The sequence below is a fragment of the Rhyacophila brunnea genome, unplaced genomic scaffold, assembly GCF_057557595.1.
Source record: "Rhyacophila brunnea isolate RB1 unplaced genomic scaffold, BYU_Rbru_1.0 scaffold_5, whole genome shotgun sequence".
In the NCBI taxonomy this organism is placed as follows: domain Eukaryota; kingdom Metazoa; phylum Arthropoda; class Insecta; order Trichoptera; family Rhyacophilidae; genus Rhyacophila; species Rhyacophila brunnea.
Genome location: NW_028233170.1, coordinates 30081972 through 30154060, shown reverse-complemented (window position 1 = coordinate 30154060; position 72089 = coordinate 30081972).

The window sequence follows — 72089 nt, the reverse complement described above, 5'->3', positions numbered from 1 at the left end:
AAAGATAATAAGGCTTCAAAATTATATAAATAGATCATCTATAACGTTTAAGGAATGTCCAGGATCATGCTTTGAAAATTGAATAAATGCTCCATTTTGACCTACGCTGAGCATATAATATGTAAATATTTTAATATAAAATATCATCTATCTATAAGAATACTATCTATACAATATGATATTTTAAAACCTCAGTTTACAGCAAATATGTAATAATTAAAAACAAATTAAATTGTATATAAAAATCCATAGGCACTTGTGACTTTTAACACATATTATGTATAATTACTGTTTTTTTTTTTAATTAGGTTTTTTCTGTGTAAAAATCTTCTCAGTTATTGAATTTACTCAATATTACGTAATATGTGGTAGTTTTTTTAAATTATAATATAATAAATTCTACACTTACATTAATGTTCGTTACCTGAGATAAGATGGTGAGTCATAATCTCTTCGTTTTGATTGTAAACCTCATATTCGTCTGCCTGAGACGGTACCCATCAAGTACCAAGTTGCGGAAGTGAGCAATGGAAGCCACGACGACTTCCTTGGTCTTACTGTAAGGTATCCCAAAAGAAACTGCGTCTGTCATATTAATATGTATAACATAGACAAATCTGAGTCAGGGGCACAGTGCACATTAAGTATTAAGTTACGGAGGAAAGGAGTTGGATATACGACTACTTCATGTCGTAATAGATTTTTGAGCTTCCACCGTATGTACTTCTTCCTTCTTTCCTCGACGGTTTGGACTCGCTGCAGAGGTTTAGAAATTATCTTATAAATTATATATAAATTATAGTATCTTATCTTATCAAGAGTTTATAAAGAAGAAGTACACACGGTGGAAACCCAAAAATCTATTACAATAAAAAACAACCGCGAAAGCTTCAAACATTATATAGACTACTTCGTGGCCTGGCACCTTGATTTGTCGTGTATAATCACAAAATAAAGTGTCTCTCTAATTTTGTACACGGATTCGTTCCTCAAACCCGGTCTATTAGTAGGTTTAAAACAATCGTAGTATGGGATATAATTTAGGAGTTATTTTATGAATTGATTTTAGAGAATTTTAATATATTGGCGGTACAAGAATCCTAAACAGAAGTAGATATTTGATAAGTTTAGCATATTTAATGAAATTCCATGTCTTACTGTTTTGTTTTTGCGTTCTTCATTATTAATACGGACGACTAACAAAATTGATAAATATACACAAAAACATTAGTTACTTCAAATAAACTTTACTGTGTCTACGAGTAAGTCTAAATCTTATCTAACAAATATTTCTGTAAAGCACAACTATTTTAGCTATAAAAGACTAGCATGTTCGAAATAAACCTTTAAAATGACAAGATACTCTCACTATAAAATAGGCTTACGCGGAATACTTTAAAAGAACCCCCTGGTGGCCACAAACCGATTTACGACTGGCTTACAAGAAGAAACGTCGAAGGAATCGTATGCATTGTAATCGAGCCGCTATGGTGAACGCAGAAGGCATGAGATCTACTAAGCCGATAAAAAATATAGTTTGCCATTGGGATACGGTTCCTTTCGTACAAAAATACGGAAAGGATTTATGACCTAATAGCATATATTTTCAACCCCTTTATTATGAAAGTTGGAATTCTAACCGGAAATGCATTTTCATGTATGTGTAACCTGTATTACATGATACAAATGCCATAAAGGAAACCTACTTGTATTGATTGGTGTAATTAAATATTACCATTAATATCAAATCAAGTAACAATTTAAATGAAAGATTCGTTTTTACTTTAACGGCCCACGTGCTCGTCGTAGGTCAAAATTGAGTTTTTATCATAATTTCAAACCATGATCCTGGACACTCCTTAAACGTTGTAGATAATCTATTTATATAATTTTGAAGCCTTATTATCCTTTATAGTTATTTTAAACATTTTATGACTGCATAATGTATTTTTGTTACATAAAATAGTATTCTTTTAAACCTCTCGCACTAATGTTTTAGAATATAGTCATATTTCGGTACATAACTGTGCAGTGGTGTTAAGATTTTTTACATTTATTAATTTTTAAACGCATTTATAAAACCATTAGTATAATTTATTACGAGATAATTTTTGTAAAATATTCACGATAAAAAATTATATTGATAATCTCTGTGATCCCAATTTGACAAGAATTAGGCATTTTATTATTCAAAAAATTGGCAAGATTAACACATTTGAAGATGATTCTAAAGATACTTATTATAATCTATGTCTTTGACCATTTAAGTGTGATAAACATCTTATGAATAATGATTGCTTAATAATAATTATTGACCTAAGAATAAGGTAGTGTTTTTTTGAAATACGCCATTTCTTTTGTCATTCCCCAGTGGTTAAGCTACAACATACGGCCATAACCATAAATTGACAAACTATAATTGAAGTAGGGAGTAAAATGATATATATCTTTAGAATCATCTTCAAATGTGTTAATCTTGCCGATTTTTTGAATAATAAAATGCCTAATTCTTGTCAAATTTGGGATCACAGAGATTATCAATATAATTTTTTATCGTGAATATTTTACAAAAATTATCTCAAAATAAATTATACTAATGATTTTATAAATGCGTTTAAAAATTAATAAATGTAAAAAATCTTAACACCACTGCACAGTTATGTACCGAAATATGATTATATTCTAAAAAATTAGAGCGAGAGGTTTAAAAGAATACTATTTTATGTAACAAAAATACTTTATGCAGTCATCAAATGTTTAAAATAACTATAAAGGATATAAAGGCTTCAAAATTATATAAATAGATTATCTACAACGTTTAAGGAGTGTCCAGGATCATGGTTTGAAAATACAATAAAAACTCAATTTTGACCTTCGACGAGCATGTCCCCCCTGTAATATGTAAAGATTTTAATATAATAAATTTTATATACAGTTTTAATTGGACTTAATGGCCGAATAATTGTATTTCCAATGTATCTAATTGAGATATAATGCATTTAATAATTAGTCATTATATATAGTATGACTTTTGATACAAAAAAAACTAATGCAACAATTTTCATAATAGTAGTAAAATGAGTTACACATAAAATGAAATGACGGACCTATGTGTGAAAAAATATTTAAATACAATACTACATAATATAAGCATGTAATTATTTGACCACAAATTCATAAAATTGCCTATACAAGTGAAGGTGAGGGATTTTGATTTGTTTTCGTGGACTTTTTTGAAAATCCTAGCATCTCCGTACTACCTCTTAGCTTTCAGCTGCAACCAGGGTAGGGTTACTAAAATATTAAGAATTATTGTTGTATTTAGATACCTGATAAAATATTTATGTATTCTGTCACTGAATATTGCTTCTGGTCTCGAAGTACCTATGTCAATAATATTAAAATACACCTATGACACCTTACCCTCTGTCCTTGTTCCATGAATGCCTATGAAAAATGGAAAGAATTTTAAGAGAAATAACACGAAACTCAACTATCCTGACAAAGTTTCTCCACCAAAGAAACGTCTTCGCATGAAGAATCTTTTCTGAATTGCGTGAGAATAGCAGCTAACTCATAGTAAACTGGAAAACGCCTATTGATGTGACTAGTTAGCATTGGGCGTTATTAAATCCTTTTTAATTACGAATCCATTACATGAGATTCATTTGTTTATTCTTCCACGCAAATAATATAGCATGTGTCTAAATCAAATCCGGTGTAGTCATTCCATATGTAAGGCTTGAATGTGGTGAGATTCGGATCGCGGAACAGATCGTGGAGTCATGTTACATGTATCCTTTCCGCAAAGTAGTTTCAGCCACATACCAGACCGGACTGGAGGCTGTTTCGTAGATTGATGCCTTGCCGGTTGTTAATTGATTCGTTATCTTTTTTTTCTTTTTAAACCAAATGATTTATTTTTCCGCTATCTAGATCTAAGCCTTTAGGTATATATTATAAAGACTTGGAGGTAGTGAGAATTATGTTTAGTAAGTTGCTCTCACGCCTTTATGGAAAGTAGAGTATATTCTTAAATATAAACATTTAAGAATACCCCATGTTTGTGTTCACCATACCTATTTTAAATGTTCATCTATACCAAACATAGTTATATAGCCAACGTATGATAATAGTAGTTTATATTGTCTGGATATACCTATAACTCAGGTGGTATTACTACTTGTTAAATTATCAACACCAATGGTAGTCTACTTCATGTTTCAGACATGATTTCAAATGCAGCTAGACTAGATAATATTAACAAAATTAACATTCAACGCGGAGTAAAGTATATCTCCAACGTTGGAAAGGGAATACAGCTAACATTAATTTCATACAAAACGTTTACCTGACTGGCATAATAATTCTGCGAATGATGTTACAGCGATAGTAAAAACTTTTCGTAGTAAAATGGAAATAAAGTAAACATGGTGGCAACATTGCTCGTTAAAGTGTATATTATGCTTTTGGTGATTATGTTTTGTTTTTCGTACGTGATATAACATTATTATGTATCACGTATGACGAAATTATAACCGACTTTTCGTGGAACTTGTGTTGTGATTTTCCGTGGATGAGTTATTTTTGAATTAAGTGCTCGTAATAGTTGGACACACATGTGTCTCTATCTAAAATTCTCAGCCTTCCTCGTTTTACAGACCAAGCTATGTTTTTGGTAAATTTCTGGATCCAGCATCCGTTTTCATTTTTAACAAATCTGTCCTCTTTTTGGGTTAAGAACATCATTAACCAACATAATATTATTATTATGTATTATTGCTAGCGATATTTTTGTGACTTAATGATTGGAATTAAATGGTATTATTACATATTAGAATCATCAATAATGCCGTATCTTTCACGAATGTGTACCTACTGTTGTATTTAATGAAAATTCCGTGATTAAAACTATGAATAAACCGTAAAATTTTGTTTAAAGCGTTACATCAATACGTTGATCTTAATTTGTGGTGTAAGGAATTAATTTTACTTAACCGATTTTTTAACCATTAAAACGATATTCACTACTTTAGTCAAAATAGGTGCGGATAACTGTTAAAAACGTAGATAACGCAAAGGTTGGAGTACTGAGATGGCTTCACGATGAGTACATATATATAAAACGTTTACCTTAAAAAACAAACTTTGTTGGGCCAATCATGATCACTTTCATCGTGGACCATGGCCGGGTCAGCTTGGTATAGTGTGACTGTCATTAAAGCGATACTTCTGAATACCTGGCAAGCTGTGATATGCCCTTGTCATTAATCAACCTCATTTATCAAAAGTGTATCGTCAAGTTCCGCGCACCGGGTAACCCAACAAACAATACCGTGCGAGTGATAGTGCTACTAGATTACGGAGCCAGCTTTGACAGCAATAAGGTTAGTGCCTGGTATCCTAACATAACCCCCCTCCCCCCACCAGCATTCACATCCACCATCACAATCATTATATCACAAAATTATAATCTACTATGAACAGTGCAACCAATACTATTATATTCTTCATGGATGTTTCTATTTTTTTTTAAATCAAACAATCAGGCACGTTGGTATAGGTAATGAAATATTACAAAAATATTATGTAAAATAAAGTTATAAAAAGATATAAAATATATAAATAAAAATGCAGAGAAAATCTGTAGTTATAATAACAAATGTGTAAATATGTAGTTATAATTAAAATAATAAATAAAAACAATAGCTTTTCGTGTAAAGTCTCGTAGATTATTCCTTATTATTATACCGTGTAATTATTTATAAACAAGTCGTGCAAAATAAGAGAATAATCCTTCGCGGAGATGTTTTTTTGTGTAAAAGTCTTATTCGTTTTGTATGAGCACAGAATATAAAACGTGATAAACAGCTCATTCTAATAACATATTTTTGCTCGTTATCTACATTCTCACATATGAAAAAGATGCGAAGAAAACAAAAGAGTATTATGTTATCGTAAATAAGCTCTTAGGCTTTCTCGAATGTCACAAAGGAGCTTTTTATTATCGCAATTAATAAATATTACAACGTGTCTGTTTAGTGGCAAGGTAATGTACGTTAAAACTACATGATGATATCTATACGAATTATAAAATTTAACTGTTTGTCTATATGTACGTTTTTTGGTTATAAATCAAAAACTACTGAAACAATAATGATGAAACTTGCACAGTTATAGACTATATGAATAGTATCAATTTAACGTTATAGTTCAGGTTCATCTCAATTATTGATAATATCTCAAAAAACTCACACAGCCTGTTTCTCACACGTGACTACATACTGTATTAATCAAATCCATCCGTAAATAATGGTGAACTGAGATTAAGACCAAGTGGACTACGACTACAGGACTATTTCTTCCGAGTGTTGGAACAAAAAATAATAATAATGGCTGATGCGTTCATCCGGTGAACCTCAAAATGGCTCAGTATTACCACTTGAATAATAATTAATTTTATTGCCATGAAGCGTGTGGCTAGTTTTCCAATAAATATTTTTTGGTAGCCCACTTTATAACAACGATATAAGTTGAGAATGGTATATCTAGAAATTGAAAAATAATACATATTAGAAATCAGTATATTTTTTCTAAGCATATTTTACGCTGACGAAACTATGGGCGGCCACTGGATTCATATTTTAATATTCAAAAAGCATACAAACTAATCAATTTGAAGAAGTGAGTTAAGTATATTCGGATGATAATTTAATCACATGTGCAAGATATAACAAGAAGAATATGTGCAGAAAAATATAGGTTTAAACCGATAGGACCTACTGTCCGAATGGGAAACTGAATTGGCACCCGAGTGTTTCATAGAATGGATAAGACCAGCAGATCATTAACCCATCGGTGTTAGTCTCTAGTACCGTACATAGAAAGCCTTCAACAGACTGTGAAATATAATAGGACGTACTCTAGAGTCTACATAATATAATACTGAAAATGGCCCAACCTGCATGTGCGTCGACTTGCAAAGCATTGAACACCAGCTGTTCTTATGCAAAGCATGCCCACTGAATTGCTACTTCAATGAGATTATACAAACTGAGGAAAATTAGATTTCTCATCCCAACTTCTGGATTGACATCTTGTAGCAACTGAAGATTACGACATAATGAAGAAAAATATTGGTCTTGATACACCAACTAAATAAAACAAATAATACTAAATATTGAATAATAAATAACAACTAAGCATTTAAAGTAAAGATTATGACCATAGAATAAGTTAAATAAACATTAAAATACATTTTTTTGTCAATTATCAATCCATAGTAAACACGTGATCATTATAATATATGTGGTTTTTTTTAATTATTAATTCAATATTATACATAATCCAAATATCTATAAGATCATTAATTACACTGACGACATAGTATATAAAAAAATCATCATCATCATCAGCGTTGGTCAATCGACGGATTAATGAAAGCAAGCTGACTTTATTTTATTCATCTAGATTTTAATCTTCCATTAGAATGTTTTGTACGTATTGGTTCCTACTGAATGAATGGACTTCTTCAACGATTTTCTTTTTTACCACGTTTTTATTAGCTCGTATTCTTATTTGTCCAAGATTTGTATTGGACGATTGAAGATTTTTAACTAACTTCCCGACTACCTAGACATTTAAAACTTTTAGAATATATCAGAACACGATGACAATGCATTCTCTTAATACTTTCAGCCATCTTTAAGCAGAATTGAATTCATTGTCAGTTAATTTTGTTTTGTATTGAAAGTTATTTTGGAAAAAATTCGTAAAAAGTAAAACACTTTTATTGGTTACTAAGGGGGTCCTAGCAACTAAATTATCAATATATACGTGCGTTACTATGGAAATCAATATGAAATGTCAAAATGACATTTCAGTATTCTATATTTATTCAGTATTTCTATCAAGTACAAACAAAAAATATTTATTAACACATAGAATTGTCAAGTTTATATTATGATTCAACAGAAAATTTAAAAACGTGGTATATAAAAAGTTCTTTTTATCTTGTAATTATCCTAATTACTTTTTTTTTATATTTATTAATTTTATCAATTTTACCTTTGTTTGTGAGGTTATTAAAATATTTTACATACACTTCACTTCCAGCGTGCACGTTTTCACAACATTTATAGTTTATATGTATGGTATTCTTTTTGTTGACTATATTATGTAGAGTTAGTATAATAATTAATACTATAAAATATATTTTTTTTCATATTGCGCAGAATAATTATGACTGTCAATAAAAAGTCTCATTCCTTTACTGAAATGAACATATTTTTTTCACGAAGCAGATTTTTTTTTAATTAAACATATTATGCGTTTATTTCGTCTAGTAATCCCGATCTCTGTATAAGATATCAAATTATTTGGCAACTACCCAATCTTACAACGTACATGGTTTAATCTAGATGGTATTACTGTTTTAATTAAATATTATAATGAAACACCTTGTTCCTTCCAACGTGAGATTATGCTACTAGCTAATGAAAACATGATTATGTATAATATCATTTCAAATTTTATTTCTATACACCTCCGTAGCTCATAATAATATATTATAATTTTATGCAACTAAAATTCAATTGTTTTAAAACAAATAACCTAAAATTTATATTAGATGATAAGAAGACATAATATATGGCCCCTAAAGTTTTTGACGTTATTGTTATTGTTTTTAAACAATTTAGGTCCATATTTCTGAAAATAAGCTTGAGTGTTGAAAATTGATAATAAGGTATAATTAACACTACTTATAAATTACAATAAAACAGTAATAGGTCCACATTTTTTGTAGACCCACGCAAAACTGGATTGATCGGATTAAAAAGAAACTATGCATATCTATTTACCAAAATAAGTTTTGTTTATAAATCTTAAAAACGCGTTTAATACTACAATATTTTATATATCTATTTGCATTTTAAAATATAATACGTACTGTTATCATTTGTAAAAAAGCGCTACAAATGTTTGACTTCGTCTTACGTACTTCCGGGGTCTTTTCGGATGTCACTGCATTAATCCTTACAGCGTGAATGCCACAGCTGCTATGTCCTGATTAGGGGGGCATTAGATATAATTAGTGTGTTATTTAAATGTGGTAATTAAAAAGTAATTAAATGCTCCGCAGTGAATCGGGTAATTACAAATCCTTAATTCCTTAGTTAGAAGTCGGCTTGAGAGTGGGTCGATTATTTGGATCCCGCATCGGTTGAAATACGACCTTATATTGGAGCGAGTTCAAAAGAAATTTTTGAAACTCTTTTATTTGAGGTTATATAGATACTATCCGTGACTTTATCTAATTGGCTTTATCTTAGGTATACTTACATACTGTAGTTTAAATGCTAGAAGATATCAATATCTGGGCACGTATTTTTGTCGACTTTTACGTGGTGTAAATAAGAACTCTGTCATTCTTGGTGGTATTGACTTGTGAGTCTCTCGATAACTCTAGAATTCGGGAGCATCAGTTGTTTGTTCTTCCAAGGTGCAGAACTAACCTGGGATGCCAATTGGGAGAGAAGTAACTGTGTTCAACCAAATCGCTTGAGTTGTTGATATATTTCACCTACGTGAGGATGAGTATAGGTGGGCATTGTTTTATAATTTTTTTTAAATATAGTCGATTTAACTCATTTGGTGTACTTCCATACATTATAATTTGTGTACATATTTACTTTTTATACCTACTGTTTTTTGTGATACTACATATATTTTTTTCTTCTTTATACTGTTTTAATATTATTAATTTGTTTTTAAATGTCATACTGTGAATGTCTTAAATTTATATTTTGTAATGTTCACCATCTATTAAAATAAATAAATTTGAATTTTAATGTGAAAAAAATAGTGTTGACAATTTTTCTTAATATGGCCCAAATTTTTGTTTCCTTTGTCAGGAATATTTTGAGGAGTATTTTTGTACCCAAGCAAGAATTATGAAGACCTTATGAAAAGTAGTACAACACACTCATGATATATGAGAAACTGCAGTGTCTCAGGTGATTTGAAGATATCTACAGTATGCTAAAAATTCTGTTTACTAAACATACAATCTTGGAAAATAATTGATCGATCATCCAGGTGGAAAGCTTTGTTTGTATTATAGAGCAATGAGAAGAAGTTATAAACTATAGAAAACACAAAAGCTTTTAACGTTAATACTATTTTGACAACAAAATGAATGAAATAATATCATAATTTTATGCACACTACTGCATGTAATAAAACTTTTCTCACGTTAGTGTATTATTTTGACAACTAATAGTATTATTATTATTTATTTTAAATAGTGGATTTTAAATCAGTAATCATTTTAGATTTATTCGATCTAATATGCTTCATATCATAGGTTATTTAATACTTTTTAAAACTAAGCCTTATTTTTTAGGAGTTACAATTGGATTCAAAAGAATACACAGATTCACTTTTAAGCAAATTAGCTTATTTTTTTTCGCAGAAACTTGCCTTTTCATAATTAATTTTATAAAATATTTTTTAATGTAATGAAATCACTCATCATAAATTATATATAAAATATGAGAGAGGTTTATGTGTTCAAAGTCATTTTTTGGTCTTGGTAGTATAATATAATATCGCATCGAACGCTTAAACTGATGCTGTGTGCTTTTTTAAATATTCTGGATACCTTTCCAACCTATGAAAAATTAATGACATTGAATAAACAGTTTTTTTGACTGTGTACAACAATGAGATAGTATAAAATCGTATTTACTTACAATAATACTTACACGTTTAGCAATATGATTAAATCAACAATTTTAATGCAAAACGCATTCAATCAATAAAGCCTAAAAAGGATTGAATTTTACTTCTCTATCTTTATTAAAATGTTCTAGTGAAGATGGATCCTATATCATAATGGTGCTGACTGCCGACCTACAAGATGAAAAAAAGAAAAAAAGATTCTGCAATGCATAATAATATGTATATTATATGAAAACGTCAATGATAGAAAAGTATGGAGAATCTGGTATGACAAATTATATAATTTAGACAAGATTTTCAACTTTATACATACTTATAGATATAATTAATAATGACTAATAAATCTCAAAGAATATGATTCTTGTATACCACGTAGTTTAAGTCTGAAGAGAGCGCCATTAAAAAAAACAAGAAAATACTTAGGTAAATACATTTTTTTCTGTCAAAAATATTATTTGAAATTAATTTACATATTAAAAAATACTGACAAAATATCAAGAATTCAATACGTAAACGTCTTATCTTGCTGATTAAACGGTATTTAATCCAATACTCACTCATGTATTTCTAACTATAAAAGGTTTTTTCTTTCAGAATATTAAATAAATCCTTGTGTAGTCGGCCTATGGAAATGCTTTAATGGGTGGAGTCCTGATTCGTACATGTACATACTTACACAGTTTTAAATTGTAAGCAAAACAGAACAACATAATGGCTGTGGGGGAAATTGAAAAGGTAGAGCGGGGTGAGTCGGATTCTATAAACAAGTAGGTAACGTGAAACGTGAGAAATCAAATACTCAGTCAATAAACCGAACGAAGCGAGAAAATGGGGAAAATTGAAAGCGCACTACGGTGTTATCCAGCAAGACGGAGAAGTTCGTCGTCAATGTAACGGTGAAAAAACACGAACGAGCGACTTGCGAAATAGAAGTGCGCGTGGATTTACATTGCTTGCGAGATTCTTCTGAAAGTACGTAAAAGTTTACAGTAATAGTTGAAAAGAATAATAGCTATCACGAAATGAAACATTTATGCAAAACGATGTTACTGTCTCAGTATGGTAATAAATTTTCGCAGTCAAGTCAATAGCGGTCTTCCTTAAATCTATGTAGGCTCTCGCTATATCAGAAACGTTCAATATCTTAAACATTATTCTTCGACATTTAAATGTGAAAAAACAAAACTTTATTCTTATAAAATGTGATAATGCTTAGTTTATTTAGTTTATTCAGTTTATTTAGTTTGTTTAGTTTATTCAGTGTATTCAGTTTATTTTGTTTATATGGTTTATTTTATTTATCCTCATAAAGAACAGAAATTGTGGGATTTGGGCGACTGATAGACACTTTATAGAAATATAATATCTTTTAACTGAGCTTCATTATTGCGCTCATAGATATTGCCACATTCTACAGTCCACACTACTTAAATATGCAGAGTAGAGCCATGGACACTCGTAAAAACAATACTCAGAACATAAACTTTTCAAAATATGAAATTGGTTTTTCGAGAGTATGGACCTAATAGGTTGAATATGTGGCTAACATCCATTTCTCGTAAAAAACAAAAATCTGTTAATACAAATCTCCACTCTGTGGAGGCCCTATAATATGATCGTATTATGATCAGACATGGTCAATTGAAAAAATAAGTGTAAGTTATGAAGTAGGGGTGGTTATAAGTAAGTAAGTTATAAGTAAATCCAGTGGTGATAGGTATAAAACATTTATCATGGTATGTACTCAAAAACTTTTGTAATTTTGCCCTAAATCAGAAATTTTAGAGATGTATGAGTAATAGTGTCAAGAGAAACAATTGCTGATGTATTCTTAATTGAGTGCTTTCTAAGTGAAATGCCTGCGTGTTTCCTACAAACACAAGAAAGCTCACGATTTCATGCTTTTATTCCACATTGTAATTATAAGAAATACTGTGTGAACTTATTTTAATTTATATTATTTTTAATGATATTAGATCAAAAACTAGAGAAAGTTTGTGTCAGATACAATAATATTCTTCCATAAATAAATTAATATTTTGTACCTACGTTTCCGCATTCAAACATGAAAATGTCTTTGACACATGTTTTGATGTTTTGTATTATGTACGTATGATATGCCAGCTGATTCAATATTTTTATAATTTTTCATTTAACTATTCTAAATAATGATGGTTCAGTATATTATACGTAAAATAGCTATTGGTGACGGAATTTTATTAGACTTACAGATCCAGTTAGACCTACATTTTGTATTATAATATCAATTCTTTGAATATGGTAGAATTTTGCCATTTTGTTAATGTATTTATTAGATAATAACTAAAACAATATACTGAATTTATATAAAAAAATATCATAGTTTATCTTAAAAACATTTCTATTTGATATTTACTGATTCATGGAATCTATTTGATACAATGTCTAAATGAACCTGCGATGCTTAAATTAATTTAACAGTTTTTTTAATATCATTGCATATTACGGTATTAAAGTTTGAAGAAAATTTAATAAAATATCCTAACCACAACTTTATCAATACAATAGAAAAATCGTAAAGATGCGAAAAAGTACAATACTGTCCACATATTATACGATCTTCAATCCATAGTCATTTTATATCAAAAATTTTACGACAATATATTTACCTCAGGTACCTATCTTGTTTTCTTTTCATTAGCTTTTATTATGTACGAGAAATTTTATAGTTTCTTTATAACTATATTGTTAGAACGGCATACATTTTAGTACAAAGTGTTGCGTAAAACACATTTAATCGTGTGAACCGATCAAAGCAGACGTGACTTTTTACGGTTTTCTCTTGAGACAAACAAGTATGTATTGGACAATTTTCTTCGGTTGAGTATAGAAGAATATTGTACAAAATCGTAAACAAAAATATTGACATAAAACAAATTCTTTCCAAGTCAATAAATCTGTATTAACAGCTTTAATATAATGTTATTTTTAATAAACCTACGCGTGTAATAAATAAATTCACTTAAGTACTTTAAGTGCTACGCAGATAAAATGGCAATTGCCTAGACATATCGCTCGACGAGTGAACAACCACTGGGGTCTTCGTACATTGATTGGTACCCAAAGAGCATTAAATAATTATATTATATTATAAAACACTACAATAGACCATGACGCCCAACAACAGTAGTGTAGAGAAACAGTAGTCTATTTGTTAATACAAGAACAGCTTTATTGTGACCTCACCGAGATGAAACTTGTGTACCCTGAATGAAAGTCCAGCGTTATACCACAGGAATACCCTAAACGAAATCTTAATGTTTGGTGGATGTACTCGTACGTAGCAGCAAAGAACTAGGAACCAAGAAAAGTCGAGGTAGTTAAGAGAGGTCTTCATACACTAGTGGATCGATCTTAACTGATGGTGATGATGACTTCTTCTAATTGGCATCCCGTTGAAAAAATACGATGATTGAAAAAGTGACAAAAGACTAAAAAGAGCTATATTGCTCTTGTAGGTAAAATTGCTTTAGGTACATATAGATTTTAATGTTAGTAAACATTTATCAAAACGTAATACTTACAAGCCTGTGGTAAATACTGAGTATGCGGTGTGTGATAACGGAGATAACCGAACAGACCCTGTCTGCTGTCATGTTCATGGGGAAGGTGCGACGTTGGACCTGTAGTACTAATAAGCCTCCACAATCCGGCCTAGTCTTTATTCAAAGCTACCGGATTCCAGCGTCCTGGAAGATCAGTTATTATTTACCACAGGGTGTGACAATGTGATACTAAAATGACGATATAAGACTTCTATGTTACAAGATTATCGGTGCCGCACGATGTCCGCATTATGATTCACATTAGAAACCTATGTAGACAAAGAATAGATTATTTTACCTCAATGAAATTTTGACATTTTGTTATAAATTCTTAAAATTAGAAAATAATAATGTCACACGCATTCCGTAGTATTTTTTATTTTGTTTTATTTATTTCACATTTAATATAAATATATATATTGAATATACATAATTTGAAAACAACTCAGATACATACCTGATGTACTTATATATATATATTACATTCTCAAATTCTCGAATTATTCGTTGATTGATTCGTTCATTCGTATTGCATTATTCATGTCCTGCCACAGGAGTGAGAGAAAGAGAAGATATTAATCCCCGCACTTTAAGCTGACGCATAGTTACCCTAACTGTTCACGTAGTAGGCTCTTTGCATAGTAAAACAGTATTTTGATGAGTTCAATTATTAGTGCCCTAAAGCCGACCAAAACTTATCATAATCAATATCACACCATACGTAAAAAATATGACGTTTATTTAAATTAATGATTGACAAAGGGGTAGTTTTCATACTAGATTACAAGCTATGTAGAGTTAGATATGCCTGCTATACTATACTATGCGCCTCCTTCAATCAATTTTATTGTATAATATCAGCCAACTATAAAATTTAATTATATTACTTTCAACCAAGACTCAAACGAATAATTCATTTTATTTAACCTATAATAATGATCATTATTACTTAGACTTTTAATCATATAACTAAATTAAATTATATACATTCATAAAATATATTCCACCTGGCATAGATAGAAAATAAAACCACATAATGTACAAACGAACGATCTTATTTCACATATTTTTTTTATAATATTGTATGGAAATTTCTTCCATCGTTAAAATTCATTGTGGGCAATGCATCACAATCATTTTGTTTTCCCCAATTAAACTCACATATCGTCTGTGTGAATCTTAATAGTGAAACTTTTTAACAGCCCATAAAAAGCGTATTTTCTTGCAAACTAAGCACCTTAAAATGCGTTTGTGAATATTACGTGACTTTGCCCGTTAACAATGATGTAACCTATCTTTGGTTGAAAAAAAGAACACTTTCACGCAGAAGAATATTTAAAGACGCGAGGCAAAATCTTTCTTTTAATTTTTATTTTGTATAACAAATATCAACTATTTAATTAATTATCACCAATTATTTAAGGGGGATATAATTTCATTAAAATGACTACGATAAAATATTGTAATATGAATAGTAAGACATTTTATTGGGAAATTATTGAAATTATGGTTATTATATCGTAACATATTACGCTATATCATATATTATTTACAATATTGAATATTATAGAAGAACAAAAGTATATAATAACTAAGAAGATTTAGCATAATTATTATATATTATTTTTACTAACGCTCTAGCAAGAAAAAAATCAAATTATATACGGAGTGAATACAACAGGGGTTTTACTTAGCAGTTCAAGATTTATTTAAAAAAACCTTTTTTTAAATTCATTATTTTTATATTATAACAATTTATTGGACGCTATATCTACTAAAACAAAACTAAATACCTAATCAGAGTAATACTTTTCTCATATTTTTATTAGAAATAAACTTTCGTGATTGTTTAAAAAAGTAATATTCATTCTTACCTTCTTCTATAATTATTATTTAACATTTATGATTGCAAAATAGTAATAAGTGGCATTTTTTATTCGACTAACAATCAATGGTGTTTGGTATTGCATATCCCATGGCGCCAATAGCTATATTTGAAAAGTATACTTTTTTTATATTATTATATACTAATATCTTTATTAGATACATAATAATAATATGTAGGATCTATATTATGAAAGATGTTCTTGTATAATGAGTTTGAATTTCCCAAGTTTTATATCATTTTACTACAGAATGGTCACACGTTTTAAATGTTGTAAATAATTGATATAAATTATTTGATTCATTTAAAAAAATGTGTTTTCACTATTTTTTCTTGTAACAACGGCCAAAGTCACGTAGAAAGCGAGACCTAATTAAGCACAATCAGTCCAATTATCTTAAGACTGTCGAAATCGAAGTATATTACCTATTTTTCTCAAGTGTAATAATATATATAATATGCAGTCTTTAGAGAACACGCTACTGTTGGGTAAATCATATGATAGCAAAAGGTACCAACAGCCTGCTTAATCAATGAGATAATAAAGTTTAGTGGAAGTACATGTCAACGAAAGACTTAATATGTGAAAAAACGGATACTATAAGAAGAAACTTTCTTCCACCAACAAGTCGAGGGTGACTGAAATGATAACGATGATAAATTCAATACAGGTCTAAAAATAATATCAATTATGTCATAAATAAGAAAGTTAATAATATAGTGAAAAAATATTTGTATTCAAGTGCTCAGCTACATAAAATCTTTACAAATACCCCAGTGCTAGTCACTAACCGTGGGAACATTCATTTTCCATCAGTAGGCCAAACCCGTATTGAACGAGACACTGAACTCGCTACCGCCTGATTATGGGGGATTTCTTTTAAAACTCACGCCCCTAAGTTTGACTATTCAACTTTCATATTATGGAAATCAGTTCGTTACTTATAAAAACTTTTTTATGTCAATAATTTCAACTGACGACGAAAGTTTCTCATCACATTCCTGAGCTTTTTTACGTGATGGAATCGGTTCAATTACTTTCTTGATTTGCAACCTTCGTGAAATGAACAATCTTATGGAATCTAGTATTAATCAAATATTATTAAATTTGTTTTTACTTAATGGCAAGAATGTCGCATAAAAAACTTTGAGATGTAAATTAAATAATTTTAGGTATAATATAATATATTTTGTCGTATATTATTGCGTGAATATTATATTTCACGTATAGTTATATTTATGATAAATTAAGAATAAAGCTTTAACCACGAATATATTATTATACTTTCGAATTTATTAATATTGCATGAAATTTACATAAAATAGTCCGGCAGAATAGCTAAACTATTTTCACTTTATAAAAAAGTATGAAACTTGACATGATGAAAAGGCATATTTAAGATGGGTATAATATATTATAAAGGATTTTATGAAAAATTATAATTTTAAAATTACCAAAACTATCTCTTCATTGTGTCAAAGTCCATGCTTTTTTCGAGCCGTTAATAACGATTTCTCTGTTATACCAGTCAAATCACATGAACAGATTTTCCATAATAACAATGAATACTATGAATGAGATCGTGTCACCTTGCTGGATACTTTTACTAATAAAGAACTTTCCAGATGTCGTATGAACTTTTACGTCAGCTGTTTCATCACTGTATGTTATTCAAGCTATCATTTGAAGATTCCTTGATTGCACAAGGTATCTAAAACTGAGAATTCATATGATATGACGACCATATTTTTGTAGTATTATAATATACAAGATTTAAAAAGTGCTTTATGTATTGTATTGCAATAAAATTAATAATATTAAAGTTTCTATAACTATGTATAAAACCTGCATACGACTGTAAAGTAAATTCTTAAGTTGCGATTTTATAATCATAATATTTTGATACTTAGACCAGTACCTCTAAAAGTTTCACTCGATTTCAGATGAAAATAAGCGTGGCTTACGACCGCATTATTATTGGTGATGTAAAATTTAAGTACACTTTCAATTTCGTATCAGTGATTTAGAATCACAATAAAGAGTTGGAAGTTTCATGCATAACCTGTTGTAATAGGAAATTAAACAAGAGAATTTTTCTTAATCACAAAAGCTTAACGCTCCTTACTTCTTTTTCGTCGAGTGTAGAAATAAAAAAACGTACACTTCTTCATCTTATTATGTACCAGTGTCCATTCCGGTATCAGCTATCTTTATATACGTTGGAAGATCTGATTAATGGGGGGGGGGAGAAACGGGTCTTTTATACATCTGAATAATATATCTTTAATAAGAAAGAAGTTAGAAAATACGCGCGTAAACATGATCTTACTCCTTACTTTATTTATCCTTTGTCAATTTATGGCTACGGCCGTATGTTATAGCTTAGCCACTGGAAAATGCCAATAGAAATGTCGTATTTCAAAAAAATACTTCCTTATTCTTATGTCAATAATTATTATAAAGCAAACATTATTCGTAGGATGTTTATTATATTTCAATGGTCAAAGACATAGCTTATAATAAGTATCTTTAGAATTATTTTCAAATGTGTTAATCGTGCCCATTTTTTGAATAATAAAATGTCTAATTCTTGTCAAATTTGGGATCACAAAGACTATAAAATATAATTTTTAATCGTAAATATGTCACTATATAATGTTAACATTAATTTTACTAATAGTTTTATAAATGCGTTTTAAAATTAATAAATTTAAAAAATCTTAACACCACTGCACATGGACGTACTGAAATATGACTATATTCTAAAACATTAGAGCAAGAGGTTTAAAAGAATACTATTTTATGTAATAAAAATACTTTATGCCGTCATAAAATCTTTAAAATAAATATAAAAGATGATAAGGCTTCAAAATTATATAAATAGATTATCTACAACGTTTAAGGAATGTCCAGGGTTATCCTCTGAAAATACCATAAAAGCTCAATTTTGACCTACGCTGAGCATGTGGGCCGTTGAAATCGCAAATTTATGAAATCTGTTTTTTATTTATGATCTTTATTATATATTATATAATATATATTTACCCGAGTGTCTTAAGCAAATAACCCCGGTACTCTTATACGTACCTAGATATACCAATTATTTTCATTTCAAACTATATATTTATTTTCACTTGTATTATATCACGAGATTAGACTGCTCTGGTCGTCTCCAACATCGATTTCCGCTTTGCATATACTCGTTTTTCCTGCCATGGATCACCAGTTAGACAAAACGAGAGTCCTTCAATGCTACGTTCAGTAACTGCAGGCATGCTCTTTCTACGTATTGAAGTCACTTAACATTTCTCATCAACATTAGGTGCTTTGATGATGATTTGACTATCATTCATAATATCTATCCCGCCCCGGAGTCTTTGAATTTTTATAAAATGAAACTACTAAAAAATAATATTTTTTCATCATTTTTTTTTACAATCATACAAAGTTTTCTTTTTATATTTCCTTATCTTCGTTCAATGTAATTGACGTTTTTTTGTAAATCACAGTTTGTGATGTTTAATTTGTTTTATCTATTGAAGAGTAGATATTTATTTCAAATATAAAACATTACCATCGATATTCTAATTAAGGCTTTAAAAACCTCCAAATAAATCGTATATTTGAACTAAGCTCTGATTACGTCTCTCATAAACTAAAAGATTTATTTCTGCGTCACTTGAAATGTTTTTTGTTCATTTAATTTGTATTTTTTTCATTTCACTTGGTTCACTTGTTTTACTGAATTTTAGCACAATATTTTAAAATTGTAAGTTATCTTTGGATTCGAATACTATTTTTTTTTTAATTTTTAGATACGTACATTAATTAAAACACTTTTCAATGTACATTTTATTGTACTGACTTGCACATTTGATTATTCCGTTTCTAAGCCTAGTATAACTATTCTCGGTACTGTTCGGTTATACGGAATACAGCGGAAAACGCATTTTGAAAATAGCCGATAAACTGGATTATTTGTTAGTTTGGGTTAGGTTAGGTTAGGTTTGGTTGGGTTTAACTAACAAATGAATAATCCAGTTTATCTGGCTATTTTTAAAATGCGTTTTCCGCTGTATTCCGTATAACCGAACAGTACCCTATTCTCTTTAACCTAAGCTGTACTGGTGATAAATTTCATATTTGAATATAATTTATTATAATAAATATCTTACTATTCATAATTAGAAGACGGTGGATACTTGGTCTAGGATCAAGTGTAATAATGTTGCTGCAATACTCTCAAGCTTTACTAAACCTATAATATATGTTGAACCATTGAAAACTTAACCATCTAAGTGCACGATGCATCTCCGTTTGTGACAGCGGCGAGTGGGGACATCAGTTATCAGTACATAAATTCATGATGATTCAATTTGACAGTTTTCCAGGACATTGTTGGTATTACGAATAAATAGTAATAATTGTATTGTTGGATGCACATACATTTTTTGCGCCTGATAATATATAGAATGTTGACGTTATCTTATAAAAGTAACTATTTACAATTTATATCTACATGGATTATATTTTACCAAAATACTAAATAATATTGCAACATTGCTTTTCTCTATGAAAAATGTTATCATTTTCAAATAAAGATTATTCGTAGAATATTAAAATACATTTTAATTGTAATTTAGAAAAATCATTATAACTTGCAGTGTTATTTAGTAAATAGTAGTCTAATCAAAACTTTTATTGTGTGGAAGAATATTCGCAAGTAATAAAAGCATGGAACTAATTTTAATTATTAATGTCTAATGATGGAATCAAAAGGAACACGTGAAAAGGTGATTCATTTGTATCAAAACAGATAAAAATTATAAAAGTGAAAGCATGACTCATTTGTTTTTAAAACAATTGAAAATACAGTAAACTGCATTACCGCTCGAGCTGTCATTTATTATTTTCGCCAACTGATGGCGAAGCTGTAGAATATTTATTATTTAACTAGCTGAGCCAGCTGGCTCTCGCCAGTCTGTCTCGCTAGGTCTTGCAGACGGCTTGGCGGTATTGGATATTAATATAATTGTGAAGTATGCATAGGCGGCGCCATAATTTTCCCTTCGTCATAGATTTTCATTCACCTCAGACAGTTTGATATTTCGCTGATTTGTCAGTTTTACGATTTGCAAGTCGTCACTGCCAATATAAATTTGGGGTCATATGCGTAGTCTTTTCTGGAGTCTGGCCTTTACAATATCGTCTGACACCACTTCAGACTGATAGGCCTAGCAGAACAGCTGGCAATCGCCGATTGCTACTACTGACATTTTAATAGAATATACCTAATATGTTTATATATTGCACTTTCTCATTCATTCTTATTTATTTTCGTTAAACTAAGAACATACATTACACGTCATGTTGTTGGTTAGATTTTATAATTCATTAAACCCTGCCTAAACCAAACAATAGTAGTTAAAATATTATTCTATCTATTAAATATCCAAAATGATGTATGATTTAATGGCATAATTTTAAATATTTTATAGACAGATGCGTATTATGGCTTGGTTTCCCAGGGTTTAATTGAATTTAAAAAACTAACCAACAACATGACGTGTAATGTATGTTCATAGTTTAACGAAAATAAATATGAATGAATGAGAACACTATCTGTAAATTGTAGTCTTAGTTCAATGTAAATAAATACGTATAACTAACAACGTTTAGTCTGTACTATCTATGGTGGATCCACCCTACCTCCACCCATCGCCACTGCAGGATAGTCTTATTTTTCATACATTTAGATTATTGCGATATAATACGTTTTATTTATTCAATGGGATCACCTTAGATTGCACCCACTATTTCTTATAATAAGTCTTTTAAGATACTCGTAATTACCACTCTGAAGGGGTGTGTCCATATGCTTTGCTTAGGAGCAAAAATGGTACTTATTTTAAAATTCGTAAGTTCTTAATATACTAATGAATAAATTTCAACATGCTAAAATTATTATTTAACAAATTATCTTTGTGGGGAAATAAAAAAAATATTATTTTTATCATGTACAAAAATGGAAAAAGAAACAGGTAGGTACTTACTTATTCTACCTAGTAGTTATTACTACCTAATTGTGTCGTATAAATGTCATAATCGACTATATTTGACTATAAGTATATATTTCACTTAGAAGAAATAAAAGATGAAATAGCAAACAACATGCATAATATCATTATCAAAAGAAACATTATTGCAATTTAATTTTTATTAATATTAATAGTTACTAATGATATAAAAGAAGAAGAAAGGTTACTGTAATTTTATATGTAATTATTATTATAAAATATATACCTAAACATTATTAATGTTTAATTACTTGTATTAAACGTCACATGAATTTCATTTACCAACGAAATGTAAAAATAATACAATTATTACTGAATTACGATAACTACCTATCTATTTTATATGGAAGTCTGTGATACTTCGACGTTGATCTGACAATAGTATCTATCTGACATTTATAGTCAATTTTTCAGGGGGTTCAAAAAACTGTTTTTGTCGGTATCAGTATTATTTTTATTTTTCAAGTGAAATGATTTAATATTAGTACTAAAACAGTCATTTAAAGATGTATGAAAATTGTAATGTCATAATAAAATAAATCACGCAGATAGATAATATTTCTTTTTAGTTTCTAGACACTTCGATGCAGATAAACACTATTTTCCACGTCAAATTTGAGCATTTTAGGATTTTTTTCGTAGAACAATAATAATTTCTAATCGATCCGTCACCATTTTGTACAAAATACACCAATAACCTAGAATTTGCCAAAACTGCAGATAGATACTATTGTCAGATCACAGTCGACTTACTATAATATTGAGAAGAGCGTAATATGTACCTATATAATGTAGTTTCTTATTTATTAAGTCTGAAATTATTCAATTTATTGATGGAATTATTAAAATTATCTTCATCTTACAATAAATGTCTTGATTGAAATTGATTATTTATGGGTGCTAATAGAAATGTCACATTTTTTCGATTACTTATTCTTGCAAATTCTAAATTTGACATCTGGTACGTCAAATGAACTTGTTTTGCGAAAGAAAACAAATGACAATCAAAGTCAATTAGTTTGACAGATAAAAAGCAGTGACATGGTTTTAGATTATATTTTTGTAGTAATTAGTGAGGAAAGATGTATTTATTTCTTGTAGCACGCCAATGTGCTACTTACAGATTTGAATAGTTTGGTGGAACATTAATTCTGATTTGTGAAATATAAAAAGTATTAAGTGACAATATAATCAATTTGCCGTAGATGGCTAGCAAGATGCGAAGATGTATGGTGACGGATGTAAAACGCGATTTAAAAATGATTTTATCTGTGATTGTGTCGAGTTTTATCAGATTGTGCCTGATTCAAATGGAAGTAGATTCGGGACTCCAAAAATTGAAGTGAATTCCTTTAATAATCAACAAAGTGGTATTTAAATAAAAAAGTTGACGTATTTTCCAAAATTTCTTAGGATAATAATTTATAGGAGATAATAATATATAGGAGATAATTATAAATTAACACGTGTGTAGTTTATTCACAGACCGCTTATAAAGTGTTCTTAGAGTATGTGAATTTTATTTATTATTGATATGACAGCATGTGAATTAATATTATTCACAGATCTCTTCGTCGATGAATCTGCGAATTCTACGAAATATAATAATATAAGATTTGCATTTCTAACAAATGAATGTCAATTATTCATTCGTATTTGGTTGGTGTTTGGGTACATAATCGGTACTATTGATTTATCTAAAAGTATATTTACTTGATTTATGTTTACAAAACGTAACTTATAGATACCAGTTCTCATTAAATTTAAATTTTGCCACCAGAAGCGCTAGATTATTATCGTTATTCGTTATTTTCATATTAATCAGAAAGTCGACTTACTTACGCATAACCTCACTTATTTAAATAAGCAATAATATAAGTTAGATACTAATCATGCAATTGTCTGGACCAAATAAATAGTGGGTGTATTATTATTAGGTAATTCGTGTATAATCCTGATAAGAAACCATATTCGCTAGATTTCAGTTTGATGAACAGTATCATCGACTAGATTATACGTTTGACAAGATTCCACTACCCGCATCTTTGCTTCCATAAAAGGAATCAACTGACGCCAGATGAGTCTGAATGACCACTATTAGATTCATATCAGAGAATAATATTATCAACTTCACGTCACAGTATACAGACAAAACCACTGGATTTTTAAATTTCAAATGAAACATTACTTAACGGCCCACATGCCCAACGTAGGTCAAAATGGAGCTTTTATGGTTTTTTCAGAGCATAACCCTGGAAATTTCTTAAACGTTGTAGATAATCTATTTATATAATTTTGAAGCCTCATCATTTATATTTATTTTAAACATTAATTGATGACTGCATAAAGTATTTTTATTACATACAATAAGTATTCTTTTAAACCTCTCGATCTAATGTTTTAGAATATAGTCATATTTCAGTTCATCCATGTGCACTGGTGTCAAAAAATTTAGGTTTATTAATTTTTAAACGAATTTATAAAACCATTAGTAAAATTTATGTTGACATTATTATAGTGAAATATTTACGATAAAAAATTATATTTATAATTTCTGTGATCCCAAATCAGACATTTTAATATTCAAAAAAGTGCACGATTAACACATTTGAAGATACTATATGAATAATGATTTTTTTATAATAATTATTGACCTAAGAATAAGATAGTATTTTTTGGAAATACGCCATTTCTATTGGCATTTCCCAGTGGTTAAGCTACAACATACGGCTGTAGCCATAAATTTACAAACGATAAATGGAGTAGGGAGTAAGATCATGTTAACGCGCGTGTTTGAACATGCACCGAACCGGAAAAAATATTATTTTTTCGGTTAGGTACACCTTAATATTATACGATTTGAAATTTTAACTATTGGCATTTTATATATCCAATAATGTACGAGTATCTCTGATAAAAAAGGCAACCTAAGATGAAATTGTATTTATGTTAACATTTTGAAATCCATTGTTCTACACATCTACATAATACCTTTACAATTTATATAAACACACAAAATCTGCTTTTTAATAGATTAAACAATACATTTACATTTATTAAATAATAAATATAATGAACAATATACATAGGTATGGTAGATTTTAATTCACTTATATTAGTTCTGCGGATATAGGCATTCTATTATTATATATAATTCTTTCGTGTATGACTTAGATTCTCGTCGCCTAAAGCAATACGACTCAAATAGCTTCACAGAATTGCAAGTTTATCTTCAAGTCGAGCCTGCCTATATTTTATTTTATTTCAATCCAATAACATTACAAAAATCCGGTTTTACCTTACGTGTTCTATAAAAAGTAGGCATTTCAAATAAATAAATACAATTATTATTCGCGTATTACATTTTCATTATCTTGATTTATATGTCAAAGTTGTCATTATTTTTATTCTCCTGTTAATGATTGCAATTTGTTATTTAACATTTAATATATTGTGCACGATATTTTTAATAAATGAGCATATATATTGTTTTTGACTGTCTCAATATAACATATTACGAGTAAAGAAAACTCTTGATCTCTATTAGAATTATTTCATTACAAGGCAACATATTACTAACTCGTAAAATGAATATTAATAAATCACATTTTAGTCAAATTATTCTACAATATTATATTATGATAGAAATTATAGCACGCATTTATTGCAGTTACTGCTTTTTATTATTACTTTGTTTGTATTTTAACATCCTACTAATAAAAAATATCACCGTTTTGTTATTAATTCACATTGCAAAAATGAAAAAAACATACCTATTAAGTATGTCATTTATGTCGCAAGTGTGTGAGAGTCCGTTACTGCCTTCTTTTGGAAGTGCGATATAGTTGTGGTTAGGATTTCTTTTAGTCTTTACAAATTTAAAATATGAATAATCCAAAAATGACTGAAATATTATTACTTTATTTGTATTTTAACATCCTACTAATAAAAAAATATCACCGTTTTGTAATTAATTCACATTACAAAAATTTGAAAAAAACATACCTTATTAAGTATGTCATGTATGTCGAAAGTGTGTGAGAGTCCGTTGCTGCCTTCTTTTGGAAGTGCAATATAGTTGTGGTTAGGATTTCTTTTAGTTTTTACAAATTTAAAATATGAATAATCCACAAATAACTGAAATATACGTTATTATGATTTAAAAAAAACCCATTTGTATAAATAGCTGCTAATATAATATATTATTCTACATTTACGAAGCCATTTCTTATTGGTAAAAAATTGATTAATTAATCCAGCTTATTATTTAGCGCCCATAATCTGGCTTATAAAGCAGTGGGTCTCCGGTTTGAATCGCGGGTCTAGTAAATTAACATATTATTTTTTTATATGTTTGAACGCAGATCATTGATCTAATAGGTTGAACAAGACAGGTGACTAAACATCCATTTATCGTAAAATAAAAAAAATGTTAAGAAACCTCTTTATGAGTCAAGATTCAAATTGAATTGTAAAGTCAATTAAAATATATAGTTAATAATTTAATTATAATAGCTTAATTCATTATAATATAATAATATATTTTAAGTAATTTAATCACCTAAGTAATAATTATTATGTTAAGGTTAATTAGTAAATAAAATATTTATTTTATTCAACGAATAATTCACAAGATTTGAGAATTTAACATAATATAAAATATTAAACATAAATAATTTGAACATGCATATAATTATATACCCACCAGTAAAAATCTTTTTTAGAAGAGGTCAAAATTCATGTATTATTTTTTGAGAAACATAAATTTGTAAACATTGAATGTAATATAAAGAGGTCAGTGGCGCACCCAGGATTTAATATTGGGGGGGGGGCAAGGAGGAGAATGTAAATTAGTCCCATAGGCTCTTTTTCTTCTTCACAGCCTAATTTCTCGTTGTCTATTGCACTTGGTGTACCTACACCATGGTCCCCATATCCTAAAACGGGCCCTCAGGCTAGGATATTTGGCGGGCCTCCTACCTATCGCTAAGATTAAATGCAGTGTGAAACACTACATTAACGTTTTTCAAATTGTGTTTTAGTTCAAATTAAGGGTACTTAAACAGTGAATTACTGGCGATTTTCATTACATCCACTTTAATAATGAAGCTGTCGAGTATCGACACATAATAATCAAAAAATATATTTCACAATTATATAAGTAATTAAAAATGTTCATGGCCACGAAGTATAATAGCACCGCAAGCGACTTTTTTTTTTACTACTAAAGCTAATTTATGATGTGTGATTATCTCACTTATTTGGTCAACCCGACATGCCTGGCCCCCCACAGCCCGGGCCCCCAGGCTAGCGCCCTGTCAGCCCTCCCCAGCCATGACCTAGACCACTCCGGAATTCGTGTGGACACCGAGAATTTTTTGACAGTTCTATTAGGGATTTGGTTTCTAAAAAAACCCGACAATAGTGTTTCGAAATTTTTGTATTAGAAATTAAAATCTAAGAAATTTTTCTAGAGGGTGCTGGAGAATTTCAAATCATTTTTTTGCCGTATTTTTATTTGTCTAATCTATTGGCTTTCAATTTCAATGTTTTTGGGGGGGGGCAAGGCCCCTTGGCCCCCCTCCTGGGTGCGCCACTGAACGAGGTAATGGTAACCTACGACGATAAAAATTTAATTACCGCACCAATGATTGTGCTAGTCACTTTAAATATTCATTCCTCTTTTATATTATCTGGGTTTAAATGGCATTATGCTAAAAAAACAATAACCACGATACTCCTTATAAATACTAGTACTTCAAAGTGAAAAAATCCACAATGAAATTTAAGATACCACAATAAATGATTTTATTTGGCAATAGATTAAAACTATGATTACGATGGAATTAAAAATTAATTTGTATAATTTATCAGCTGATAAGAGTAATCAAATAAAATGTATAAAAGCAAGATTTTCTTTGTAATTCTCGATCTCTTTGTATTGGAATGTATACCTTCCCTCGATCTAATCAGGGTTGAATTAATTGCCACCCGTATTTGAGTCGTTTGATACTTCACGGCGTTTTATCAGCAGCCAATTTATTTCCGATGTTTTCGTCCGCCGACTGCCGCTAGTTGCCACGTATATGTATCAAATAGGCAGTAAAGTTGTAGAGCGCAACTACAATTTTTCATCCCTTAGACAAGCGACAAAGACACGCTCGGGTGATTGGAAATGGAGGGCGACAAAAACATTGAAGGCTTTAGTTCTCCCGTGAAACCTGCTCAGCAAGCGCATCACGTTTAACTTACTGGAGCTTTCTACAGCGAACGGTTGTGAAAAAACTTGTGATCCTTCGGTGACCTTACGTGTAGGTGACATAGATATTACATAATAATATTATACTTAATTCGTTATTAAAAGAGTTATGATATGAACTGTAATGTTTAATCTAAAATTAATTCAAACACTTACAATTAGTGTGATTAAAATTAAAAAATAGTAAATAAATTAATTGGTGGTATAAAATACTGTCATTAATTTACTCGTTTATACCTCTTAAGAGATTCAGAATAAAATTAATAATAATGATGCTTTTGTAACTCTGATTATTAGTGAATGGTTACGCATATACATTATTAAAATCTAGTAATTTTTGTAACTTACATATATTGAGTTGGTATCATGTTTTTCTTTGTTTATAAAATGAAACTTTTATAAAGTTTTTTATTACATCGATTTTGTCTAATAAGTAAATAATTCGATAGTCTAATTACTCGAAATTTAGAACTTTACGTTACTTGTGATTTCCATATTATGAATTCTAAAGATCTTCATATTTTAAAAAGGATAAAATTGTAATTAACTTTTTTTTATTCAACGAATAATTCACAAGATTTGAGAATGCAACATACATAATTTACATACATAACACATACATAACACTTAAACGGAACAATCCCAACATCAGTTAGTAATCAAGGTAATTTAATACTTTGATTTAAAATACAAAAGCCGATTGCCAATTAGTAACGCAATTTAGAAAGCGCATCAAAGATTATTGTAAAAACCATGAGTTAAAAAAATCGCAATTAGATAAAAATACATAATTATAGCACTTGGACGTTATTCATGAGATACGTAAGTTTGAATGCTGCTGGAGTGTCGTAATATTTTTAAAAAGTTTTTTTTATTGGTTACTTATTTCTCAGAAGGATTTTTCAAATTATGAATGTTCTATAAAATTATAAATGCTATAAAGGTATTCAGTTACCACATTCTATTCTTACATTTAGACTTCTAATTGGTGTAGGTACTGTTGTCGAATATCAATATTTTAATAAAATAATCGAAACATATAATAAAAACAATTTTGGCATTTATAATAGCACTAGAGAATATTTTTATTTTGTTGCAATATCATTAGCTAATTTCTAGCAAGGCATGCTAAAGTGGCTTTAAAATATTTGATCGGTCATTTTTCACTGATATTTATTTTAAAGTTTCCGTTGAAATAATTATCTTTGATACTTTACAACATAGTATTCTGGGCCGTAAGTGGTTTTATGTCAGGTACACATACCTTATATTTATGCAACGTTCGGCTTTAACACGTTTTGGAGGTAAATTACGTGAGATGTGAACTTGTTACTGCTATTCTTAAGAAGCCATTTACAGTAAACTTTACGTCACCTCTTTCCATTCGTGTTAACATAAACCTTCGTGGTTTTACTAACCTTATAAAATCTTGACGTATGCGCACTGACATACTTTTATTCATCATTACCACAAATCATTTAAAATTAATATAGACTTTCATTAATACAGCATTGCATTAAGACGGTACTTCAGTGAAACGGCAAATAATTTTCAACTATAGGTGTGACGAAATTTTGGACTCGCTGGCAATCGGAGAGCGAACGTCGAGCTGTGAACACGTCAATTTGTTTAGCGATGGCGACGGGGGTATTAATTCTTAAATCGGGTAAAGATTACTAAAAAACGTTACCCATTTACTTGAAAAAGAAAACATGTCAATGAATATTATTATTGTTACCAATAAAACAATAAACAGAAGATTAAATGGACGCATATAAGATTTATATGACAAATTACAATTCGTTCGGCATGTGTTATTTGCACAATCCGCGCATCGCCTAGCCACGATCTTTTTAGACTATGCCTCAACTGAGTTATGGCCTTATAAAAGCTTTTATAAAATCTTTAAGAAATACATTGCCGTTCACGATATGGAACCATGGCTCCCACAAGGGGGGCTGGGGGCCTGGGGGCTCGGCGTGGTAGGTCAACCAGATAAGTGAGATAAAAACACAACACAAATTGACCCTAATATTAAATTGCAGCGCTAATTGACTTCAAATGGTATTTCTGATTATGGTTTTAAAACATGTAATTATGTGACGCATTACGATATTCACCTTTTTGTATGTATCTGTCTGTTTAGTATCGTGCATTACACTTTTTAAAACTGGATTTGCTTCTACCTTTAAATAAACAAATATTACATTTGGTTTCACTTTACAAGTATGTCAAACAATATTATACTCGCTTGCACTTGATTGCCTCTACGTTTAAATTAGCGAAAATTATAATCACATACATACTTTTTAATAAAATTATTAAATCTAATGCAAATATTAAAACTCATCCGAAAAAGTCTATACTTATTATTAAATAGTCTGCTATCCAAATACTAAACATATATGTATTCATATAATTTTGCATAATTTTCACGTTATTTTTAGTTTTCTCTTAATAGTTGACTCCCTTGGGCTAGACAACCGTACTTTAAATAGACAATTACATAATGCAACCAACAAATTACTTTATGTATGAATAATATATTTTCACTTTGTTTATCATAAGTATTGAAAACATGTCCACGATCTAAAATAACCCACAACGCCCAAATTGCAGTTTAATTTAGAAATGACACGGACGTGACTATCTTTCCGGATGTGACGTCACGAAAACTGCTACGGGATCACGTAGGGGAAACAGGGGTGGAAAATGAGAAGGCGTCACACAAACGCAGTCAACTGACAATCGTGCACTCACACCACACTACATAGATATACATAGTTAGTATGTAAACGAAACCTGGCACGGAGCTTTCACATTCGGCACAATTTTAATTACAAAAAGGCTTTGCTCTCGTGCAATGCATTTAATTAGCGTAGAAATCTGAACCAGTTTTAGCTTCACAGGTTGTTTATTTTTTGAATCGGTTTTTAAGTTTATTACCATTATAGAATTTCATACAATTTGTAGCTTATGCTCATAAAATCTATCTCATTGAGACTATACTTATTGACAAGCAATTAATATTATTTTCAATAATTGAATTAAATATACGTTATTTGAAAACACCTCATATATATATATATATATATATAATATATATACTTATTATAAACCTACTATAAAAAATCTTTTTTTTTAAATACGACGTCCAACAGAATTTGAACCTGTAACCACTGGATTTATATATAATATAATCGCATTATATATGATATATAAAGCAATTTACCAATTAAGCTACGGGTGCTACGGCTACTAATTTAAGTTGCAGTATAAAAACACGAAATGCTTATCAACACACGATGCACATCCAAGGACTACAAATAAAATATTATTTTATTTTTGCAAACATAGGTATTAGTAAATCATTTAAAAAAGCGTGAAATAGTGAAACAAAATGTCTTTAAAATCATTAAAATTAATGTAAAATAATGTTTTAAGTTAGTCTTATAATACAGACAATGGAGGCTGATAAATAAGGGTCTATTTAACTGACAAACAGGAGCTGGATTTGTTATTTTATGAATATGCATACGATGGAAAATACCTACTTACAAAACCAGCCTCAGATAATATGAAGTAAGTTGATTTCTTAATAAAATACCTTCCCACTAAAAATTAATATATTATATTAACACCACACAAATGACTATTCTTCAGTAAAATGTAAAAATATTATGAATGTTTTAGTGGGTAATGTACGAAAGTTACTCGTTTTAATAATGGTCCTATACTTGTTGAAAGATAATTGATTTAATAAACATTTTTATTTGAATATCTATAATGTTTTATTTATGATAACAGCACAAAATTATTTATCCATTAACATATTTTTTTGTCCTTACGAAAAATCGATGTTAGCCACTTGCTGAACTTATAAGATCCTTATTCTGGGTCCAACCATACATTCGAGCCCGGGATTCACGAAATTATATGCCTGACGCGTAACCACTTGGCAAATTAAATGTAACCTATGTATGTCTTTTTAGCGATCCCCTCAATGTGTTGTCATCAAGTATTGCTATCAAGCAGAAAGTATTTACATGTAGCGTATTTTATAAAATGTTGGTGACCTCGTTCGTCTACGTAGATCCTCGAAGTTTGGAACGATGGTGTAGCTTTCAAAATTATTGTATATTTCTGCTAGAAAAACAACTGCAAAAGTCTCTGGAGACATTTTTGAGTGACGATCTTTTAGTTTGTATAATAAATAATATTCAGTAGTCTAAAGTACAGCTAAAAATAGATCGAGTTACTTTTTATAGTACAATCTCTCTATAGTAAAAACCTACAGATCGAGATAAAATCGTCTCTTTCGTCCGTTGATAAGGGACGGACAATATTTCAAGCACGGTCAGTTAGTGGTAGTACGTAGGTGTTGGGTTGTATATATTTTTATTTTTCGGTTACGGTGAAATGGATGTTAACAGGATATCCTTTGGCAATATCTACAGTTTTATTAAAAATCAATACTAGGCTGTGTAGCTGACCGTTAAAAAAGCAGAAAACCGTGGTGGTGGACGAATTATTATTCTTCTAAACTTCCGGTGGAAAAAAAATCTCAGTAAATTCAATCTCCTAAAAAAGTTTGTTTCTTTTTGCTTTTAACATTTTATATTAAATTTTATCTACTCACCGTTATTGATATTGGTGAACAAAGATGTAAAAACATCTCGCTGAATATTGTAGTTTTGTATCTGAATTTTTGTATCGAATTATTTTATTTATTGTCTATTTTATCAGCATCGTTTTAAGAGTTGGGTATTTCCCGAGAAAATCTCAATCTCGTGGTTCTGGATTTCCCGAAATGATGATATTTTGAATTCTCGAGATTCGGGATTTCCAGAAAAGAATTCTCGAGAATTTTTGAGATATCGGGAAATTTAACAAAACCTGTAAAAATCCTAAAATCAGTGTAAAAACAGACAAATTCTAAAACAATATGATTTTTTTGTTTATGTAAGAAGACAAACAAAATAGAAGTAGAAGTAGGTATAGAATTTCAAAAAACACAGACTGTCAATAGCTGCGTATCACAATCGCGTACGCTTTTGAGACACAAAATTTCCTGATGTTGCAAAAATTGCGCTCATTTTGAGTCGACGTTGGCTTAATTGTGTTAAATGCTCCGATCAGTCTTTGAACGTTTTGTGTTTTCTGTTCACTTTTTTCACATAGAAAATATTTTTTTCAATTAATATTAAATTTGATAATAAAGAAATCCCGAATCCGGAGAAAAGATTCTCGAGATCCGGGATTTCCCGAAATGTTAAAAATTTCAATTCTCGAGATTCGGGATGGAAAATTTCTAAAATTTCTCGAGAATTACCGTCGTGAAATTCCCGAAACCCAACTCTAGTCGTATTGTTAAACTACTGAAAACAATATTGTGCATACTATTGTGATATTCATACTATCAGATATTTTTTAAATATATACGACACTTTATCAATGATAATAATATATACCTATTATATAATGTAAGTATGAATGTATGATACACAGCTCTTATATATTAATGCGTAAGATACTGGTCTTTTATCGGGGGCACTGAGGTCGATTACCAGTGAGGTCACAATACATTTATGTAATTTTCTCAAAGTTGTGTGGTTTATTGCTTCACTATACTCATATCATTGTACCTCATGACTTTTTATAGTGTTAAAGATAACATATTCATAAATATATATTCATGAATTAAGTTAAATTAAAAAATATTTCTTAACATTAAACAAACAAACATACTTATAAGAAAAAGCTTCTGTCAAATAACTATAAAACTAAAAAATACACACATCATCAAAACAATCTTTACTACGTCATTTACTACCCTAGACAGTTCGGTGGAGCTGCACTTGTACGAATCACGTAGATTCTTAAGCCACGGCATGCAAGACTTTCCTCTACTGCGTAGACCGCTTGCATATTACCTTGGTTGCTTGTTAAAATTACACTTAACGAAGAAAAAACCAAATTTGATTCACATCATGTCTTTACCCAGTGTGAACATGTAGGAAGGGAAGACGTCTGAAATTTATCATCTCAAGAAATTGGCGGCCATGTTTCCTAAATTTTTCCGCATCGTAAATTTTCAATTATTTGAATTTAATGTGTAAGTAATAATATTATTATACACGGCGGCTTTTTTGGTCACCATATTAGATATCTCGTTCTTTGGAATTCGAACAACGTTTTTACTTACATACATATTTTAAAATAATAAAATTTTTATGGCGGTCAATTTCAATTTGTCTCCAATGTTTAAAATGTGTTTTTTCTATCCAAACTCAAGTTACTCTATCGTAGTTGTACTTATTTATACTATTTGTAAGTTTATATACGGATTATCAAGTTGAAAACATCGTATAAATGGCACAACAACAATAAAATCAATGTTAAAATAAATTGTGATACCTACCTGATTAAAATATAATATTATATTGTTGACGAGTTTTTTTTCTTGTGTGTGTACAATGCTTGAGTTTCTTTATTATAAAACTACTTTTGGTACAAGTCTGTTTACTGGAAGCCAGGCGGGAACAGCTGCAATTTTTATATCCGATTTCGGTAAAATTCATATATTCAAGAATGATAACCTATCCTAACTTAACCTAACACATAATCCAGTATATCGACTATTTTCAACATTTGTTTAACGCTGGCTTCCACTAACTAGACAAAAACCCTATTTTTTGAAAATTTTCTTACATTATTATTTCGTTGACTATATAAGATATTTGAGTTACCATTACTTAAAATCATTTTCTAGACAGAAATATAAATAAATCGATATGATATTTGAAATATTTATTTTGAATTCATTATTAACGCTAGTCTAGGTATAATGAATAAATGCTTCGCATTACAATACACTTTGGGCAGCATTTAATTAATTAAAGGTCGAACATGGAATGTATTAAGTGATTCTGAATATTTCTTAATCGAGGCTTAATGATCCGCGATCAATAGTACGGGAACTAAAATAGAATACATTGCATAAATAAATTGGCTCTCATAATAAATTATAAACTACACTAATGAATTACCTACGTTATAATATGATCAATAAATACTGTACCTGTAATGTACTTTTCTAGTTTCTATTACTATATTAATACTAATTTTATCCGAAACTGAACCTCATCTGTCAATTTTTTTAATTTACGATGAAAAAGATTTAATAATGTATTTTTAATGAATAAAATGTATTATAATCATTTTGGGGCCCACTTAAGTTAGTTGAAGTCTACGTGAGTTAGTAGTAGGGAATTTGGTCCCGAGCCAAAATTCTGATCCCGGGATTTCGGGATTATAATTTGACAATCCCGAGATTGGCATTTTTTTCCATTGTTAATATATTTTTTTTTAATTAACATTGATAACATCGGTCAAAAATAAATTTTGTATAATTTATACTATTTAAGACATTTATTGTTAATATTGTATCTTGGAAATATATAAGTTTAATGGAGTAAATAATATTGTAATATAAATAATAATGTGAATTTAATATGAGATTGGGTAATGAATGGGTTAGCGAGATTTAAAATAATAAATCAAATCATGGTATACTTATGGCCTTCCCGCTTCATTAATTTAATTAGTCAGCCAAATATGAAACTGCCGTAAAACGTATGAGATCATGGAGGAATTACTTTGTTAATAGTGCTAAGCATTGTTTTTTCCAATCTTTCTAATTTTTATTGATTTATGTGAAAAAATAAAATGAATCGGCAACTTACACATGGCATAAATCAAACTTCATTCAAACTCAGTTTATTTCTAATGTAGTTATTTGTTATTAAAAGTATTTTTTCTGTTATATTTTCGTTTTTATTTTATTTTCCATAAAAATTGATCAAAGGTTCATAGGTATAGAAAATTGCTCGGGATCCCTTGTTAGTAGCTTAATTAGTACCTGACAAGCCAAAATACGTTTGTTTAAATTCCAATCTGTTACTTTTTTATGGTGATTCTATTTGGCATGTTTTCGAGGTTTTTAAAATATCTATATGTATTATACTTAATATATCTATCAAAATCAGTTAAATACATTCATTGACGTTATTATACAAATATTGGTACATATATGTAACTGCATGTGAAATGCGAGATCGTTCTCAACTATTGTACATAATTACAAAAGTCAGGCAACTATACTGAACTAATATGAATATGTAAATTTATACATTTATCAGTTGCCACGTTTTTACATTCAATATTATATCGTATACCATAGTGTGACGAACGAGAAGATACATTCAAAGTTGTACTGTTCCACAATGAACTTCACAAAATTTGGTGAATGTCGTGTATTGTAGTATCCAAGGCTCCTTATTTATTTCTACTGTTATTTTAGTAAATTTCGAGATACAATATAACCTTCCTTGCAAATAATTGAATATCGTTCGTTTAAATTATAACAAAACTATATAAAAAAAAAAGGTTTAGGCTATCAACATCAATGTATACCTTACAGAGTATACCTATTTTGTATGCCTACTAATTATACCACATTAATAATATGTTGTATCGAATTTTGTAAATTGATATTGTATGATATGTTCTAAACTTGTAAATGAGATCTAAGTGATATAATAATAACGATGTATGCAAGATATTGAGTAGGTAATTTGAAAAACTAGATCAAATGCCACTGACTTCTTAACGATGACGAATAATTATTAATGAAGATCAATCGACGTATCGAAAGGCATTCGTGCTTATGATAAATTACTTAAATATTATTCAAGTATGCTGGTATACGAAATAAGAATTGTTTATCGTCTATGGGTGTAATTAGAAATAACGTCCCTTTTAAACTGTATTTGATTAAATAAGCAGAATAACAAACGAGATTAATAGCGTTTGCGAATACAGAAATTTTGCTTGTTTTTTTTTCATTTAAACAGCTAGATAAGATAACTTGATAAATTAGAATGTGCCTATAAGATATTTACAAATTGGTTTAATTAAAGATTCAATTGTTAATTTAATGTAATTTTAAAAACCCTTTTCAAGACAAACGAAAAAACTATTCATTTAAGTACTGTAAACTAATGACATTAGGTCTAGTTATTGGAGAAAGAGGGCTTGATGTATTCAAACACTGCATTTAGAATGACGTAAAGATACTTTGTTTAAGATAACAATTAGTAAGTTACATTATTTTGTGTACCTACAATATTAAATATGATTATTATATCGCTAAATAATGGTGGAAGTCATTGCCGCCTTATTACAAATTATTGGATTACATTTTGTTTAAATATGCGTTTACTCTATGGGTGGATTAAAATTGGGTGCCAGACGAAATCCCGAATGGCCGGGATCCCGAAGGCCGAAATCCTGAAAAATAAAAAATACAAACATTAATAATTGCGCAATATTAACACTTATCTTGAATTGCGCAAATTTTACAAGTACATACCTACTGTTTGTATTTTTTTTATTTTTTGGGATTTCGGCCTTCGGGATTCCGGCCATTCGGGATTCCGGCCATTCGGGATTTCAACCATTCGGGATTTCAGCGTTCGGGATTTCGGTATTCGGGATTTCGGCCTTCAAGATTTCGGCTTTCGGGATTTAGGTTTTCGGGATTTCGGCCATTCGGGATTTCAGCATTCGGGATTTCAGCCTTCGGGATTCTGGCCTGCGAGATTTCGACCCAAACCCATTAAAATGGCGTACTCGCGTACCCGGCCTTTCGCCAATTATTGCCATTTTTCAAAAGTCTTCACTGCAGCAATCTAGTTACCGGTCAGCCAACGCTTCTATTCGTATATTTTGAAATTATATCCTGAACAATCGGGAATTTCAAATACTTAAATTAAATTAAATTTATCTGTTTAGGTCAACCAAATATTTAGTTAGGCCACAATATCATAATGGTAACAGTACCTATATTCGATATTTATTTCACGGTAACATGATGAAGTCATGATCAAGTCATGATCAACAAAATTAAAAATATCTACTAATTATTGTCTTATATTTATTGACATTCGACACTTTATAATATATTGACACTTTAAAATCCCCTAAAATTTCATCAATATCTTTTGAGTTTAACATTTTAGATTTAAATGACATTTGGGCAAGAAAAACCAATTGATTTTGATCAATCTCGATAATATTTGATAAATCGATCAATCTGATATAACAATTCTCGAGTGTGATATTTTATTTTTATTATTAATTATGATTTTCACAGTGATGAAGAAAAATAGTCGAATAGTTTTAAAAATGCCATGTAATCAAAAGTAGACAAAAAAAAATATAATATGCTAGAAAAATGTTCTTATTTCATGATTAATTATCTGTCTATTAGTGTCTTGATTTAGAACTGACAGAACAAGGTAACGAAAAGCTTGCTCGATGTAATAAAGAATAAGATTTTTAAATTTGATTGTACCCGGGAAATTGAAAGAATTTGTATTTTACGTAATATGTCAACTTAAGATATACTTAACTTATGTGTTTATTAGCTTTCGTCTTTGTCTACGAGAGATACAGACAGATATTCAAAATGAAAAAAAATACACCTCACTTCACCACTCCCCCGATGCTATCTGAACACTTTACCAACTCTTGATGAACTATATTGCAAGTGCACTATATGGTAACGTTTTGATATAGGCGCGCACCTATTAACCTCAACAGTTCACCACTACAATTTGTCAATTTTACCTACTTGGGATAAATTGTTGCAGTTGTGTTTTATTATGTAAATATTAATAAGGTCTACTACATGACTGTAATAAAAAGCTACGCCTCTGTTTAAAGTACGGGATTCATGTCATATTCTCTTTCTCTTACTCCTAAAGTAGTTAGTTGATGCAATATGAATTAAATAATATGACGATGTCACGCAGCCTTCCACATGATTAATTTAAAAAATTCTTTCAGGTAAGTTGATCTATTTAATATGTTCAAAATGCTTAGGTGACTAGGTACAACGAAATAATGAGTATAATAATTATGTGAAGTTGTGCATGATTATCAAAATCAAGCAGTTAAATTGAAGTTTTTACCCGGAATGGCCAACATGCAGAGATTATATATATATTAAATATTCATTTTTATTTCGTTTGTAAACGTCTTAAGTTTAAAAGTATTTAATTAATAAATACATATGACAAAAATGAATGTTTTATTTTTTCCTGGTTCTTCTATTTTGTCACGATGCTGTTTTTTAATGTTCTGTTTATTTATGTTCAGTTTTATCATGTGTTGTATTATCCAGTTACCGTATAAATATATGTGTGTATAAAAACATAATTTTACCGATCGAATAAAAAGTCAACATAATTATTTGGTACACAAGGCTAAAAACCATAGCCATAACTAATGTTATATGATAGCCACAAATATTAATTTGGTGAAAAATACATGTTAAGATAAATATAATTTTAAATATGATCTAAAATACGTTTATAACTCGCCACAAGTACTGACATTTCTTTATACAAAATATATACATACAATATGTCAAATGTTAATTCAAGAAAAACACTTTCAATCACATTAAGGAGGCATACAGTAAACTTTGTTTTTCTTGTTTAATAAATACATTTGTTTACAATAAATAATTAATTGAACATAAAATAATATTTTATTTTTCGCTATTTACTAAATTCGCTAAATAAATTGGTGGAAAATAAATCAACCATAATATTAAAAGGAGAACTTTAAAATGTATATTGTTTGTTTTAGTGCTGCGACAGTGTAGACTTATCCATATTCATTTCCGTGGCGACCTATATGGAGATGAAAATTGGCAAGGAGAAAAGTGGAAACGGATATTTGGAACGGTTCTAAATAATACAGTAGTTTAACCATTTTATGAAAATGTTTTACTTTGGAGAATTGAATTTTTGAAAAACACTATTTACTCTAAACTTTGCCCAGGGTTACAAAAGAAAATGTGTTCAATGTAATAAGTACGTTTAAATTTTACGAAATGGTTAATTAGTTCCAAAAATTTTCACATATTTTTTCAGCAATTACTCGGTTAAAATGGATATTTCATTATTTTGAAAGCTTTTCCAATATATTTCCAAATGGTGAGGTTATCCTCTAGAATCTACATAAAACTTGTTTCTATAAAAACGTTTATACTGTACGCACGTTTAAATGTGTCTGTACAAACCTATATAAGTATTTTCCATTCGGTGAATCTCCTTTTTTAAAATGTAACATTTTTTCATCTTTTATAATAATATAATATTTTTATAAATAATCCAACTGACAGTAACCATTATAACAGCTGACTTATATTATAATATTATGTAATGTATCCACATATTTTACGAAGAATATTTTAAAGCATACCTAATAGGAAATATTTATAATAGTTCTATTAGCAGATGACTTCAATAACAATTATTATAGAGACGGTAGCCAATAGTTATTGTTGATGAATTTTGAAAACATTTTCAGTAATCGTAGATATTGAGAAATATACTTCGGTCATAAGTCAGTAGCCAGAGCAAGGAAAGCAAGCGAAAGATATTTTTTCTACTTTCAACTCGGCTAAATAATTCTGAGGTTTGATCAAGACGTAATCTATTTCAATTAAAATGCTTTGAATTCCAACAATAGTATAATATATTCGTCATACATTGAAAGTAATATTAATAACGCTTTCGTAAAATCGATTAAATTAGCTAATTGTACACATATTTTATAATGAAAATTAACGATAGCTTAGAGGAGAGTGGATTAAAGTGAGTGTCTTTTTTGTTTTTTACCTTTTAGAAATTTGTGTATCATCAGATATTACTGATTCTTTCATATAACGCAAGAAACTTATTTAGCAATATTTCATATAAATTACAATGTTATTTAAAAGAGATTCGTAAAAAAAGTTAAAAAATAGTGAAAAAAGAGAAATAATTTCATGTTAACTGGGCCATATTATGTATAGGTTAACTGAGCATAAAATTTTTATTTTACCCTCTGTTAGAATTTGAATCTTTATAATATATGACTTTTTATTAGATCAAATATTAAATGCTTCATATATTGTAAGGTAGATAATTGCAGGTGTTTTCTGTATAAAATTTAATGTATTTAGACCTGAATGTCGTGGTATGGATGTTTAATTGAGGCAGTTTCATAATCATAAAATTATTTTTTAATTTATCATGGAAAATAATAATCAATACTGATACTCGTATTACTCTGCGCGACAGGGCCCAGTTAACTCAGCCCCGGCACTGCTTAGTTTAAAGCCCATGTGTCACTTTGTATATAATAAACAAATAAGTATTTTAAAAAATCACAGTTAACTTTATTTATTTATGAAATATAAGTTCAGATGACTTTTGCAAGATAAGTACGAAAACATATTTAACTTGATTAAAACTTGTACTGTTTACTTAATCATAAAAAAATTACTTCACTTTTGATATTTGATGAAGTAATGACTAGTGTTATTTTTTTATTTATGGTTTAATACAATAATGCTGCCAGTAATTCAGTAGTAAAACTAAAAATATTTTGTTCTTTAAAATCTTCATTCAAACTAGCATTTTATTTTAAATAGCCAATAAACCTATCATACCCAGCTAAGCTCACTGTACTCGAATGTTATAAAATATAATAGATATAGCGTAAAATTTAAAAATAATAAATAATGGTAAAATCCAAACATTATATGTCTTGGAATACTTTTAGAAGTTTTGATTTTTAAATTACATTTTAAAGATATCATTTAATTTATTATAAATACTTAGTATATAATATTATATAAATACAAATATAATGATTGGTATTAATTTCACAAAGGAAAAGCTATTTATAAATCCACTTGTGTGTGGTTTTATATTAGATATAGACGCACGCAACCGTTCGCAGCACATGTTTCTGCTGATTTATGGCGTTGCCTTATTAGGAGCATAAATACAAAAATGACATCGATAAATGATATAATGACCGATGACATGACAGCGCCATAAAGTTGTGGCGGCGAGAGGAAAAAAACATTTCACAAATCATACTTATGTCGATGTTTTTATACGCACTCTTAATCCAATTGTGCCATTCTCGTGTATTTTATCGCGAATCCGTATGACGAAAATAGTAACGGAATAAATTGTCGATAACAAAACAGAATCGTAGGTGATGCGTTACGTACGCGTACATATACATTTTTTTTGTGAATAGTATTATAAATTATTTAGATACCTACTAAAACAACATTGAAACTTATAGTTTTAAGTAGAAACTATAAATATCTAGAGAAAGCAATGGTAAAAACTCCTTACTACTTAATTATTTAAAACCTAACTTAATAAAAATAAATGCAAAGTCATGTATTTTACATACTCGTAATATGTAACAGATTTTTGTTTTTACATGAAATGTACATTAAAAAATAATGTGTGAATTTGCCAGACCCGGTATTCGAACCCGAGAATGACTTCATCATATTGTTTTTCTTAGGATCGGATATGGTAAAAAAAATATATATATATACTATATAACATATATAATTTAATATGCCTAGTAGTTATCACTATATATAAAATCTATCACCAGATGCACCACGTTATATATAGTAATATATACCCGCACGTAAATCTATCATTGTTTGTATTGAATTCCGTGACATATAACGGAGAATTATTAACAGATCAGCAAATAGTACTGGACTTATATTGTACTTAATAGTAAGGTTTTCTTTATCAATTAAAAAAATGATAATAGAAAAAAATGTTTTCCTGCGCTGCTAGATCAAACTTATTTAATTTGACATGAATACTTCAAAATATAATTTTAATTTTATCTGTTTGAAGGATTTAATTAAATTTTAAAAACAAATTATTAGTCAATTTTTCAAACAAGTAGAATATTATCAGATTCTTCTGGCAGTGTAGGTAATTCATTTAGATTTTGGTATCGTTGCTTTCAAATGACACTATCACCGTTCTAAAGTAATTTCGTCGTGGCCGCAATGCCAGAAGAATTTGTGCTTTCTCTACCTATGCAATATTTTTTGGATCCTCATTTTTTACTTTCTTCCAAAAGCTACTCTTCGCCACTGAAAGGTACAATACGAATCAAGCAATATATTAATACAATTAAACAATTTATATTTTAAAGCCTTTCACGCCAGTAGAACTACAGTGGTAGAACAAACTTGCTTTAATAATGACACTTTATAACTAAAACACCATAAATTATCAAAAATCCTCTAGCAACTTATGTGGTCGGAGATACATAATATATTTTTTGATGTTATCTTCTTACACTCGATAATATATGCGACTTTAACGAAATGCGTACCATACACTATAATATATCACATAACGTATGGTGAAGTGATACTATAATACCGTTTCAAAAATTCAATGGTAAATTTTGCTCACAAACAGAAAGTCAGATAGAATGCGATAATATAATATGTGAGTAAAACGGGTATACTCATGAAGTATTCGCTCGGTTACTTTTGCTACCATTGTAAATGTTAAGCGTACAATAGACGTCTACCCTGCCAGAATATACGATGCTTTATGTAACATTGCATTTTCACAAAGTATGTTACTTGCTTTAATAAATTAGATACTATGAGTGTTTTTATACCAAAGCTAAATATTTTTGTCAGAATCAAAAAAAAATAATGTTTTTTATGTAGAATACGTTTATTGTGTTATGAAAAGGCGGGGTCAACTTCATATAAACACGTTTTATATTTAAACTGGCTTTACTAGAATGATTATATTATGGACAATAACTCAATTACTTATTAACGGTCTAATTTGATACAGCGATTGAATGCAGTCGATGCGTCCTTCTTTAAGGTTGAGTTAAAACTAAATTTGAAAGCTATTTTGATTCTATACAAAACAAACTTTAATTGCAACTAAACTAGATGTGTCATGCATTGCATGCATTGGTCAAAATATACGTATATTATCTATGGTCAAAATAGATAGTCGCGCTCCGGTGGTATTTTTTCACATAATTAAACTAACCAAATGTGTCAAATGTCATTGATTAATATATAAAAATATGCCAATCAATAGCTATAATGACGTTCATATCCATTTACTTTAATTTTATTAAAAGGTATTTTCGCGATATGATTCGTGCTTGGGTATCAATCGTGTAATGGCCGATTGTATGTTTGTGATAGTTTGTTGATACTTGTTAGCTTACCTCAAAATAGACATTCAGATGAATTAATAATTACAAAACCTAACCTAACCTAACCTGATAATAATAATACTATTATATTATGTCCAATTAAAACTAATAAAACCATCCGTATTAAATTTATTTTTTCTACTGTCATGTTGACAGTTTAAGAATTTACACGCACTCGGCAGATAATTTACCTTATTCAACCTTACCAACGGGCTTGACTATTACATAAATTATCCAAAAATTTTCCCATTTCATGTAATAGTCAATTTCGCACATTCGGCGTAACATATCGACATAATCTCGTTCGATACATTGAGGAGATTGAATAAAAAAAATATATTTGTCACTTCAGTTACCACCTATTTATCATAAACCACTAATCAGTATAACTTCATTCTGTTAAAAATACACTCTTTTACACTTTGGTGGGCATGCGTTACATTAAAATGAATACTCCATGCTTTTAATTTGCAGGCTTAGGTATCAGACAACGCATTCACCAAGTTGTCACAAGTTCGAATCCTGAGTATGGTAATTCCAAACGTTGTTTTTATTTCAATGTGAATTTTGAATGAAAGCATGGAAATAATATGTTAAACAAATGTCTAACAATTTTATTTGAGTATTTCTCGGAAACAAATAAAATCTGCTCCCACCGTATAAACCTGAAATAATGTGTATACAGGACGGGTGGTGGAGGAAAAACATGTGATAATCTATATATTCAAAGGCTGTTTTACTAAGGGACGTGGCCAAGATCCATCCCAGATTGTAGAGCCAAATACAATAAAAAGTGTATAATGTGTTTTTATGTTTCAATTTATAAAATCCAGTCATTATATAATGATTAATAAAAATAGTATAGAATAAGCAAATTAATTCTAAACTGTCAATAATAATATAATTAACAATAATACACATTTACTTTTACGCATGGAATTAATTTTATTGGGATCTATTATTTGTGTTGCATTTTAGTAGAAATCTTGAAATTAAAATGGAACATTGATTATTTATTCAAGAAATAAAAAGTGTATCATTTTTTTTAAATACTCTAACTCTCTTTCTTTCAGGTATCTTTCTACATATAAACTCAACAAAAGCTAGCAATAAAAAATGATAATGTAAAATCTACGATATTCTACTGAATTGTGGAAATTATGCGACAGTTTTATTCCAAGAAAGGCTTACTGTTGAATAATATTCTCACATAAAACTACATTTAAAACACGCTAGGGGCATACGTTTGAAAACTTTATTTTTCTTTTGAACATTGATTTAGGTATCCGATTTAAGATTTTAAAGTTATTCTCGTAATTTCATATAGGTACCTATTCATTTTAATTGTTTAAATAAATATTCGAATTTGAAATGAAAAATTCAAATATTATCGTATTCAAATAATTTTCCAGTGTGTATAGAATTCTCCTCGAAAGGATCTCAACCTTGTAGCAGTGAGAAAGCTTGCGCGTTGAAAGAGTTTTTAGAGAGCATACAATGCAGAAAGCCCAAGATTATGGGCACGGTGGAATAACAATTAGTGACCAAAAATTAAATGGGTACCACAAAATTTACAGATCATACTACACAAATCGCTGATTATAAAAAGGATCTCGCGAAGCTGCTATACCGAGAAGAGGAAGATAGTCGTAAATACGGCATCCATATTAGAAATAAGATCAAGGAAATCGATATTAATCAATTCTGTTATTCAACCTTCTACCCGCACCAAATACACTATAAGATTTAGACATATTTGACTAGTTTGTGCATGTAATAATATATCGACTCTTTTAACATACAGTGCACATTACAAATTATAAATTTAAAATATTCACGGCATGATATTAAAAAAAGAAATAGTATTAAAACAATGTAAAGAAGAAAAAAATATAATATTCAGTATCACAAAAACAGTATAAAAAGTAAATAGGTCCAAAAATTATCATTAATTAGTCGACCCGATCCTATTTAAAAAAATATATAAAACAACACCCAACTATTATATACTCATCCTCACATAGGTGGAATGTAATATCAACATCCGAAGCGATTTGGTTGAAAAGAGTTAATGCCCTCGCAATTGGCATCACCAATGGCAGGTTAGTTCTGCACTTTGGGAGAACAAACAATTGATGCTCTCAATTTCTAAGATATTTATCAGGTACAAACAAGTCAATACTACCAAGAATGGAGTTCATATTTACACCACGTATAAGTCGAAAAAAATATATGTAGAATCAACCATTAGTGAAAAAATTGGATTTGAAGCAGAAATAAAAAGGCGCATACAGTTGCGACAAATATTATGACATGTTTTACCACTATATAGAAGGATCAAGGAATTTCAATTTCTTGTGCAAACATTAATTGTTTTCATATGTTAGTGATAAATCTTGCGGAACAAGAAGCGGATAGCAATTAATCCCTTCAAAATGTGGTAAATATTGATGCCGAAAGCTTTGCATTTCTTAAACACAGCACAGAATGAATCAGTCAATCATCCAAAGACTCCGGTCAAAGAAACGGCTCTTGACAATTAATACGTCTGAGATGCATTCTGCAGTTTTTTTATTATTCGCACTCTACTTTGAGATAAGTAAAAGAACAGTGAGACTGTTTCAGTGGTCACAATCCTGTCTTGAGCTCGGAGTAATAATATAAAGAGAGTGACCATTGTTCGGCAAAATTAAGCCGTATTTTTCTCGCGTATAACGCACAGTATAACCTCAATTTTATTATTATTAACTTAACTATGAAACATTATACTATAATGTTGCTTCTTAGTACGGCTACCAAATTTAAACACAACATAGTTAAACATATTTTCTACTACATTAACTGGTACTGTTCGGTTATCAGGAATACAGCGGAAAACACATTTTGAAAATAGGCGATAAACTGGATTATTTTATAGGTTAACCTAACCTAACCAAACCTAACCTAACCTAAACTAGTCTAACCTAACCTAATCCAACCGAACCTAACCTAAACTAAGCCAAACTAACAAATAATTCAGTATATCGGGTATTTTCAAAATGTGTTTTCCGCTGTATTCCTGATAACCGAACAGTACCAATTAACTAAATATAATTTCCACTAACTTTATATTTAACGCAAAAACAATAAATTTCAGCAAAACGTGCTAGCAGTTTTTAAATAAATGTAATCATTCAGATCAATATTTACCGGCGACGTTTGCAAACAATATTTAATTCAGCCGTAGAAATTCTATCTTACGTGGGAATATATATAGAGCTATATTCGTGGAACATGTTTTCTCATTCGCACTTATGGTTCGTTTTTGTTCAAGCCTTGGTCTTGAGGATATTATCGAGAAGAGAAGAGACAGACTCATAAGCTTATTAAATAAAATACATACTCGCTACAACACCGAAGAAAATTATTGATAGTCAATAATTATTGTATATTGCTTACTTCGTTAAAATTCAAATAAGTATAAATATTTTTTTTTTAAATAATTATAGTTAACAGCTAATTAATAAAGTTACACCACTGGATTTTTAATATGTTCCTGAATAATGCAGTAACCATAAAATAGTCATGGGAACGGTAAATAAAATTTTGGAACAAAACGTATCGCTACGTCAGTTTTACGCGGAAAGCAAATTGCTGATAGCAGAATTATTATTAGACAGTTGCTGCTGGAATATTTATAGTAAACAATGTGTTACTTTGAAATGGTATGGATTTATTTCAACCCGTTATCGTAAGTTCTCCCCATTGAAATTCATAAATGAATTATTGAATGAATGTCAACCATATTTTTTATATCTAAATAAAATTATTTAGTAAATATTTTGATACATAAACAATAGTAATGTTAAAAAAACAGTGTATAGAAAAAATACAAGAAAGTACGCCAAATGCGCTAAGTAGGCCCAATTTTAAGAATTTTTCAAACAACGTCCAACTAAATTCATTATTACGCACCTATGTAGAATAAATTATCAATATCGATTTGGTTGAACACTATTATTGCCCACCCAATTAACATTACAAATAGCAGGTAAATTCTGCAGTTTAAAAGAATAAACAACTGATGTTTTCAATCTCTAAGATACGTGTCAGAAACACACAGATCAATATTATTAAGAGCATACATAATTGAAACGGCAAATAATTTTCAAAAGTAGGTGGAACGAAATTTCGCAGTCGTCGCCAATCGGAGACTGACAGTCGAGGTGTGAGTACGTCAATTTGTTTTGTGATGTCGTCGGAGGAATATATTCTTAAATCGTGTAAATATGACTAAAAAACGCGTGTACTTGAAAAATAAAACATGTCAATGAATATACTATTATTATTACGAACATAATAATAAACATAACATTAAATGGACGCATATTGAATTTTATGACAAATTATATTTCTTTCGGCTCGCGTCATTTTCACAATCCATGCATCGCCTAGTCACAATCTTTTTAGACCATGCCTCAGCTGAAGTATAGACTTAGGAATGGCAGAGTTCGACATTAAATACTTAGTAAAAAGTTGGTAATTTAAAAAATAAATGCAAAACAAATGGCATAATATTATGCCACGTGTTATGTTAAAATAAAATAAAACAATACCTAAATGAAAGATTATTCAATCAACGAATAAAATAGCGTTTACAAATATTTAAAATCAAGGCGTTAAAAGTCTCTGCCAAGTATTTATTTTAATTGAGTCGGTTTTTTTTTCAAATACTATTTCCCCCCAATACAATGTTTACATAGTAAATTGCGGTGAACACAACGAATTTAATTATCGCATTTAAAACACAGACAATAGAAGTGAGTATTGGGAGTGTTTTAAACAGATGAATCTTTTAAACATAATATTTATTCGCACATTTAGCGTAGAGAGTTCATTAATTCTATTAGTTTATGTAAATATAAATGTATATGTAAACACATTCGACGAAACGAATAAAAAAACAATTGTTCCTAAAAGTTTTTAGCATATTATAATTATTATTAAATATTCATAACATCAATTTTGCTAACCCAAAAGGATAAACATAGTTATAAAAAGTATGTAAGCAACAATTATTCAATGATGATGTTCTCACTATTTTAGTGTGATTACTAACTTACGTATTTCATCCTGTCATGCCACTGTGTTAGTTCATAGGGTAAGCACAAGATGGTGTCACTTCCCTCGGTCCATCTCCACGTCTCTTGTCATATAAGACATGCAGCGAGTAGATTGCTTTTGTAGCACCGCCGCGAAAGAGTGTTGCACTCTCTGGCGGCATCCAGAACACATATTTCAACTATGTGAAGCGTCTCTGTGTGATTATTATAATCACCGAGGGCTACTCTATCTGCTTACGAACTTAAGTGTTTGTAACGGGGTCGTATCAATGTACCCCTAAAATTCGGGAGAGACATCGATTCTCAGAGTTTAAAATTCAAGGCCTTTGAAGCTTGGTATGATGCCATTTCACACAGCCATGCATGTGCAAAAATAGCACGCACGCGTTGAAAAAATTTTTAGAAAACATATTATGACCAAACAAATAAAATTCTTTTTTCAAACTACTTTCCTACAATGTTACAAATTGCATCTCACGCCCTTTTGATTTAGCAAACCCAGTAAATCAAGCGAAACATAATTATTTGACGTTTAATGTTGTATATATATAATGCGTATGTATTAATATTATCGTGTAGTATTTAAAACATTATTTTCAATACCATTAATGTGAAAAGTTAACAAATAAGCTAGGTTTTTTTGTGTGAAAGATGTCTTACGTCATTGATGCTACGAAATCAGTTTATCATTTTTGTAAATAACAACCTGAACGATTTTTATCACATTAATATTGTTAGAATTGGATGAGAAATTTTATATTCTACTATCATTGTTAAAATATAATAATTTACAAGAAATAAAGTATGTAATAGCCTCTAAAAATCCTTTAAATAAAAACACACTATCCAAGAATATTTATTGTTCAATCGTGAAAGACATATGAACATGCAATATTAAATAATAATAAATATAATCAGAGAAGGGAATAATGTTAGGACTAGATTAGATTTCACAGAATATATGAATTATTATTAATATCTAATGCTTACGTATTACAAATTGATAAAATGATGAAAACACCTCACCAATTATATGATAACTGTATAATCTTTTCGATATAATAACTAGTTTCCTAGGTACAAAAACAATGTATTTTCATGAAAATTATCGTATATGAAAACATTGTGGACGAAGATTATATTACAAAGACTATTAATAAAACCTAACTTTTTCATAAATAGTATGATAAATTAGATTATTATACTCTCTATATAAATGTTATAAACAAATAATAACTAAGAACAACTTATTTGTGATGAAAAAAATAAGCTAAAGACAAAACAAAAGTTTTATTTATATAAAAAGTATACCGACTCTGAAAGCATTCTCCTTCGGGATTTTCTTACGAAGTTATTGATTCAGTTATACCGTGGAAAATAGCATCGTTTAGTACGTACAATGTTCGAGTTGATAGATAAGATCTGAGAGAATATTAACTAAGTATATTATGTTGAATAGCTTTTATATACCGAAATATTTATAATGAAACCCACTATTTAAGAATAGCAAACCAACTATTCTCGTATTTATATAATTTACTGAGGTCATCGATATCGAATATCTATCAATTTTGTTTTACCCAATTAAAGAATTTTTATAACCATGAAAAAACACATTGCAATAAGTAATAGGATTTGTATGTAAATATATACTTACATAATATTATATTTGTTTTTAATAGTACAACAGGTCATAATGTCCAATAATAGTAGTGTAGTGAACGATTAGTTTAGCTAGTAATAGTGAAACAATTACTAACTCAGACTTTGAGCAAATCAGATAAATATTATTTGTGACCTAGGAATCGAATCCGGAGAATCCGGACAAAATATCATCGCTTTAGGCATTGGACTACAAGGGTCGCCTGTGCATATCTATAAATTTTATTTTATTATTTGTAGTTCATTTTTTATCTTATTATTTTAATTAATTCTGGTGAGTATATCATTATTGTATGCATGCATTTCCTTTTAACGATACATATATTAACAATATGACTAAAAAAAATGATAAACAGTGAAAACTTTCTAGTTAAAAATCGAGTTATTGATCGTTTAATCGACAAGACATTTTGAAAATATAATGTAAAACTTAATTGTATCATAAAATAGGGGTTTTGTTTTCTTATCGATATCGACTAAATATATGACATAAGGTTGAACACTCGATTAGCAAAGATTTCATAATGATGGTATCACTAATATAAAAGGTATTTATTTTTAAGAATGCTTATTTACCCATTAGTTTTGTATTATAATATCTATTTAATATTTAAATACAATAACAGTTTTCATGCGTACGTATATAGGTACATAGAGCTTATAAATTCATGTACACATGGTGTATACATGAGTTATACATATAAATTTCTTTAAAATACAAGCACGTACATACATAACAAAATGTATGTTACATAAGATATATAAGAATATTCTTCAGTATTTTTATATTGATAGATTTAAAAGTTTGACCTATCACTTGGCCAATGAATCAGTCAATTTGTGACGGAATCTGTTTTCCAGTCTTGTTTGGTCGATATTCAGTAGAAATAGTAACTGAGAAAGCTTCTACGGTTAACTGCATAATATAAAGAAACGTAGACCATCACTGTACGCGATTATATCTAGATTATATCATTTCTGGGAATATGTTTAGGTACATTGATTTTATTTTTTTATCAGAAAAGTACACGTTCCATTAAGGGTTATAATGAACGTTGTTCACGATGTGAAATATATCAATAAATGTAATTAATAATGTACATTGTAAATACGTAACTACGTAGAACGCTAATATTAGTTGACCATTAATTATGAAACCATTTTTTTTCAATTCAGGTGCCATTTAATAACTCAATCGTCTCTATATTGATTTTCGTTGAATTTTATTGATTGCATATTGAAGGCTGAATTGTGCCATATGAGATTTGAAAATGATCAGTTAAAATAATTAAGCATAACAATATTTTAAATTACAATTATAATAATAATTTTGAATGATTCTACAAATAGGTAAAGAACCATTTTATTACAACGTTTTTCTTAGGTCGTATTCTTATTTGTCCGGTACAAATCTTGCAATCGATTTTTAACTAACTTTCCGACTAGCTAGACATTTGAAACTTTAAGAATATATCAAAACATGATGCCAATGCGTTTTTTAAATACTTTTATCCATCTTTAAGCAGAATTGAATTTATTTTCAGTTAATTCTCTTTTTAATGAAAAGTTATTTCGACACCATTATTGGTTGGTAGTCTGGGGTACTAGCAACTAAATTATTAATATATACGTGCGTTACTATGGAAATCAATATGAAATGACATTTCATTATTCAGTATTTCTATCAAGTACAAATTTTTTTGACCGCTTAAGCTAGTCAAGTGAAGTTTTTCTGATTCAACAGAAAATTTAAAACCGTTGTATATAAAAAGTTCTTTTTATTTTGTAATTATTTTATATTACTACATAATATTTAGACATGAAACAGAATTCAAATATTTAACTACTTTGTATGGATATAAGGAACCATTTTATTTCTAACATTGGCGTAGGTATATCCCATATAAATATGTTTAAAACAAAGCGTCATTATTATTTTCAAAGCAACCGTGTGTAATTTTAATGGTTTGGCTTGACCTGTTCTCTTTCAAACACTAAACATCAACAAAAATATTAATACATTTTTTATAAAAATATAATAAAGAATTATTTCAGAATAATACATTATTTGCAGAACGTTCAAGACAAGTATGTTAAAAATTACAATCGTATATTTAACTTTCATGTTTACTTAGCTTATTCACCGGTACATTTGTATTAATCATAAATAATTCGAAAACATCTCAGATACTCGTATTTACCTACTAGAAAAAACTGTATTCGCAACAAACTGCTTTACCAATTGACTATTGAGATTTATGTTCTTCATATCTAATGTTGACAAAATTATCTTGGAGTATATACATCCAATTAAAGCGTTTTACAAATTGTGATAATTTGTTCAATCGGCTTTTGTGTTTTGAATCAAGATACTAATAATACGCAATCATTCTAAATTAACATACTTCCCTTTTCTAATAATTTAATAATAAAAAAATATATATTCAACGAATAATTATTCACAATATTTTAGAATTTAACAGTGTATTGCCCTCGTCTGAGAGGTTGGTTTAAAATTTAAATTATTAGTTAAAAGTACTTGCAAGTACAGTTATAAAATAATAGTGCAAAAGTTTAACCGATAAAATAAATCGTGTGAAATATTACAGCAGTTCATTAGTGGAACGACAAATTAATACAGAAAACGATTGAAAACTTTGCTTTCCAGTTATTTTCAACAAGCGTAGCGGCTTCATACAAGAAACACTTGAGCAAGTTGGAAACGATAAAAGCTTTCAATCCTCAACGCAGCTGACCTGATGAAATAAGCGCCAAGCAATCGGAAAGGATTTTCTAGTTTCACTGTAGCGCTAGGTATATATTTTCTGTTTTAGAAATTTTTTCATTTTATACGCTGCATAGTTGAGACGACGTTCCTTTCAAGTGGTTGCCGCAAAGTAAATGGGAATATTTTTCCATAACAATATGCACTTACTCTACTCACTTAGTTCAATTTCAATTAATTTGTATTGCATATTTTTATTACAAACGTTTTTAATACATATTCACATAACAATCATCATTATACTATTAACACAACATTTGACTGGAAGAAAGATAATTTATAAAATGATAAAAAACATCAAAACATATTATGTTATATATAATGAAAACATAAATAATCTTTATTAAAAGAATCATTATTTTTTTCACTATTAATTCTTGATGGAACGACATGTTATTAGAAATAACTAACACAATGTTTAGTTATAACTTTTAATTAGTACTTATCTACATATCGTGGGTATTATGACAATATGTTCTATATGCAAAACTATTCAGGAGAACCAAAAAGTAATTTTAAAAAATATGTTATATGGAGCTATCAGTTTTTTTTAATCCATATTATTTAGTTAGTGTTATATTATAGTTTAAACCCCCACGATATTATACGATATTGATTTCAAAGTTTTTATCTCTATTTATTTATATTATGTTTGATCTTGGTGCGCTTAATACTATTATATTGTTTGCATATTATTATCATCTAATCCAGATCCATTTTCAATAGAACAACATTAAACCAGAGGCTGGTTACATAGTTGATTAGAGTCATCAGCCGCCATTTTTAACCATTAACTTTAAACATGGTACCATATTATATTATTTTAGTTAACTTTATATCATTTTATTTTGCTATTTGCTTTTTAAAATTACTACAAATAACTATTATATTTGTAAAATATCTATTAAGAGTCCTTAATGCTTGACAGTTTTTGCAATCAATCTCAAAATATTAGACTATGGAGAAAACCGACTTTCAAATAAATAGCTTGAATTGTTGTAAAACACCTAAGAGACAAATAGAAAATATCCGTTAGCTAAAAATTGGTCTTATCCAGTTTTATAATAATTGTGTAATACGTAGTAAGAAAACGTACAACTAATAGGATTCTAGTTTTTCTGCTACTTTTTCATGGTCGAGAGTATTTTTGTTTTTATATCATTACATTTCTTGTTTTTTATATATCATTTTACCTTAAGTTAAAAAAAATTGAATGTCTGTTAATATGTGTTACGATGTGGCAATCGATAATACAAATTACTAGAATTTCAAAATTATATAGTTAAGTAAAACTCATCGTGGCGTTTATATCAATTCTGTTGTACAACAATACATAAAACATACTATCAAAAATATTTGTGGACCTAAAAGTGTCGAATCCAATTACCGTGGACAGATTCACGAGATTATTAAAAAAAAACTAGCACTTATCACCGCGATATAGAATACAAATAAAATAATATACTCAAGTCATCCATTTTAGTCACTGGACTTTAAAAAACTTGTTTATAGAACATTTTGTCTTTATTTTAGAATTTGAATAATTTTAACTTACAGGTTAATAAGACATTAGCATATTTTTCTTTTTATCTATCTCTAAATAATGTAGCTATATACAGAAATGATTTTAAATTCTAGAACTAAAATATAATTCTATTTATGGTTTGCGGTCAATTTTTCGCGATCCGTATAAATAGTATTGCAGTGATATCAAGTCAAGTGATATTTTTTTTGTCCAGATTCCAATTCAAATTTGAAAAGTATATAGTAACATTTACTTGAGTTAATCAGTCACCCATAAAGGTATATGTTAACTGATGCTTTTACTACATGACAATAGTTTATAATTACTGTTTGTGTTTAGGTACTCATCGTTACTTTTATTCAACGTGTACTATTATTTACTACTGTATTATAAAATAATAATTATAATACCTACCTCCAAAATTCTTCTAATATATTATCATATTATGTTAAACAATAACTCAGTTTTTCTATAATTTATCTTACCAAATTTATTTGGTAGAATTATCCACATTATGTAAATGACATTATATTTAATTGTGTTGCTAGATTTCAAAATCAGTCAAATCAACCTTTAGGTATTTTTGACTTTTTTGTGAATTGCTGAAGAATTACTGCTTTTTCATAACATTTCTGCATTATCGAAATATGGAACTTATTACTTTTAAATATTCTATAATCGAAATAATATAAACTTTCACCCTCGTTACTGTGTACTTGAGAAAAAAAGCTATTTTTCTCCTATTCATCCATTACAGATTTGGTTGATTTGATACATGTTTATTTATTTTCCTGTAAACGCTTTCAGATAATAAAAAATATCCGTAAACACTCTTAAAATAACGATAATGTTTTGAAATAAAATACATAATCTTCACTTTATAGTTTTTTTTTTCATTTTTTTTCCATAATATTTAAACATACCGAATGTACGTTGAGTTCTAAACCATAAAGAGATCAATAAAGGTGTCAAATATTATGAATTGTAAAACATTTGAAAGTTGGAAGTAGCTCTTTTATTCAGCCTTTGTGTCAGAAAGTTCGGAATAAATTTGTGACTTTATTTCAGTAGAGTTTATAAAATAGCTCCACAGCGATGTAGAATGCTCGGAACGTTGATACATACGAAACATTCTGCTAGTCAGTTGGAAAACAATAAATTTATTTATTTATAAATAAATCGTTTTAACTGAGTCAATTCACTACAATACGAATTAAAAACCCATTGTCTTAAGAGGAAACAGTCCTCGGTATTTCTATTTATCATTTCCAAGGCAAAACATAGTTACCAGTGCTACATAAAAGTATATTTACTAAGGACCAGATGCACAGTCATACGTAACTTTCACTTATCGTTCGGTTGTCATAACCGGCCACTTAGTGAGTAGCGACACCACTAGCAAGTAGCAGTTAGATGTATCACAGTAGTTGTATGGGAAATTGATCACCATATAGCATTGAGATCAAATTCATATATGATTACCTAAATAACTTAAAAATATGTAATAAAAACCACCGGAATACATGGGAAGGGAAGACAGAAGAAAATAGATATTATGTAAATAAGTAAATTAGAAATACAATCATATCGTATAATATATATTATATGTATATAAAATTTTAAATAATTCAAAAGAAGGTTATCAAATAGTTGCTCGTAATTATCAAAATATATCTGATAATTATAATGACAGCGTTATTATATTTTTTTGATACCAATCAATATCAAATAAATTAATGTTCTTATTGAATCTAATAAAATTTTAACATTACTATTTTCAATGATCCACGAACAATGGGTTATTTGTTAACTCAATGCTATACGGCCACCTCTATCCGGTACGATAGATTACGTTAAACTATGATACGGCGAAATTAATCCTCACAATTCACACGTAACCAGAATTGATAAAATCAAATAACACCAATCAAAAATTCAAGTAGGTATATTGTAGATACAGATTAGGTGCATTTATTTATTTAATAGAGATATCTCTATATCTGGTCTTCTAATGAATTTTCAACTATTCAAGTACTTATGCGTTATTTTATTTAAAGTATAAATATATAATTATAAATATTATACGATTGCAAGAAAATAGCAGTTTTCCATAATAATTGTAGAATCGACATTTATTTCTAAAAATAACAAATTTGATACCGTCGCAGCTGAAATACTGTATGCATATATTATAAAGTATTATTTATTTTCAAATACTTAAAAAGTTGTCATAAGCCTTTATCTGAATAAAAAAATATTTTCTTCTTGCTTAGTTTATATTGACATTCCTTCACGGCTTGATAATAAAAACACATTAAACATATTAATATGAATAATGGAAATTCCAGAAATATTATGGAGTGGAATACAAATGATCAATCAGAGACAAATCATCAGAATTATTTCCTATATAATATTTTTATATTAAGAAATACACGCCATATTTATGAGAGTCATTATGAATCCACTTTTTGATGAGAAAATATATAAAACATATTGAACAAACACTTTTATATATTACAAACGATATATTATACCATCATCAGCCGGGATTGATATATTTCTGGACAAAGGCCTCTCTCAGCTTCTTCTACTCTTCACGGTCCCTAGTTTTTTGCTGACGCGTACGGCTACCGAATCTTGTAAATTCGTCTACCTAGTGTTTTTAGGGCGTTATTATAGTAATTAAGTACACAATGATGAAATGTGTCCAGCGATTATCTACTCTTTGAACGATATGTCCAGCCAATTGCCATTTCATTTAATACCATAATATAAAGAAAATCTTTACAGTATCTTAAAAAATGACATTCCACTGTCTCTTAAGCATAAAGCGATCAACCGATATATCTTACCTAAACCTAAATCAGATAATAGTGTGTAATGTGATATAGATCACTAAGTATTGTCATGTTATTTTATAACATAACACACTAAGCCAAGGAAGTCTTTACGAGGGCAACACTACGCAAAAGTACGACCGGATCGCGCCTGCGCACGGGATAGTTTGTACGGAGTTCGTGACACTATTTCCGGCGTTATACGAGATAGCGGGCTTTTTACACGAAGGTGAAGCAGGAGTCGATCTCTCAGTCTTGATCGTTCGAAGGAAGCAGACGTCTTGGCCAGTTCCGAGCCTCGGACCCTGGGCACAGGGCTTTCGATTTCCTGACGTTTTGGAGACGAGGACGATGGCCATCTGAAGGACGTCCCCCCCACGCCAGGAGATCGGAGGAACTCCACGGTTCCCACACGTTCAAAGACGCACTCCTCGATTCCGTCCTGGAAGGAATCGAGGGCAGCGAATAGGCTGGAGAGCCTTTTGTGTAATTGGTATTTATTGTTATTTTATGTTACGGTCCACCGGAATTAGTCTTTGTTTCGAATTAGCTTTTGGGTCTTTGTTCTTATTTATTTAAATATTGTATCGCATTAGGTGCTCGTGATTCACTTAAGTAATTATACATTTTTATACACTGTAGCCCGCAAGTTATCTTATTTATTAATATACATTCGTTGAAATTTCTCTACTTGCTTTTCATTTAATTATCCTTCACTATTGTCTCTATGCATCATCATAGAGTGGCGCTCAAATCCGAGATATTTATATTTATTCCATCTTTATGTACTTTATTATTATACAGGAACATCCAACGAATGAGTGTAGTAACCGGACAGGTAACTGAGGTCTTAGAGGTAATTGTCAAACCATCCACGACCCTGCATCTTATTTCCCCGAGTCTCATGCTCATCCCCAACCTATCCCTATCCTATACCCCCATCCATACCTATTCCTTACCCCCACATAAAATCATACCATGATATTGGCACCCCACGTTGGGCGCCAATATCATGGTATGGCGTTGTGTGTGGATTAAGATTTATGATTTAGATTAGAGTTGGGCGCCAATATCATGGATTGCTTTATGGGGGTAAGGAATAGGTATGGATGGGGATATAGGAAGGATGGGATGGGAATGTGACAATTGATCAGATTGTGACGTAAGGAAGAGAGGAGTGGGATGAAGGATAGGGATAGGTTGGGGATGTAGGATAGGGATAAGCATGAGACTCGGGGAAATGGGATGAAGCAGGGTCGTGGATGGTTTGACAATTACCTCTAAGACCTCGGTTACCTGTCCGGCTACTTTACTCACTCGTTGGATGTTCCTGTATAATAATAAAGTACATAAAGATGGAATAAATATAAATATCTCGGATTTGAGCGCCACTCTATGTTGATGCATAGAGACAATAGTGATAAGGAAAATTAAATGAAAAGCAAGTAGAGAAATTTCAACAATTGTATATTAATAAATAAGATAACTTGCGGGCTACAGTGTATAAAGAAGTATAATTACTTAAGTGAGTCACGAGCACCTAATACGATACAATATTTAAATAAATAAGAACAAAAACCCAAAAGCTAATTCGAAACAAAGACTAGTTCGGTGGACCGTAACATAAATGAACAATAAATACCAATTACACAAAAGGCTCTCCAGCCTGTTCGCTGCCCTTGACTCCTTCTAGGACGGAATCGAGGAGTGCGTCTTCAAACGTGTGGGAACCGTAGAGTTCCTCCGATCTCCTGGCGTGGGGGGGACGTCCTTCAGATGGCCATCGTCCTCGTCTCCAAAACGTCAGGAAATCGAAAGCCCTGTGCCCAGGGTCCGAGGCTCGGAACTGGCCAAGACGTCTGCTTCCTTCGAACGATCAAGACTGAGAGATCGACTCCTGCTTCACCTTCGTGTAAAAAGCCCGCTATCTCGTATAACGCCGGAAATAGTGTCACGAACTCCGTACAAACTATCCCGTGCGGAGGCGCGATCCGGTCGTACTTTTGCGTAGTGTTGCCCTCGTAAAGACTTCCTTGGCTTAGTGTGTTATGTTATAAAATAACATGACAGTATATGAAATGGCAATAGGCCGGAAATACTTATCGGCAAGTGGACAACCAGTGGACAATATAGTGGATAGACGATCTCATAAAGTTTAGTGGATGTAGGTACATAGTAATAGAGAACTCGGTACCAAGAAGAGTGGAAAGAGCTAGGGGAAGATTTCATCCATCAGTGGAATGACCGAAGTTAATGATGATGATTATGTATAGAAAATGTTTTTTCTTCATAAAAAATTTATTGTAATTCGGTTATTAAGTATACACTAGTCGTATTCAGAAACTTTTCACTTAAACAAAATTTGTTTATAAAAATATAAATTGCTTATTTAAAACGAGACGTTTAAAATGATAACTTATTAAAAATTTGAATAATATTGGTAAAATAACATCGATTTTATGTAAAACAAATTATTTGCATCTTGAAATAGACCTCATGTTTTGTTTATTCTAAAAATAAACTCGGCCCAGTTCTTGTCCCATCTGATTATATGTAAATTTATTTAGAGTGAAAGATGGGTACTGGATGGTATGTACGAAAGTAAACTATATCAGTGTTCATGTTACTAAAAGGCAAGGGAATTAAGAGACCCTGCTAATGTATTGCTTAATTATGAATGCTGGGATCTTGTTAACCATTTCAATCGCATATAAATTTTTCCTGTAATGTAGCTCAGTACTTTGCATAAATCAGTATATTTTATTTAAAAGAAAATTTATAAGATTTTAGTATGGTACATAGATTCAAATCCGTTTAACTAAATTTATTTAATTAATAAACATACAATTTTTAATGTTTGTTAAATATTTTTTATTAAATATTTCACATTTATAAAACACCAAGGCCGACTTCTTCATTTTCTGACGCCATCAATAGAAGATCATTTTTTTAAATTATTAATGTCGTAATACAAAGCAGATGCAGATAGCTTAACAATATAGAATAGTACTAACAGTGTATATAATATTAAAAAAACTTCAAAAATTATATTCTCGTTACTTTCAACTTAATAGTAGTTAATAAAATTAATGGTTTGAAACAACTTTTTATTGCTAATTCTACGATATTTCGGTTATTCGTATTGACAGGTATTTCGGACTATAAACCCATCCTCGGATCAGTCTACAATAACTAATCCTATACATTCACAGAACTAACGTTCATGCTGACATAGTCATAAAATGTGAGGGTATATTATGTTAATTCTTACATACTTTCTCGTCCACACAGTGGCGTAGTTAAAATCTTTTTTATTGGTACTACCATTTATTTTATTATAAAAACGTATTTTTAAAAATTCAATATCTTATATTAAAACATTTTTATGACTATTATACTGATGTTATAGTACGTAAACGCTTATTTATCTCGTTGTTATACCCCATATTATAGTTTTACCATCAACAGAGCGATATTCGCTCAATTATTCACTATCCAGTTTGGTGGAGATCAACGTAAATTCTAGTTTAATTAATTATCAATAATAAAATTAATAACATTTAAATAATTTAATTTTTAAAACACATTTAACATGTAAACAAATATTTTTAATGAATTAAAATTTTATGTTACATAGAACGCAAGGTTAACGAATCCATTAAAAAATTAGCAAAATGCGTCTAGTAAGAGTTTTTGTCTTCCCAATTTTTATATATACCCGTGAAACTTGGACAGTTAGGACAAGGGTAAGGCAGATGACAGACGCTTTTTAAATATGGTCTTGGAGGCGAATTCTGACAATATCGTGGATGGCCAAACGTACAAATGACTTCATAATCAGCGAACTTCATATTCGAGAGAGATTCTCTTCGGGTTGCCTTTGCTGAACTCTTCAGTGTTTTGGCGATAAAGCCGACAGTAAAAATAGTTAACTGTAAAAATTTGAGGTATTGGGTCTGGTCAAATGTCGAAAAGGGTGAGAAATAGCCCGTGCCAGGTGGCAACACTAAATCAAAAATGTCCACAGGATTCACATTGATGAAGCCTGTACAGGCCGTTGACTGCCGAGCGTAATGGATCAAAGTTGTGAAGAAGGCTGTCGCACGGCCAACTCAGCTGAGAGTTACGATCCTCAGTCATAAGGTTCCAAAAAAGAAGATTTTTTTTTTAATAAGTGTGATATTGCATGACCATAAAATAATTTTTCTGTATCTAAATATTACCTAGTGGTCAAAATAGTTTTAAAAAAAATCCTCACATACCTATTGTGTATGTAGCTCCGTCAATTTGAAATGTTGCGCTCTTGCATTTCTTGAATAGTTTCCCGCTGACCGTTTGTCGCATCTGACTGGTATGAGTGGAAGGAGGTCCAGGATACATCGGCGCCTTTGATGGAAGACTGGAATCATGCTTACTCAGCTCCTTCTTCAACCGACTGATGACGTCTTCTTCGTCAGATTCTGGACTTGGACTGGCACCAGCACTTTTGCTTGTCGCTTCGCCAAGCAACAAATCTTCGTCATCAATTTCTGTTGGTTCAATTGGAGGATCCATTTCAAGGTTTTTGTCTTTATCTTCGGATGATTCCATTATGCTTGTTTATTTTTGGTTCACACTATACTCACATTGAATTCACAGGGCACTGGTTAAACATGTATCGTGAAACATTCTGTCAACTGACCGTTCAGTGTTTATTTAATATCTTTCACTAAATAAAACAATTTGAATTACAATATCAGTGTAAATTACCATTTATACTTTTATATTATATATATTTATACTAATGTTTTAGAATTTCTTAAAAAAATTAAATTAAGATAAATTAAAAAAATCATTTGAATATAATAGTTTGAACACATAGATTTAAAAAAATCTTATTCTTTTAGAAATCTCAATAAAAATATTTTGAAAATTAATAAAGTTGTTTTAATTAATATCGTATTAATAAATCAATCGTTATTAGAGAATTATGAGATAATAATCTTTTAATGCTATTATTTAATAGTAGTGTATTTTATTTTCAACGAGTAATTTGTTTGAAATGAATATTAAATAATATTCTCCGACAAGTTTATTTTCTATTTACCGAGGCTTACTTGTGTTGTAGCGAAAATAATAATAATTAAATATTTTGCGTTGTAGCGTGCAAATTATTATTAATAAACGGGAAGAATTTATCTTGGCCCTGCAAATTTATTAGTGATTAAATTAGGATAAAATACTTCTTGAAACAAAAATATCTAAAGGCCTAATTATTGTTAATTTTGTTGAGAAAACTTCTGATAAGTTAAATGTTAAATCCCTTTATATTTTAATTCGAGAATCTTAATAATTTTAATTTCTTTAAATCAAACCAGACTTATTAACAAATATACTTTAAATATATAAACAAACAAATATATTAAAAGTGAGTTTTAATATTTTTTTCATTATCTGACTACGAGTATCAACTCATTTTTTTTACAAACTACACTTTTGTTTTTTTATTTATATTGTTTTTTAGAAAGTTGGGGATGGACCGAGGGAAGTGGCGCCAACTTGTGCTTACCCTATACCCTAATGTTAGGACGTGACAGGGTGGAAGAAGAAAAATAATTGCTTTCTAAGTGTGTCTGGTGTATATAGGTGTAGTCCATCACAGCAACTACTTTATTTATCTAATCATCACCAAATAGTTACCAATAATCATTATTTGTATTTCTATGTCAATGAAAAACAATCAGAATATAAATATTTACTTAAACTATCTTATAGTTAAATCAACACATTTGTTTATATACATATAAAAAGAATGGGTGTGTGTACTTATGTACGCGCGTTAGAAGTTATACTTCTTTTTTTTCTTAAAACAAAAACAAAACTAGATTCTTTGACTAGATCTTAATTATCTTGATAAATTACACACTCAAGAAAAAGGACCGCTTATTGGAACGCCGTTGGTTTATTTCTATATACTTTAACTTATATTACTAAATTATATAATAATTTCTCGTTGTTTTTATTTTTAAAGTACCAACTGTCACTCTGACGTTTGTTAACGTAAGGAATTGCAAATGGCCAACAATAATAAATTCGCTGCCTAGGCAACGGAACAATTCTAAACTATAACATTATACTGCATAATCGTCACGATTGCAGTATCATACTGTGGCGTAAAGGTAGTCCGTTCGGCTGATAACCGAACAATCGGTGGTTCGAATCCAATCCAGTGCGTTTCTTTTTCGTGTGAAAAAATAGATTATGTTTTACATGTCACACACCAAAAATACACTCTGATCTGATCTCCCAAATGCGCCAAAAGAATTATAACTTCAAAAACTACGTTTTCATCTTATCAAGTGAATCTAGTATTAAAAGCATACTAAATCAAAACAAGATTGATTTCTATAAATATAAATTCTATCTCTTATTATTTATAAGAAAACTATTTTTAAAGAAAGCTTGTTATATTTATTTAGTATTCGTTAGTGGCGTGAGAAAGTCAAATAAAAAAATCTATTACCAGCCTTGGTGTGATAACATTTAGAAAGAAAAAACATGGGAAGTTACGTGAAGGAATTTCACTCATAAATATACTCAATTAAGCGCTCGCCTTATAATAAGGATGTACAATTAGGAAAAATAGTACCTCTCATTGGACTTTTTTTTAATTGAACTCATTTTGCTTTTGTGTAGCGACTTGGAAAATGTGCTCTTTTGTTTAATTATCTTCTAATTAAGTTTGGCTGAATTACTCAAGAGCACTCACCTCGGGAGGTATTTTCGACTAAGGGCAAAAATTAATCGCACAGATGATGGAAGCTCTGTAACTGACAAAAAAGTTAAAATGAGCTTTTTCTCTGATTCATAAAGTGTAATTAAGTTCAGAAAGTTTTCTTAAAACAACTTTCTTTTTTGAAAATTGAAGAAGAAAATTAGTTTCTTATATAATTATGAAAGGAGAGATTGAAATTTGAATCTCAGAAGTTACGTTAAAAAACTTTCAGTGTAATAGCATACTAGTTTAGAGTAATTTTTCATTTTAAGAACTTTCTTTGATTACATTTATCTCTAGTGATAGTTTTACACAAAGGATCTATCAAAAAAATATTTTAGTTAACCTTACAGAAGTGTCTGCGTCTCCGACTATTAATCACGCATAGTTACTTGCAATCTTGAAACATTGACGTGCTTACAATTAAATGTGATTATTACGTATTAAGATGGATATTAAAAAGTGTACTTTAAATTTAACTAAGAAGAACTTATAGTTTTACGATTTTTTAACATTTAACAAATAGTTTTCACTATAAAGATTACACAATAAATTTTACGCAGATTTGTCATCGCAAAAATAATATACTTATCAGATTTTTTTCTAAGTACAATTCTTAGTATGAGAATACGTGGTTTTTACAAATTGGAGAGAGACCAAGTAAAATATATTTATCTCAGATTAAGTGAAAATCATGATCATTATCAAATTTTATTACTGTGACATAACTTTCATAGTTGCTTGCATTAATTAAACTAAATATTTTCTAATTTAATAAATATTATGTAATTAAAATCTGTAATAAATTTCTTTCTAATTGATGTACAGTTTTTAGATAATATTCAATATGTTTAGGTAAATCTGATTCATTTGTCGGTACCTTCAGACTGCATCTTTATCTACTTATGAAAAAATATAAATTTATAATATTAATTGATTAGTTATATACATAGTAAATATGTATTTTCCTTGACAGTTGTATATTTACCATTGAGTGAATATAAAATGAGCTCGAATATCCTAAAAAGCAAAATTTAGGTCATTTAAACCAATTTCTTTGCCAAAAACTTTCATGGATTATAATTATTCAAATATAAATTCCACCAACTACACTCAGTCAATAGTACCAATTATTATTACTATAATAAATTTTGACGTTCTTATATCGTACCGATGTATGTATTTATTTAATTTATTATTAAAAAAATATTTTTAGTCCAGATGTATAAATAACTTATTAGTATTTTTAGTGCAATTATGCACCCTAATTGTCACAACTCTACTATTCTATTTAAAATTATGATACTGAAATTACTAACATAGCTATGTACCTACAAATTAATACAGCGAAAAAGCAGAGATTGTATATACTTACATGACTTTTTATATTATAATATATAACATATTATCATCATTAGCACGAGGGCTATAAAATTCAGAGCTATATTTAGAATCGATGAGATTAGTATTTTTTTTTATTGCATGAGAAATATCTGTCCGAGCTTTTATGTCATAGTTGTGTAAACATTAGAATCATAATCGAAAGCTTCGAACTAAATTGTATAATCATATGCATACTACATCATTCCGGAACATGGGTTGGCACACTGAAATGAAAACAAAGAATTTGGGGCATCTGTCGTTTTTTTCTGTTGTCTCTATTTTACATGTCTCATTATTTTCCGACTATTTGGCAGAAGTGTCGCTATGATATTATTTTTAACGGCGGCCGCCGCTTAAATGTCATTAATATCCATTTTTGTTAATTTAATATTATATTAGAAACATCTCATTTTTTATTTATTTATCTAATCTTAACCAGTTAAAAGAAATATGATTTTTAATATGTTTATTATGATATTATATGTACTTTTCTTTAATTATTCCTTTTTTTACAATAAATCAATACCAGTTTTATAGCACTTAATTATGAAACGTATTATTACATAATATAATAATTTAATAAACAATTTTCATCAAACCAAGTTTTAATAATTATTTATAATTCATTTTATGATTGACCATGATATAATCTATTTAAATAATTTTATTAAATGTGAACAATTTATATTAAATTAAATAATCTATCAAAAAAATTAAATTCAACTACATATTTTAATAAAAATAAACGTTAATTTAAAATATTTTTATTGCATACCTAATTTAAAAAAATAAGCAGATATGCTTTAAATTAAAATGGAGAAAAAAAAGTTTAAATTAAAATGTGATTCTTCTAGTTAATTTACTTGAGTTAATAAGATTCAAATAATTCTACACGAAGAAAGTTAGAATTGAAAATTTAGAGTTCTTGATAAACTGTTATAAATTTAGAATGTGCATTTTAAATTTAGAACACTAATAATAAACAAATAACAACTCAAAGAAAATACACTGGCGTCTCATCACGGGCAGGTTGAAAAATAGTAATTTATTTTCGTACAGGTAAAATTTTTTTTATCCGCGCGATCTAAGTTGCCGTGATTTAATGCGTACCTACGCGCACGCGCCGGTGTTTTCCCACGTGCTTGTCGTGTTATGTCAGAACAGAGGGAGTTATTATTATTACAGTTTGATTGCGCGAATGGATGGCGGGAAATTATCGGAGACGTCCGCCGTAGCCGGCGGGTCGACTTGAACTAAACTGATCGCCCTTCGTGATTCAGCGGTGCGCCTCCCCCACTGCGCCAAAAACTTTTTCTTTACTATGCACCTAGTGTTATTTTATTTAATGCAACGAGTATATTTCAACTTAACGTGCTATTCTATGGTAAAGAACTCTGTACTATTTTTTATTATTAGTATTATATAATATGAGCTTTTATCAAATATTGTACATATCAACCTAACTACTTTATATGGGTGAATAGATTATGTTGTAGGATAAACAATCTATAGTAAACTATAGGAACGGTAATGAATACCGTTTCACAGTCAAGCTACACATTACTTATTATTTCGTATAAAAATGTATATAGATCCGATCGATGAATATAAAATTATGAGTTAGTATTCTATCTTTGTCATGCTCATCGGACTTTTTCGGGTAGTTAAGCATCTACTCAATAAAACAACATGTAATTTATTTGAAAATAGCGAAAGAATTTTGTCAAACAAAATATCAAAAGTTCACATGGTAATAATATTGTAGAAATAAAAGCAGTAATCACACACCTATTATATAATATCTAATAACGTCAATATATTTAAATTATTATGTACCTACATAAAAATTATTATATACTATAATTTTGATACATGCATCAGACATGCTACTTCTAATTTAACGGTAGAGCATTAATTTCACATATAATTGTTGCAAGCATTTGATTGTTAACATATTAAATTTACAAAACGTAAACTCTATATCTCTACGCTTGCACTCGAAAAAACGCCATTTGAATGAATATTTTTCTCAGCACAAAAATAATTACTTGACACATGCAATTAGTTTGGACGAAAAATCATGATTTATGAAAGAGTGTGAAATCGTCCATTTTTACATTGATATTAATTATTTACGCCGTTGAAAGACATGAAATAGTGGACAGCCTTAATCGAACTAAAAATGAATCCATAAAGATGTTTAAATTTAGGCATAATATGATATTTATGTTATGGGTATGCATAATATAAGAGTTATTCCATACTCAAATTATGTTTTATGTACACACTTGACGTCTTTATCTTAGTATAACATCTAAATCTATAATGCTAAATTACTTTAACTTAATCATTAATACCTACTCCGTTTACATATTCATGGATTTACTGCTGACAGTAGATACGTATTATCGTGGCCATAACAAAAAAATGCACGTGTAAATAATATGTATTATCGTGCACGTTGCAAGATTGCATGCATGAATCAAAAAAGTTCGGAATTTCCACGCAACAGTTGAATTTATTCGATATCTGCGCCTGCGCAGTAGAACGATAGTGGCGAACCTGCCGGTAAAAAAATAACTACACCGCGCAGAGACTCGTTTTGAGGTTAACCGATTTTCACTACCTGTCAAATAGTACTATGACATCATCGCATCTCGTTTACTCTTGAAGAATCAGATTGGTGAGACAGTCAGCACTTTTACGTGTTAAACAGTTATTATCACGATAGTTTAAAATACACACTATTACCGCAAGTAAATCCATGCACGTGTACAGGTGCTATAATCTTAGAAACGTTCTTCAGTTTTATTTTTATACTATTTAGTATCTATCTCCATAGAAGAAAGTTTCATTTAGTATTTATGGTACCTATATACCTAAATAATGGAAAATTATAAAAACCGTTTTAACATAATAATATTATCATCCTATTTTCGAAAATGGTATTTTTAATGCAATTGAAAACGTAATACTAATAATATTTACAAAACCTGTTATGATCTTTAAAAAATCGCTATTAAACACTTAGATAAACACACCACTAAAAAATATTGAGATCGCTCTGCCCTGTTTATTACCCAATAATCGTGTTTTATTAAAGGCAATATTTTACCCATATATTTCACTGTTGACATATCGATACGGAAGATATATTATTATTTAATGTGTTAATAGTAAAACCGAAGTAAAAATATGTTTTGATATTATAACAGCGCATAAAGTAATATGCGATTTTTAATGCTTAGTCGGCATTCCATTATATTGATTAAAATATTTTAATTCCATAAGCACTACGTTTTCATAGAAACAATCAAATTAATAAATATATATTTTTTAAGTGTTTTTGCCTCTCTTTGGCTTACAAATGTTGTATGTATTTTATGGATAGCTGTTCTGTTGTGTCATGTTTTATGTAATATTGTTTTTTTTTAATTAATGTAATGATTAATAATCGCTATTAAAGCCTCAATTAGATTGAGTTTCTTTACAAGCTGTTTATTGGCGAATTTACAATCTGCCCGTAAAGTCGCCCAGTGTAATCATCGAATAAGCTAATAAACAGGTTGTAAACGCTCTACCGAGAAAAGTTGAAAGCCGGTCAACCTTACACGCCACACGCCGGCGTGTGGGCCTACTGCGTCTGCCCAGTAGAGCGCAGTACCAACCTCCCGGTAAAAAAACGAACTACGTTCCGTCAGAATAGTCACTGGCTTGTGGCTTCTCAGCGAATGGAAAGTTTTGTGTGTAATCATTAAATCGCAGTAGCTGAATCGCCCGCTTTTAAATTTGCCAATAAACAGCTCATAAAGAAGCTCAATATAATTGAGGCTTAACAAGAGTTATCATCAATACATCAGAGGCGAGGGGTGGAGGTAGACTGTTAAGATGTGACACAAATAGTGCACACAAAACTTTGTCAATCACATTTATTTCTTTTCATTGAACTTTACTGTTTGATTGTTTATTGTACTGGTTAGTTTTTAAAATTCCATTAATCCCTGCTAAATCAAACCGTAATACTTAAGATATAATATGGGTGATCCGACAAAAATAGTGCACACTTTTTCAGTTACTTATACTTATTTGTTTTCGTTGAATTAAGAATATAATATATTAGGTATAGATGGTATTGGTTAGTTTTTTTTAATTCATTAAGCCCTTCCTATACTAAACCCTAATCGATAAAAAATATTCTTTTATCTACAAAATATCTAAAAGTATGTGCAATTTAATGGCATACTTTTAGATATTTAATATATAAACGAATATTTTTTTTCTATTGTTTACTATGGCTTGGATGAGGCAGGGTTTAATAAAATTTAAAAAACTATCAAATAATACTATCTACATAAAAAGAATCTACGTAGAAAACAAATAAGTACATTTGATTGTCAAAGTTTAGTATACACAATAATTATATATGTCGAATCTTAACAGCCTACCCCCACCCTTTGCAACTGCAATACATATTATATTAAACTGATTGAATAGAACAAACATGATATTTTTCAGTCGATATGTTTATTTAAATTCAATCCACAGATTCGTATTTACTCCTCATCGTTTACACTCCAGTGCAATCATTTTGAAAACTATTTTCTTGAGAAGTTTTTTAAGGTAATCTAATGCTTTAGTACAATATTGTACGCACCAACGGTATGGTTCTTAATGCCACGGGGTATGCACCATAAATTATTGCATGAAAACGTGCTGGAGAAAATACGGCGTTGTCCTATTTTTTCTGCTTTCTATCATCCAAATAGAACTTCACATAATACGCAATTAACCCTCATAAACTATAACAATATACTTTCATAATCTATAGTAATAATTTCCAATGTTTTTTTGTATGGCAGAACTCTTGACACATTTTTTATGTCTCACGGAACCCCACGCTAGCTAACACTTGATTAATGTAGTATAGTGAGAATAATTTCATAATAAAAGTTTTTGTAACAAATTTTACGTCAATATGTTAAACGGAAACACATAAAGACAACACTCACAGTCGATTAGCGTCGTAGGCAAAAGTTTTGTCATCTCCATGAAATTTACAAATAGTTTGACCGAGAGGGATTTTAACTCACACCATGCAATGTTTGCGTGAGTGCTCTTACCTGTTAACCCATTGATCCATCTATGAGTTATGTAAATTATTACTAATAACTACGCCATATGAGGTTTTCAAATTCCACCAACAACATATTTATAATTTAAACCATTGTAAATGTATTAATTACATCATTCATAGATGGCGTCAGGATTAAGCCAAAATAGTTATGAGATGCTTACATTTACTATCAAATAATATTTTTTTATTTATTACAAAAT